This window comes from Pieris brassicae, chromosome 10 (genome assembly GCF_905147105.1).
Source record: "Pieris brassicae chromosome 10, ilPieBrab1.1, whole genome shotgun sequence".
Lineage (NCBI taxonomy): Eukaryota > Metazoa > Arthropoda > Insecta > Lepidoptera > Pieridae > Pieris > Pieris brassicae.
Window position 1 is genome coordinate 2,795,016 of NC_059674.1, and position 60,396 is coordinate 2,855,411.

Consider the following 60,396-nt stretch of genomic DNA (forward strand, 5'->3'; position numbering starts at 1 on the left):
ACCTTGAAATTTAGAAGACGCGACAAAACGATCTTCCTTAGCGGAGAACGAACTTAGAATGTTCAAACTTAACAACGATAACACAGTTATCGACCCACAACCGCAAAAGATATTCAAATTTTAAATTACCAATGAGGACTTCTTTTGGCGCCTTCCACTACGTAAAAATTAAATCGAATTGATAATCACCTCCCTCCCAATAGGCGAATCAATCTCTATTGGCACTATTTTAATGCATAGTAATCTAATTTTATTCTATTAAATCTAACTTTAAAACTTTTTTTAAAATTCCAATTATTAACATCAGTCATGGTAAACCTAGAATAGAGCTTTTAAAATATATCTACATATAAAGTTATCATTTTTTACTGACGTATCTCCTTCGTGGCATAATACATTCTTATAAGTGGTGTTAATGTATTGTTTGCAAGCGTAAGCACTGTAGTGAAAAAAAGTTATCAGTGTAGTAAGGATTTTAGTAAAGACAGGCGGAGCGCGGGGCGTGGCGGGCCGCCTATCGTCTTTTAAAAGCGAGTGCTGCGCGTGCGCCGGCTACAGCGTGACCACTGACCGGCGCCGGAGCACGAGCGCGTACGGTGCGACACGACTGCGAACACAACAGTGCGATCAGCAGCACGGAGACGGCAATAATACCAGGTATGTTCCTGGATCATTTATATCACGAAAGCGACTTCTTTTTTCGAATGTTTTTTTTTTATTTCGAGACTTTTTTATGCGCAGTATTTATTTTTATAAAGCGGGGTAAATGAAATCTAAAAATACTGTAAAATTGTTTTTTGGTACGATGTATTAATTTTTGAAATTCGAATAATGATTGAGCGATCGAAGTTGCGATAAAAAAATGAAATATTAAACATTTTATAAAAACGTGTTAAAAATAAATATTCAGGTAAAAAGGCCGCTTGTATATACACCACGTAGGTCAATTATTTGATTGGCTTCAAACAATGTACATATATTTTCTAGAACCGCTTTTATAGAGAAAACTCCAATTAAATTAATCAATACATAATAAGCATGAAACTGTTTATACTAAGAATATTTCTGATAAGAAGTTCAAAACTTTGTAATATAAAATAACAATTTTCGTGTTCTGTAAAACGACGCGTATGCATAGACAGGCGCACAGAATATATATTTTACATCTAACAAACACAACAAGTGGTATAATTAACCTGCATTTTCTAGGTCGGGTTTCCAGAGAAGTTCAATTTCGTGTTCAGGTTAGACAGATCAACTTTGACCGACACATTTGTCTCTAATGTAATGTTTAAAATTTAGTTTTTTATACTCTTTGTTAAGACCTCACACACAAACAAAACTTCTATAAAATAATGTTAATTCGTATTTTGTTTATATGTACGGCTGTCACATGCGGATACAGCACACAAACATGCTAAGGTATTCGATTATTTTGTTGCCGAGTTATTTTAAAGTTATCTTCTTATATATTTATTAAAATTAAGTGTAAATATAAAACAAATTATTCGAACCAGTAGACTTCAATTAAACAAAGAAACGTTTTTTATTAAAAAGTAACAAATGAATTAAAAACATGTTGTATTGTCTTTTGTTAACATAGCTTTTACACATTGATAGAAAACACTTTTTAACCGGATTGACGTTATGTATTATTATAAATTTATAATATTTTACATGTTATTTTGATGTATGAATAATCATCATACAAAAATATAGAAATAATATCAGACCTTGCAAATATACGACAAAAACATAAGCCGTTCCTCAAAATAAAGTACAGCTGTACAGTATTTCAATAGTATATTAGAGTAAATTGAAAGTCGTATTCCAATACGACGCACACGTCTTTATTACCCATTCAAGTCCATCATAAAAGGTAGCAATAAGAATGACATGCTGGAATACTCACATAAAACATTCTCAGAAACTCTGTTCACAAATACAGCGACATAGCAGAGGTTTTAGTATGAACGAGTCGTAATATCGAATAGTAATCGTAATAGAAAAGTAAATATACGTTTTTGTATTTGTATGGAGCTAAGCGAAAGCATATTCGAACAAATTCTCTCTTCAGTCGGTTGCTCATGTCTGAGCGTCAAGGTTAGCAAGGAAACCACCGGTTTCTGTCCAGGGCCTCTCTTATTTTTGAGGACAGTGAGGCTTTCACTTGATAGGTCCATCTAGTTGGGGAATGGCCACGCGATCTTTTGCCTTCTGTGCTACCAACCACGATCAGTTTCTCCAAGTTCCCATCGCCTCTGCTCATTGAATGGCCGAAAATATATAGTTAAATTATTTACACTAATTAAAAATGGCCCTGCCATATAGCATGCTCGCTAGGGGTCATATAAGGAAATGGGAAACGCCAGAGTCTCGATTAATCGATCTTAGAAGATATCTTTGATTATTTGTGTGTAGAACTGGTTTTTATTACATTTTGTATAGGAATCCTTAAGGAATTCATCGTTTGTTTTACCGTTTGAGTTAACCACAAAATAGTTATATTGAAATATAAACAGTCTCATAAAAAAATAATTAATGATAATGCAAATATAAGTAAACAAGTAATCTGCGAGAGCAAAAATAATTTGAACTTTGCGAGGTCAACTTTTAAATTGGGGTCACAGCGTTCGTACCTATAAATACGACGGCCGTATTTTCTAAGTATGAATGTCACGTGACGTCAAATTCGTGTATTAGAACACTGTGCCAGTGGTTAAGCATGGGATTCGTATATAAGGTCGAGCACTTAAACTTCGACGATACCAATGGAGTTTTCTTTCTTCATTTGGCCAACCAGTCCGTTGCACAGATCCCCGTTGACTAAGACGTTGCGCTTCCTGAATGCTGTCTCACTATCGACATCTTTATATGTTCGAAGACAGAGTTCACAGTAGCGATATCTAATGTATAGCATAACAATCTAGTTCTTCTTTTTTCGTAATATTATCGTATTGGACTTAATGTATTTTAGTGAATAAATAAACGAAACCAGCACGTTCTATACGGTAAAATCAATCACAAAATACACAATCAGACACAAAAGCCTGAACATATAGTAGCTTCAAGAAACAATTTAAATGACGAGGTGACGGGACACACATTATACGTCCTTATATCGAAACTCATATAATTTTTTTGAAAACTCACAAAAAATCTACTTCACATGACAGCTGACATGACCTTGCTGATGTTGCAAATCATGCTCTGTTAATTACAACATACGGAACTGATTATCCAATCATACAAATCGCATCAATACAAATTACGTGAAGACAAGACAAGTACTAAAAGGCACCGTTCTTTGCAACTTATTTGGATTTGATGTGAATAACCTTTTTTCTCACGTTACTATCACACTATGTTTTTTACATCAGTACATTTTCCTGGATGATTGCTGGCTTCAGCGTGTGACCCTCATCCTTTAGTGCGTTGTTGCGATTCCCGGCTATCTGTCTATGTGTGCATTTAACGCTTGTACGGCGAAGAAAAATATCATGATAAACGGCATGCTCCCAAAAAATCGGCGTGTACACATACAGCTGATCACGTACTTTCCAACATATGATCAAGTCTGATATGATATGACATGATACTGAAGTCTGAAGGCGGACAAACAGTTTCGTCGTAGCAACCACAGTCCCAAGTATTTATAGTCTATAAATCTGCTAAAGGTAAATACTTTATCCTTGTTTACGGTCATAGACTGTACCTGACATAAGCCAGTGACCGCCGAACGCCAATTGGGATAGCCGACGATATACTTGACCCTCACAAATGATGCTTGTCGTTACGATTTGCCACCGGTTGCTATGGAAATAAAATTCATTTAAACTAATGACAATATTGTATTTGGTTTACACAATAAAATTAATGTAAATTTAAAAGTATAGCTAATTAATGAAATCATTTTATTGTGTAACACTAAAACTACGACCTCCTTCAGCTAAACATTCAAGGCAAAGTGGTAGAAGGAGACCTGGCCCTGATGCACTTATTAGTTAGATAATCTTAGCCAATAGTCTGGTCAAAGCATTAAGTCATTACTCAGAAACGCGGCATCAAATTTCATTAGCAATAAAGATCATCAACGTTCGATGGCCTTACGAAGCCACCTCGCCACCTTCTAACGTACTGTAAGGTGTAGATAATAAATAGATCACCAACGCAAACTTCATTCATAAACGCAATTTCTTTAACTTACCAGGGTGATATTAATAAGGCCTCATAGCCTAGCGGTCTTTGTATGTGACTGCTGTGGTGAGGGGTACTGGAATCGATTCCCGGTTCGAGTGCAAGTTTTAATTTAATTTAAATTTGTTCTCGGCCTTTGGTAGGGTTGTACGGTACCGCCGAGTGCTTAAACCGTACATGGGGGGGGGGGGGGGGGCGGCACGGTCGAATTTCCGATCCCGGAGCCTCTGTAACGCGGCTTTGTAGGAACTACTCGAGGTGGTTTTAGTGGGTATTGTCTCAAAAAAAAGGGTGATATTAATAGTCAAAACATATATCAATATAGGTATAATGGACACTTATGAAAGTCATTAAAAAATTACTGTCAGTTGTCAAAGGGCGTAGAACGGACAAGAAAAACTGGCAACAAAATACTGTTCTAAATCACCAGGCTTTGTAACAACCTGCAACTACAGTCAAAACCGTTTACGACGACATCGTTTAGAACAACATAGCGGTTGATAACAACATCATCAGCTGTTGCGACTGTCGGTTTTTGCGACCAAATATGAGTAGTCCTACGATGTCGTTATAAAAGACGATGACTGTATCTCATGTTGCAGAAGCTGCTCATCTCATGTTAAAGCAGTTAATTATTAACTATACCCTAATCCTTAGAGTAAATCCTCAAGACCAGGCCTAGTGGCTTCAGCGTGCGAATTCAAGTAAAATCTTTGGTGGTTTATTGGGTACAAGCCTTCCTACTGTAACACTCTTTTTTTATCACAGAACCCTTACCTTATTGCCTTCTGTTATTTTGGTTATTGTATTGGTTATTAATCACTAAGCTAAATATTATAACAAACCTAACAAGAAATAAAAAAGGTAAAATCTCGTGGCTGCAATGGTCTATTAACCAAACATCCAGAACCAGGTCGGATCCGTAAATTGATGTTATTATATTCTTAAAACTCGTCAACACACTTGCAAGCAATGTGACAATGGGTGCACTTTCATCAGTTGGCTCACCTCATGCCCGTTTGCAACGTTATATAAAAAAAGATTACAATTTTGTCTCATGAAATTCAAAAAAAATGTTTTATCAAAGAGCTATGAAGGGATCTCATTACCATCATCAGCCTGCTGCCCGTTTGCCCCAGCTATATAAAAAAATAACGAGTAACTCTCATAAAACTTCCAAGCATTGTTTCATCAAAGATATATCGTGAACATCTTTAAATGTCTCAGGCTAATGCTGCCAATGGAGATAATCACTTAAACAGTCGGGCGGGATTATGCCCGTTGATTGCTATTTACCGACTCCAATGACCTACTAACTGTAACAGACCACCCAAAGTATGCATTTCTTCAAACTCATTGGCTTATGAAGCGGGGTTTAAGATAAAAGTTATGTATGATCCATCTCTTTATTCATATAGTTATTTATTTATTTCTCTTTATTCATTAAAATACATATTAATAATAGACATGTTCAAGACTCTTTATTTTGTGTATCGATTCCCGGTGGGAGTCTTCCCTGGGAGATACGACCTAAATATTTAAATAAAGAGTTTACTCGTCTGCCTTCAAAGGCCGGCAACGCACTCACTATAATGGGTGAGTGGTGACTGCTATTTATGGCCATAGGCATCCCGTAGGCTCATTTGCCTTAATACAACATTAAAACTATACGGTTTAATGGTGTTTTAACGCAATTTACTCGAAAGGTTGTTGAATTTTATGTCTAATATAAGTTTTTCGTTTAGATTATTTATACACCGTAAATATGGTCGGCTAAGGTCCGGTAGGTCTGTGAGGCCGTTTTTACTTTGCAATGATACACACATTTTTTATACTTTTAAATAATTTCTTTTATTTTTTTATGCTTCACCAGCATACATATATAAAAACACAAATAAAGTCTAATATTTATTTAACTGTCGTATTTTATATCAAAATGAGTCCTATAATAATCCTCAACTATCAGTGAGTACTAACTTATGTTAGTAATTTTTAAACGCCAAAATATTTATTAGAAATACCTAATCAAGTGGCCTTACATACTTTTAGTTTAATTCGGTTTAAGATAATATACTAAAGGCCACATATTATTTGCAAGCGGTACCTGAGACATACCTTAAGCTATTTCACATTGACTTAATATCTTATGACCCCTAGCGAATTTTTAAATACGTAACTAGTTAAAACTAGCATTTATATTTTTATTGTATTTTTGTACAATTTATGTTCACCGTACTTGTCAAAATAGATTGTTAATAATACTCTAGAAAATGTATTATGTATAATAAGGTTAAGGTAATATTAATGCTACATAGTACGCCAGCCGTGCGTGGTAATTCCACATAATACAAGTGGTTATAAAACTCTAAAAATATAGAAACGACTCCGACTTAAAAAACACAAATACAATACATATGCCTATTCGCTGCAAATGTATTTGACAATTCGATAAAGAACGATCCACAGACGCTTAAACATTAAAAATAAATACCTAAAAAACCTCCTTAGAAGTTTAATAATGCAATAAGAATCATGTATAACCGTTGCGTCAAAATCACTGTGATATAAAACCTGCTTTGTATAAAAATAATGTTTCAACATGTATTTGAATTACAACGCGCGTCTAGTCTACGAAAGAAGCCGCGATTCATGTTATTATCTAATCAAGTACAGCCGCACTGAGGCACGGAGCAATAATGTGATAGGTGTTATATATCCTAGGGTTCACGACGAATAGCGCTATATATTTAGTGGCCATTTTATAATCCAGATTGAGAGGTTATGTTAAAAACTTTAATCATGACGCACGGGTCATATGTTATCGTAAATCTCGTCTCTGAATATTGGCATAAAGACTGTGAGTAATCCGTATATAATTGGACAGGTCACATTGGCTCGCGTGATTAAAATATCATTATGATTATTAAACTTGACTGTGGGTTTAACTCACTGCAAAGATTCGAAACTCTTTTTTATTTGTTATGTTGTATTAAAATTACTGTGCTTATACCTATAAGTATATTTATTTATTAAAGTTTTAAATTGTGGTACTTCGAATAATCAAATACGTTATGTCATCAACGCGAAAACAACGCAATATTAGAATATTACCAAAAACCTATCAACAACAGCAAGCATTACACTTAACTGGTAAAATTAATTATAATAAAAGAATTATAGGATTACATACACATTAGCGATAACCAAGTCTATATAAACTATTGGCTTAAAACGATACAAGGGCGAACAAACTCAAAAAGAATGATAGCCCTAAATTCAAGATAATCGCCGGTTGTATGCGCATGCGTTTTGCAATTCACATGTAAGCGATTGTCCGGAACGTACTTACAATTCAATTTTAACATGATCGGTTGTATTTACAACTATGCCAACTGACTACAGATGATATAAATGTGTAAATCATTCAATAGATTTACTGTTCGTGAATGATTAATATAGAGTAAAAATAAGATCTCAATTATTAATTGATTTATTGGAGTTTATCACATCATACATATACTATATCTACGTTACAAGCTGTTTTATCTAATATATATGAAAATTTTGGTAAACATTAATGTTACAATAAATATATACGAAATAAAAATACACTAAAAAATATTATTATTATTTAAAGCATATCGTTGAAACAACCATACATACACTAATGTAAAACACTTGAGAAATACATGCGTTAACAAGCCTTTGATACAATTGTTAGTTTGCTCATGCTATTGACTGGTCACTGGAGATAGGACGATTCAACGACTCGTTTTCATATAAAAAAGTAATAAAATAAAAATAGCCTTTATTCTAGTACACTATAATTACACTCGAAGGAGGCCTCCTGCAAATTCTTTCATTTGTCCTTAGATATACTTTGCGACAATTTTCCAATTTCTTTTTTCTCTATCACTTTCATACGACAAGCCCGAATTAGGCATTAGTTAGTTAAATGTATTATTTTTTCCTTTGGTAAATGTTTGAAACTTTTTGTATATATGTATTCTATGTTTAGTATAATTTGCTTTAGATTTATAATTTTCATCTTAGCAACAAATTTTGCGATTCATTTTTATTTATACATAGATTTTATGACTCAGCCGTAGTTAGCTTTACGAGGTCATAAAGTTATTAATAAACAACTTTATAGTCTAATGAATGGTGGAGGTTCGGTTTGTTATGTCTGCTTGCTGATTGAAACGACAGGACTTCTTCTATAACCGTTGTAAATTGGAAGGATTATACAAGATTGGAAATTTACGATGTATTTTATCATTGTTAGCTGTATTTTTGGTACAATGTAATACTGAAAGTACTATATCGATTTCATTCTTTGTTAGAGGAATAATTAGGATGTGTATCTCGAGTCAATCGGAACAGGTTCAAATAGTATTTAGAAGTATTTCAAAAACATTAATATTGAATAAAAGTTGGGTCCGTAAAACAAATAATAGTTTCGGTATTGAATCCAGAGCCTATATGCCATTACCCAAAACCGTCGATATAATATGTATATTCGAAGATATGTCAAAAAAGATGAGAAACATTTTCGAAAAAAAATAAAATTCATAATAATAACGGTCGATTCTATGTTCTTGTTACGAAATGTTCAATAATTACTATAATATGAAATAATATCGCTCTCCACAAGCCATGGTCCACGTAGTACACGTACCACAACTATAAAGCGTGCCATAACAATCATACTTGACGATGCATATGTGTAATGAAATGGCGGACAGTAAAATCTTTCTCGTTAATCTGTGGCGAGCGGAAGCATAGGAACGTTTAAAATTCAAAATTGGAACAAAACTACAACGTGAAATAAAATGGCGGACGAGTCATTCGTTAATTGAATTATGGAATTTTCTACACAAAAAATATACGCACGACAAGTTTAAATAGGAGTGTATTAATAAAAGAAAATCAGCATTTTTCACCTTATAAACACAGTTCATCCTTCTCGCATCGAAACGGCGGTCCTCTTAATACATAAGGCCATTTTAGTTTAAGTGAATTATAAAACAAGGCTTCGTCATTCATAAAAATGCAAATCAGCGTCTTCCTTTTCATAAGTGCCATTCTAAGAATAGGGTGCAGTGGGTGGGTGCAGTATGTGTGGTCATTGTATCATAAAACTAAACGTGGATCTAATCACTTAGTTAATTCAATTGTTTCTAAACGTAACCAAATTCGCTCGAGCGTCTTTTTGAACTTTCGTAGCGATTTCTTACTTACAATAATATATGTTATTTGTGTTTGAATATTACATAAAAATCAGATTGTAAGACATGAGATTATTATGCGAACACACAACTATCAACTTTAAATAAGAGTATAAAATAAAATGATCACCTTTACACTTGGTCCTAGTGAAGGAAAATCATATAGAAATAGAATCACCTGCATATTAGAATAAAATTATCAACGAACAGATACAAAAATCAGAGGTCAAGACCAAGGGTACAGCGCCACACGTTTTTGTAAATAAATAAACAGAAAGCAATAAATGGTCACTACATTACGTAGTTCGAAATATTCTACGACTTCTATATTAAAATCTAAAAAGTTTTAGAGTCACTCATCTTAATCTTACCGTTAACAAACTCAAATTAAAAATAACTTTATGCATATACCAAGTACACTTATAAACGTCAACAGAAAATATGTTAAATTGATTCTAAATTTACATTTACGCAAGTCAAGGGCGTAGAGCGGGCAGGAAGAGCTCTCCGCCACTCTTTTTAACCGCCAAGTTTTGAGTCACACAAATTGTTTGTAAGGCAGAGCATTGTTTGAACTGGAGCAAATCAATCCCAAGGATTACGATCATTTAAATTATCGTCAAATTTATAAAAATCTTTATTGATTAATTTACGATACTGTTTACGTAATATAAAATGATAATAATAAGCCTTTATTTATCCACATCTCATTGACATACATTATACGGAAATAAATATATATACAATTACTCTAAGATGCATCCAGTGTCCGTGAAACCCTCTAACTTTATCCATACCGTTTCGATGGGGTTTTACAAACAAAAATGATTCTCTGTAGTATATTATTATTAGTATTTATGTTTGCTCACAAAGTCGAATTAAGGTCAGATAACCAGACCAGACGTAATTCGATCATCGATCGGTCTGAAGTATTGTTATAGATTAACTTAAGAAACAATATCTTTCCCGTATTTCAATACGCATCAGGTCGCAAACCAGTCTTTAGGAAGCGTACTCCCGAATCAAACCACTTTTGTGATCAAAACTAGTTTGTAGCAAGAGATGGACACGAGTTAATGTTACATAAAAAATTTGATATACAAAGTCATTTATTTATATATCTCTATTCTCTAACTCCGCGTGCGCATTTAACATTAGCCCTAACGGTGAAGGAAAACATCGTGAGGAAACCGGCCTGCCTTAGACCCAAAAAGTCGACGGCGTGCGTCAGGCACAGAAGGCTGATCACCTAATTGCCTATTCGATTAAAAAATGATCATGAAACAGATACATAAATCTGAGGCCCAGACGTAAAAAAGGTTGTAGCGCTATTGATTATTTTTATTCTCTATCTCCATCTCGTAGATGTAAAACATCAACAAGCAAAGCATTGCTAATAGTTTCCTAAAACAATTGAACCAAAATTAAAACAATAGAGCAGTGTTGGTTTCAGCTTGTGACTCTCAGTGAGGTCGTGGGTACGAACCCTGAAAGAAACTGGCATTTCTTTGACCCGGAAATGCCGACGTGGTACAGAAAGCTGAACACTGTACCACTTAAGAAAAACACTTTATGAACGGATTAAAGCTATGTATTATTATTAAAACTTATAATTATTTACATAATTCTAAATTTTAAATTTTTTTAGGAACGTTTCGTCGGTAAATTTTATTAGTGCCAGACGTGTATGGCCAATACTTACGCTGAGTGGTCAAGATGGTGTCAAGTTTCGTTTTAATGTAAAATTTTCAACTCGTCATTGTATAACATCAAGGAAATGAAAAATGCGTATATCATCCCTTGTTTAATGCTGGGTGGCGCCGGTATCATGTTACACTACCCTTTGTATAAAAGCGTTTGATACTTCTTATACGAACAGTCGTAAGCTCCGATTACATTGACGAAGACTGAATACATTATATCTGATTAAAAACACCTATTTAAAAAAGTAAAAATATTTCAACATTAATTAGTATCTAACGTCCTTTTCTACATTTGTAAATAGCGAAACATTACGTTCGTCTCTGTTTAAGTGCCACGCCGGGAAACGTTTTTTTTTTAATATAAATATAGTACAATATTGTTTCCTAATTTGGTTCGATTACAGAGAGAAGTTAAGAGATGACAGAAACAATTTGTTGTACTTTAAGCATTGTTGTCTTGCTTGTTCGCTCACAAGAAGCCCTTTAAATACGCAATTAATTTTCACTTCTCAAAACCTATTCATTTTACAGTTATCCAAGATGTCCGTGGTAAAGTCGGCACATTTTGCCGTGATCACAGTATTCTTGCTGGTGGATACAAGTTATTCAGCGCCACCCGCTTTCAAATTGTGCGGCAGACAACTTGTGGAGACTATGGAAGGTCTATGCAAAGAGTACAATAGCCCTCCTTGGGACGTACCTACAGGTAAGAAATTTTGACAGTATCTTTTATATCCAATAGACAATATAAATTACGGTTTATCGGAAGTGTTAATAACGAGAGGTAACTGTATGAGAGGAATAAGAATTGCCTTATATATTGTATAAAAAGGTGATCTTATGAATCAGAGAATGTGATCGAAACTACCACGAAATACTACAATTATAAACATTAATTTATCTTTTTCATCTACAGATTTTTCTAAATAAACATTACATATAATTTTAGTTATTAAAAATAAGTTTTGCCAACGAGGATTACTATCTAAATCCAGAAACAAATAAATACACAATTCACTTTGTACTTAATAACTATAACTAACAAAATACTTAAAATAAAAAATAATAACAATCAACAATGAAAACTGTATTTTGAGTTACGTATGACATTTCTCGTAGCAGGCTCTTTCGACTAAATTGTAACTTAGCTACGTATGACGTATGTCATAAACTATCAGATTTCGTCGTACGGTAGTTATAGTTTGCCGTTCGCAAGTCTCGATTCTGAAGTCAGCACTTTAAGCCAATCCAATAACAGCGGTTTAAACCGTGGTCGTAGAAGTTTCTTTAAGAGGGGAAATACTTTATACATGCGCCGGGGCTTTGCAATGACGTTGCGAGAGTGGGACATACCAGAACGAATACTAATTCAACCGCATACTGGGTGTATGCGGTTTAAATAGGGCAGAGGTACATATATACCCAGTGGTATAGTATAGTAATCGTGGGCAAAGCCTTATGCCCTCCTGTGATCGAGGTCGTAGCCCCTGAGGGTGTACCTCGCTCTAACCGCAAACCGGTAGCCGGTAGAACTATTACAAATCGCTTAAAAAAACTTACGCTATTTCAAGCAGAACAAATTGAACACTATTATTTTAAATGAACAAGTAGACTTTAATGTTTTCGACAAATGCTTTTAGATAAGAAATGATACATAAAATTATTACATATGTATATCGAAAACATATAGGACTCTCACTCTTAATGGGACCCTAATATTTACCTTTTTTAGCTAGTTATTCATTTATTCGTCAAATTCGGGAGATCTCGTACTCTCTGTAGAGCAAAACTTCGAAGAGAATGTTAGTAAAAGGCATTTATCCGCTTGGTAACAGTATCTCTTATCATTACGCAAAAGATAAGGTTATGAGTTCAATAAGGGCAGGGCTTTCTAGACATGAGAATAGATGTAAACATTAATACATTGCATTGTCTGCCGCTTTGACGTGAGACTGATTGGTATAAAAATAAATGATATCAATAAAGTATTTTAATTACCTAATAATCTATCTCATATGTAGTCTGTACTGCAGTTATAAATAGCATTGATAGCTGTTATCATTTGTTTATTGACACTATTTTTGATTAAGGAAATAAAAAAAAACATGGCACCTGATTTGAAGTTCCAAAGACAACCGCAGTTCGGTTTTCGCTTTTGTTTCTTACCAACTTGACCATACATATTTATATTTAGATCCGTATTGGTAAATCAGAAATAATTACTTAACATGAAGGCAACGTGTATGTAATAAAAATTATGTAATTATTTATATTAGTTTTTATCTCTTAATCGCGACCTCTTGATTGTTTACAACTTAATATAGGAAAAACAAGCTTAACGCCTCCCTATTAATAATATTATCAATCACGAAACAGTTTCGTGATATGTTATATAAACCAAGGACATCTTGGGAGCGCAACATCGTGGGAATTTCCATTCAGTTTAGAACAATATAAAACACTTGTTTCTACTGCATTCGCACACAATGGCCATTCGAAATTCATAATTGACCATAGCTATTAGAATGGGAAAAGACATAATTCAAATTATGCAATTATGGCAGGCGTGAAAGGCGGTGATTTAATGTGGAAGTCAACAGGTCTAATAATGCTTCAAAAAATTTACCCAAAGATTTTTCTAATTGATTATAATAAATAGAAGGTACTCTATTTTTTAACTAAAAAGGGACTTCCGTGAAGTACATAATAGTCAAAAGTAAGACTATGAGATACAAATTGATTCCATATATGTATATCCAAAATTATTCCAAAGTTATCCTTTACTAGGAGAGGCGATGATTCGAAGTCAACAAAAGTCAAAACGATAATAAAATAATCGTTTTACGTATCACTTTTCAAGTGTCTACTTACCACAGGCTCAAATCATGTTGTACTAAGAAGAAACGTCAAAATCGAGTTTTAAATCCAGACATAACAAAGACGTTACCTAATTTAAAAAATATATATTTTCAGTAATTGAACAGCCTACAGGCGCAGTCAGACGGAAAAGGCAAATGGGCATAGCGGATCGATGTTGCCTCTCGTCTTGTCGGGCAACTGAGCTTCTACAATACTGCTCCGTAATAAAGTAAGTTTGGTGATTTGAACAATGTATAGCTTCTTGTTTTAAGAAAAATTATCTGCATAGAATTAAGCACGCCAATCGTAAAGACAGTAAATTATTTTTAATTCAAATTAAATAAATGAATTTATCGTACTTTTAACCTATAAACGTTTTTTTTTATTTATTAATGACAAAGAAAAGCCCTTAAAGGGTAAATAATAAATAACCTTTAATAATTTTTAATTTTATCTTTCTGTTATAATTCTGCTTAAACTGTTTGGTAAAAACGCCTATATTCCCAGTACGAGCAATCATAAATACATGATTTGTATCAAAATCTTCTTCAATAGCTTCACCTTAAATAGCATAGATAGTAAATAGATAACCATAGATATCCTATAAGAAATTTCTAACTTATGTTAAGTTAACACCTGATATCCACAGATTAGAATCACCACTGGAGCTGACGGACGAGCACTTGATCGAGGATCGCTCCGCTGAGGCTTCGAGTGGCGTGCCAGCAGCCGTGGTAGCCAAGGAGTCATCAGAGCGGCGCTCGGTACGAGGTCGCAGTCGCGGGTACGCAAAGCGAGGCCGCTGTTCGTGTCGGCGCAAACGCGCGGGCCGACGACGTTCCTTGCTAATGGGTAACATGGTGTGTCTCATCTTTGCCGTACACTTGTTCTCTTTAGAAATTGTAGGCACTGATATAAAAAGACAGTTTTAATAATAGTTATTGCCAAATAATTTACAGTATATTAGGGTTTTAAACAGGTATATAGAATTGTTTTAACTTACTACTATGTAAGAGATTTAGAATTCGACGCGTATGGTACCTATGCACGCATAGCTCTGTCGAACGTGGATGGATTTGATTGAAACAAATAGTTTCACGATATTATCTAAAATATTTATAGAAATTCTCAAAGCCGTGTAGCAATTATTCACTTACATATCAGTGATTGCAATATATCGTATTAATTTATTGTTTCAAAGATTACCTTACTTTACGATCTTATTCATAATTTAGAAACTTCGAATATTAAAACAATTCTATTGAAAGTTGTCAATGTGAATTGGAGGCATACAATTAATGAATAAAACGGTAATACTATTTTTATTGGTTTTTGACACTTGACATAATAAACAATGTAGGCCAAAGAGAACAAGTATTCGGCTACTAACACTCATACTAATGCTTGGGTATGTTAACTAACAGTTTCATGTAACCGACTGCTTTCATCTTTCTGGTCTTGAAAAATATTGGATAAAAGTGCGAACTTATTCTAAACTCCAGAGATCTAGGTGCGATATAATTCACATAAATCTCAAAATCGAATTATCATTAAATACAATGATGAACTTAATCTTGTCTGTGGAATGCCTTGGTCAATCTGTCATGCGGTGTTAAGATTTTGACAGAGGGTTTAAAGTTTAGTACTCCGTTGTACTGGCGTGGACCAAGGCATAGAGTACGTTCGCATACAGACTTATTCCTGAACCATAATATTTCAAAATGGGAATACTCCTTGCACGCATTGATTAATTCCTTTGAAAATATAAAACGGGACGTCATTAAGCTTTCATTATAAATCATATACCATTATTATGTAGGAAATGCTCAGCTCCAATTATTTTAATTTATGTTATCAATTAAGGATAGTTGACATGGCACAAAAAGTTTATTTTTATTCGTTATCCATCTGGCGGGTCATAGATAAATTTTACCTCGACCTCTCGAACTCTATATTCATACATTTTTAGCATTGATATGTTATCGTTTGTTTATTTCAGAAACTCGAAAGGAATGCCGCGCGCGCTGCTCCCGTGGTAGGCACCGTCTCGCCCCTACTGACTTGGGGAAGAACTTTAAACACTGATTTACCGTCGGCAGAAAGAGACCGCTATGCATATATTGCGGTGTATTCGTAAAAGATTCGAATAATAATGTAAATTTTTGATAACTAGAGCCCCTAGTCTGGTAGCCACGACCAATCAGTATAATTAGCCTAGAAATTTGTAGATAAATACAACATTAAATAGCCAATAAATTAGGAATAATAGTCCCCTTATTGTCGAGAAACCATACCTAAACCAGGTTGATCTTTCGAAAACTGTTTCGTTCCATTCTACATATTTCCAATTTTTTATACGTCACATATAATTACGTCATTAGTTGCGTTGTTCTCTATTGTTTCGAACGTGATATTTTCAAAACGCAATAAATTAACTTCGTTAATGAAGTTTGACACTTCTTTGGCTTTGGTGGTCAGCATCCACTACACCACACTTCAATTGTATGTCAATGAAGTTAGAGCAAAATGTAGGTTGTATGAGAAGAAATAGTGTAATACCATTATTATAGCAGACTTGGGGCCGTCTAAACTTGTATTATCGATGCCATAATAAATCTATTCTGATACTTTCAAAACTAGGTTATTAGATAATAACGTGTGCATGTAGTACGTAGAAAATCTATGATTTATAAGTTATTGTAGCTTGAAAACAAGTTCCTTCCTAGAAATGTGTTCAAGTATTAATTAATCTAAAATTAAGATAATCAAATTATGATAATCGTGATAGTAAACTACGAACTAGACTTACTTATTTTGAAGTAAGTGAAACATAGCCATATGCCGTAGGATCCGGATTCGGCAATGGTTAGCACTAACTTAACTGGGTTAAAAGCAGACTTATAAATATGTCTATTTGGGAGTTGACTTCAAACAACAGTAATAGTAAAGAAAGAAGAACTTTTATTAATTTTTTTTCAATCCGGCAAAATTCAACAATATTTAGTCTAGTTCAGTCAAATCAGATAGATAATATTGTACTTTTGAATTGTTCATTAGATAGGAGATTTACGTACATAAAAACATGCCACACCCTCATAATATAAGAATAATAATGTAAATATTCATAAATGCATTGTAATAACTCTAAAACTATGTAACACCTACCACATAAGATTCAAAGATCTCTTAAGCATCTGTGATAATCCAATTGATAAAGTAATTCATTAACTTATGAACTTTTAGTAATATCATGTTTTTAGATTAACATGTCTCTGTGTTTGCGTTGCATGTCCGGGTATAATGATATGTATATTTGAGGTGACTGATTAAACAAATTCTGTTTTTAAATAAATTCTTTTTCTTCCCAGTTCAAATCAAATAAAATTTTAATTTTTTTTTGTCTATTTTATTTAAATTAAACCTAATAAAATAAATAAATCTTACAATATTTACATCAATTCTTCACTATCAGATGATTTTCTAGATTTCTTTAAATCAATATCTGTATCCTTGGATTTATTAAACATATATTTACACAAAATTAAATATTTTGCCAGTAAAATACCAACAATAACCACAGCTAGTCATATGGCAGTACCATCACTGTCATTTTTATTAGAACTGGAGTCTTTACTAGATGATTTTCTTAACGGTAGCACTTGAAACTTGAGTGCGCTGCCTTTTTGTCTCTTTTGAACTAGATTACCATTTGATTGAAGGTTTCTTTCAATTGTTGAGTATATTTTGTCCTGGAAGTTTTCAAAAAAGATATAGCCATTTTTAATTATATATAATTAATTAAGATGTAAGATATCCTCAGACTTTAGTGGCTCTCACACCAAATAAAATAAAATTATTAACTTATATACTTGTGACAAAAAAATTAATTCTCAAGAAGATGCCAAATTAGTTAATTAATTAAATACATTTTTAGTGTCTTCATAGATTACATATAAAGTATAGATTATTTTATAAAGTATAGATTATTTTATAAAGTATGATTGGTTATCTTTACAATAGTAAAATCTTAAAAAGTAAACTAAAGAGTAATGCTTATAAAGGTATTAATTGGGGAATTAGAAAAACACAAAAATACATTCTTTGATAAAAAATTATCAAAGAAATATTATTACTATATTTTAGTAAACTTACATAGTTTGAGTTTGTTTCGCTTTCCTCTCCAGTTATCACAACTCTTACTTCAAATTGTTTTTCTAGCAATTTCCCAATTTTCTTAATTCTAGTCATCAAGTCATGTTCTGCTATTCGTGATGAGAGTGTTAAAAGTTTATGTCCTTTTATAAAATTGTTCTCTTTGTCTTGTTGTTTCTGTTTCCTTTTAGATATTTCCTCCTCATGATACTCCGCATTTGTCATCAATCTGAAAATAAAGGGAAGCCATAAGGTATATAAATATTTCTGTGCAGAATTACATAAAACAATAATATCCATATATAAAAGACTTCCTGTATATTGAGTGTAATTCCTTATGAAAAGGTTTATTTCTAACTTTCAAATTTACCAAAGCAGTTTTTTCTATCATAAAAGTAATAAATCTATGTCAGTGTTGGACACTGAATAAAAATATATGACGAAAAATAGAACCAAGGCTCTATATTTTCCATAAAATTGAACATTTTTACTAAGTAATTTAACGTCTTACTTATACACAGGTCTCCGTGTTTTAGTATCTTCATCCTGAATTTTGACTAATTTTAATTCTCTTCTAGTAGAAATATTCTGAGCACTTTTTAGGTCGGTTATGCTTACTGAATCATCAGTTCCAATAAGAGTAATTCTAGCTTGAAATACCTTTTTCTTAGGGATATCTTTACCATCAGCAGATATTTTCATAGTGATCGGTCGACAACCAAGGAACTTTGTTATTCGTGTTAGCGTTAAATAAGAAATCATTTCGATATTTTTTAAAAATTACAAATTAGTATAATCAAATTTGAAATGCATTATCCAAAACACAGGTTATTAATTACTATTTACTTGACAAAAGACAATTGATAACATCGTAGTCTCTAACTTCGTTATATTGACGTTTTAACCTTCAGCTTTAAATGTCAACAAATTGGTTAAAAATGTCAATGTCGTTAAACTGCATGCAGCATGCAGAATGCTCTAATGATGATGATATTAATTTAATAGGATAAATAAATTCCCTAATGGGAAAGACAAAGGACTTTAGTCCATAAAGCTAGGTCTGGAATGCTTTAAGTAATTTATTAAAATTTACCTTATTGTAATTGCTAGTATTAAAATAAGTTGTGTATAGCTTGCTAGCTAGTGGACTGAAATGTGTGTTTAATCTTTATATGCATGAATGTCAGGAGTATCTATATTGTATGTATGAGCAAGCTGCACTAGATAACTAAATATATGAGAAGGTGAGATGTAAGAACTTAACAACCCTATGAATCCCTAACCCCTACAGATGTACCCTAACACATAAATAGTGAATATATAAATAAGTACAGGATGTCTGCACCGAGAGACCTAAGGTAACGGACGGAGCCCTAAGGGAAGGATCCAAGGTTTGAGGTGGTGGGATTATCTCAAAGCTATCGGGCAGGCTCACCACGATAATTAAGGGCTTGAAGTAGTCTTCACCACTTTAAGAGGAAGCGAGAACTGAATACGACAGAGCAATATTCAAATCTGAGTTATTGTTCAAAGACAATTTCTTAAATACTACCTACACCTATTCACGCATACATAACATTATTTAAGTGGGCTGTTGGTGTATTGCGCACCTTCAGCTATTAACATTTTGGAACACACGTGAGCCATGTCAGCAGTTGGTCAATGTTCAAATGAAATCTGAACAAGTTGTATTAATAAATTTACTTCCAAACGTGACATTAAACGGCATAGATATAACGAATACGTCAAAAATACATAAAGTACAATAATTTGACGTTTGGCATAGGTTTTGACATTTAATTTTATTTTAATCAACATTGGCGACTGCTAGTTCTTCTTGTTTTGACAGCCGAGAAGGCAAAATGGTTGGTGAATTAAATATAAATCTAAATTTATTTAAGTAATCGTTAGTGATTTTAAAAATGTAACTAAATATAAACTTGTTTCTTCTTTTCAGTCGGCGCACAAGACATTTATTATTAAGCGGAAACTCGCTAAAAAGCTTAAACAAAATCGACCTATTCCACAATGGGTTAGAATGCGTACAGGAAATACCATTCGGTGAGTAGAAACATTGTTTCTTAAAATCATTGACATCTCGAAATGATTTTTAAGTATTTCTTCTTTCAATATTTCATCACAAACTGTACTTTACTAAATTTGTTGTCGGTTGAAAGCACCTAGCTGGTATGTACAATTTTGTATTTACTTACTGACTTATTGAATTATGTTAAATTTAGGTATCAATTTTTGTGTACATTATTGTGTAGATGTGAAATGTGTTAAATAGTTAACTATTTTTTTATTAATAGTTAACTATTATTTATTATCTTTTAAAACATATTTATTTTTATAATTGAGATATATAGAATGTTTTTATTTTGTGGTGTATTTGCTCAATTTCATACTTATAAATTGTGTATGATTAGGCTGTTTGTATCTTTTCATCAGATCAACATAATTAAGTTAAGATTAGACCCAATGTAATTCATTAGACAAAACTTTAACTACAAGTGATTGTAACTTACTCTTGAGGGTTTTAAATGTCAATTGTGTTATTCAAATAGTAATAATGCTTTAAATTTTTCAATTTGTCAAGTAATATTAGTAATATACAGTTAATATTAAAACTTCATAAAGCATGGCATTTATTTGGCCTAGTTACTGTAAAATTAATAAGGTTTTCTACTTAGACATGAATTTCTACTCATATTAATTTTATTCAAAGAAATTATCTTTTTTATGACTTAAACATACATCATACATAAATTCTAAAGCGTTGAGTAACACTTTGTTACTCAATGCTTTAGAATTGTTTGTGTGAGATATGAACTTGTGCTAATTAGTGCTTAGGACCAGATCAGATTGCAAATAAGTACAATGTGTGACAGTTGCTATTCCATTGTGATGAATGGATTTCTTAGCAGCATTAAATACTTAATTTTTCCTTCATATTTACAGGTACAATGCTAAGAGGCGTCACTGGAGAAGGACAAAGTTGAAGCTGTAAGCCTTCTCAATAGCTGTTAAGATAATAAAACTGGCATAAACTATATAGTATTTTTTTCTTAAGTCCAACCAAAGATCTTTCATATATAAAATAATTGGCATATAGATATTAGATTGCTATTATAATGATATTAATGAATGGTGTCTTGCTTATTGCACATAAGATTGAATGTTACTTAAGAGTACTAGGACACCTTGTGGTATTACAATAGTATATTTTTAGTTTAATTTTACCTAACATTTAGTTGTTGCAACCTACTTGTATATCACTGTTACACTTAATTACTCCCTATAACTTATAAAATGAGAACGTTTGAAGTTAATTGCTAAGTATTATCACAAAAATAATCATTGATTTTAATTTGACTTACATTTTAGAATATGTAAAGAGATTTTTTGGTATGTTAAAACCAACACATACCACTTCTTCAAAAGTATACCTACTTAGATTAAAAACAGCAATTTAAATATTTACCTATGTAAGAAGCAGTATGGTTTTAACTTGTTTCATTAAGCATTATAGACATTGTAGTTCCAAATAGTGCATTGCTCTATTTGAATTGATAAAAAATATAAAAGTACTCAATTCATTTATTTCTTATTCAATTAAATACAAAACAGTAGCATGATTTCCAAGGCTGTACTTAAATAGTGTAAATTATCACAATTGTTAATACTGGAATGTACTCAGGAGACCTTATCCCATGAGAAAAGAAGTCTAGGTCAAGTTGCATTTTTGTCATTAGGCTTGTTTTCCTTGACATCCTCCTCTTGAGTCATTTTAGCTTGCATTTTCATTAGTTCTTCTAGCAACAAGTCTGTATCCAGCACCTCACCACTTCCAGTTTGCTGCAACATTGTATTACAACTGCTTATTATAAATTATTCTTAATACAATTTTAACAAACAATAAGTGTGACACAATTCTAAAAACTAAATCAGTCTTAATGAGCATATAGCTAAAATGATACTTTATGGTAAATGTAAATATATTAATTAATAAGGGGACTTTCCTCCTATAAATAAATGAGAACTCTTACTTAAGAAATAACAGATTAGTTCAGCAATGATTTAAAATTTACTTACAAATATACTTCTTTTAAGAATTACCTGTTGTGCGCTGACTGATCTAGCCATAAGCCTCTGTAGATATTTGTCTTTGCGATGTTGTTCCCTTACACTGCGAAGCCTGTTAAAGTCTTCATCGTCATCACCACCGTCAACTTCATCCACTAAAACCATCAAATTACATTTACGTTATTATATTTCTAAATTCAACTGTGTGGAAAATGTTTGCAGTTATACCTAAAAGAGGGTAAAAACGGAAAAATTAAGAAACGAGACTTAGCGCGAACTATGACTCCCGGGCCTCGTATGTCAAACTTCAATACATTTTTGACGTACGACTCACACTGTCAAAAACATTAGACGTCATATGAGTCATGAGTCGTAGTGCGGGCTGTCCATCATAGCGGAAATTTAATGCCCTATTTCATTTTGTAATTAAACTTTAGTGGAATTGTTAAAATCTACCTCAGTTCATTGAGGTATTACAAAAAGTGAAAATTAAAAAAAATTATAACGAGAAAAATCTGCCTCAATTTTTCACATCGACGTCGTCGATCGTCGATTTATAAAAATACAAATAGGGTATATACTAAACTACATAAAAAAATAGGGTAGGGTGTTTTCCGCTTCTTGAAATACACCTTGATGAGACAAATAATACTATAAATAAGCTTACACAATGTTTGACTGCCAACCGCACTGAGTGATGGCCCAACATCGCTATCAAGCCTGGGCCGCTCCATATCTGGGAAGGAAGTCGCAGACAGACTTTTGGCTGGACTTCTGGTCCCTTCATTTGATTCCTCCCTCGCCCATTGAGATGGCGCCGATGTTGATAGACGACTGTCAGCTGAACAGATTTAAAAAAAAAATTGAAAAAAAAAAAAAGTTCATTAATAAAACTGCCAATAAAGTAGTCAAGTGAAAAGGAACGCTTAACGCTTCAACGCAATGAACAATGAAATTTTGCCGCGCGACACGATTTCGCTAAGTATGAAAATGGTTATCTTACTAAGATTGAGCCACGTATATCCATACATACTTACTATTAAACCTAAAAACTAGTCAATGTGGGACTGTATAGCGATTTGATTCATGAAAAGTGTCGCATATTATGTATTTAGTATCATCGTGGTTAAGTTTTAAAACGAATGATCATCCTCATAACAACTGCTGTGTCATTAAGGAAAAGCAATTTTCGCTCCATTAATGTGTCACGGAAACGATTTCCCTCCACTGATATCTGCTACAATAACAAATGATAACTATGTATAACAGTACAGTACAATGTTTATAGTTTTATTAGCGTTTACTTAAAATCTTGTTAAATCAAACGAACCAAAACCTAGAGGTGAGTGTTATTCCCGGCCTAAAATTATACATGGTAGAACTATTGCTTATAAAAATGTGCCAACTTTTGTATTGAAAATAAAGTTGTTATGATAATTCAAAAATATTATATGGCATGGAAACGGCTGTTCTATTTGCTAAAATATTTAGCCATACCGCCTCTATTATTATTTTTTACGCCATTTAAGTGTAACATATTATAAAATGATAATATAATACACGAATTCTGTCTGATGACCTACAGCGCATATCACTGCATTCAAGTGAAATATTTTTTATTTTAACAGGTTTACAATAAATGTTATACACAATAGGATAATGGTTTTACACATAAAATCATAAAAATTTAAACCCAAATCGAGTGTTTTGAGTCAAATGTCAGCGGCTATTAAAATTTCGTTTTTTTATAAATCTGCGCCTTTACTTTGCCTTTAAATAACGTATTGAATGTCACAAACGCATCAAATAAGGTAAGTTATATATAATTTAAATAAATTTTTTTAATTAAATTCATTCAACTTAGCAATAGTCCATCATAATGATTGTAGTTATTGAGATATCCATGAAAGTCATATTACTATATAACTTTTTTTAAAGTCCTTCCACGTATACTACACATATATACACATTCAACACGCTACTATATGCTCCTCCACTCTTGTATAGACAAGACCTTGCATACTTTGGTTTTAAGAACGCAAATAACACCTAGCAAGACCCTGCCTAGCACAGAGCACGTATCAACAATAATATTTCATACCGTTAGACAAAGGCTGCCGACTTTGCCTAATGTGAAAATAACGCGTGAAAAAGGTCGATGACCTTTGATATGACATATACAGTATACAATGAATTGTAAAAATATTATTTCTCGTTGCCAATTGTCATTTGGTTTACTTATTTTGTAACTGATGCCTTTAATTAATTTTTCAAACTTAATTTACATAAACAGTTTTGTATAATAATCAAAAGTAGACTAATGTAAAATGGCGATCTTACCGCTGAGAACAGTCAAAAACATCACACTAAGATTGGCTCAAAGAAATAATAAAAATATTTAAAATTTAGATTTTTCTTCTTGAAGGACATCATTGAAGTTTTATCGAATTAGTAATATTACTATATTTTAAGTTAAATAACAAATATTTTACATTTCTTTCTAAACACCAAATTTGCACAAAGTTACTCCTACTGGAGCGTTAACCCATTTTTATTGTACTTACTATTATTATTATATCCATTTAGATTTCAACCCGAAACATTTTTGTTTTCAGAATCAATCCTTTCCTTCAGATTAAGTCGAAAACCTTCAGTTTAAACGCAGCATTGGCTATATAAATATGTATTAATGTATTGAGCAACATCCTTACAAAGAAATATTAACTCGTAATTTTCCTATTTCATATACAACACACTAGGTCAGTGTAAAGGCCATCACGTTTACAAATTATTAGATATAATAATAACAGGTTACTTACTTGGACCATTGCTAGAGTTCCTTGAAGGCACTGTGACGGGATTACTTGGTGTCGGTGGCCCTTGGGCGAAAAGACTCATCGCTGTCGGCCTGAAAAAAAAATATAATAAAGAAAAATAAGTCGTTTCCCAAAGAGAGCGCATGCCTTTCAGGCACACCTCGCGACAGCCCAAGCCGAGATCCGAGTCTCGCAGGAGACACCTATGCACTAGTAGATGGAAAAGATCCATTCCGGCCTAGCTACGATTGCCAAAACAGCCCAATCTGAGCTGTCAACACAACAACAGCGAGATTCGATTCCAACGCAACGCACTCGAGAGCCGTCGGGCATTGAGAGTGTCCATGGGCGGCGGCCATCAGGTGAGCCTTCTGCCCGTTTGCCACCTGTTCTATCAAAAGGGGGAGAGCGCATTTGAAAGTCTTTCTTCAACTACGACTCGTAAGAACCTAAGGCATTGCAATTAGATTAGAACTTTAAACATTTTACAGTAAGGTAAGTCGCGCCTAAATGTGCGTAATACGCAGAAGTTTTTATCAATTAAATTATTTATGTTTATTTAAAAGCACTGTTTGAAGCGACACCTTCAAACTGCGCCCACAATTACTCGTCGTACAAAGACGTCATATCCTACATCGCGCTCAGGATATTTAATTCTCAACCTCAACCATCTGGACCTTCTCTGGTCCTGCCTTTAGGTCCTGTGATTTTTTCCTGTACAAATTGAAATTGGCTACAAAGACCGCGATTACTATTAGAATTTATAAAGTACTGGTATTATGCAGTTCCATACCATAAATACATACATTGTAAATACAGTAAGAGACTTATTATGATATGGTATATTAGAAGATAAACACATTATTTTGTTGTTTTTAGAACAGATAGCAAACGGGCAGGAGGCTCACCTGATGTTAAGTGATACGTGATCACTCTCAATGCCAAAGGGCTCGTACTCAACATTGCCGGTATTTTAAGAAATTGTCATCTACCTGTACAAATTCATGTTCATTTAATAGTACAATTGATTTATTACATTTTATTAACACAAAGAAATACTATATTCGGTCAATGTCACTGATTGTGTTTGCACGAAAATTAGTTTAATTATCGAGACGTGTATGTGTAATATAAAATCACGAATCGTTTGTTATACGAAGGCCAGGCAAGCCATTGTTTGCTCTAATAACGCGGGAGTAAGGATTTGGTTCCAAATAAACAGAGGCGGCCTTACCCATTGCAAGGCTCCGGGCACCAGGTCTTTACGAGGCCCTTCGTGAAAAATCTATGATGCGAAAGTAGGTCTGGTTGTTTGGTTTAGGTATTTGTCATGTTTGAGGAGAAATGCTTAAGTCATACAAATAAATGTGAGTTTTAAAATATTTTACATTGAAAGGTTTACAAAATTAACAAATACAAAATGATTTGATGATGACATTTTCAAATTGGGGATTGCGGATTTTCCTAAGGCTAAATCTTGAATTAAAGCACAATAATCTAAGGAACGACCTACATCATTCTCGATTAAAATAATAGCAAGGGCTGAAAGCCGATCTTGCGTCATTGATTCCTCAGATATGTAAGTTTAATATGAAGCCTCGAAACGCTCCTTTCAGGAGTTTAAACTCATAAGAACAGTTTATTTTGAAAATTTCTTCCGCCTTCAATTCATGAGCTTCATCTTCATCATAATCAAAATCCCTTTTTTTACGTCGTCTTCTGACTTCTTTTAACTGTCTGTCAATATCATTTTCTTCGGCTATTTTTTTAGCTGTTACAGAAATGGCTTAAAACCATTTTTTCGATAATTAGCGAGCCAATTTGTGAATGCGTCAGGGTGTTGTATAGCCACATTTGAGTTTATATCTCAAGTTGATAAAGTTTATATGTCGGGTTGATAAAGTTTATATCTCAAGTTAATGAAGTTTATATCTCAGTTTAATAAAGTTTATTGCTAAAGTTAATAAAGTTTATTGCTCAATTTAATAAAGTTTATTGCTCAATTTAATAAAATTTTTCGCTCAAGTTAATAAAGTTATCGCTCAAGTTGATAACGTTTACATCTCAGGTTAATGATGTTTATGACATTTACCATTTGACAAGTGAAACTACAAATTCATAGATACTTATTTCCTTTTCTATAGAATGGAAATCACTGAAAAAATGACACTCTGTTGTTTTTTTCTGCTAAATCTTTAAAGCTTCACATATTTCACTTAGTTGGTATTTATTGGCCTTCACCGATGCTAACCTGCACTCCCATCTAGTTTCAGAGAGTGGTTTTAGCGATAACGATTTTACATTATCATTTAAAATAGCCCACCTCTGACTTGAGCCGGCAAGTCGAGTGTACAAACTTTGTAGAAAAACAAAAAAAAAAAATTGCTTGGACCCAAAACGCTGCTGCATCTCGTAGGATGAGATTCCAGCTATCATTCCCACAAAGTAATAAATAAGCAAGTGGATTAATTTCAAGAATATGTCTCACTCGAATCTGCGTTAGACATTAACTCCTCTCTATGGCCCCTGAATGCCAAATTGTGAGAACTAAAAATTTACAAACTCTCCAACTCTCTTAACGTTGCCTTTCTGGTTCAATTTGTGACTGGGCCAAGAAGTCAATAGTGGAACAGCTTTTTAAACCATTCTCTTAATTAATCCATTTCAACATACATCTTTGTGCTGTCGACTTGATTCGTGAGACTAAAGGTAATCACTCAAATGTTTCCAATAGCAAACTCCTTAACTTGATCCAATCTTTGTATTTTCTAGTCCGAATATTCGACACGGAAAGCAGTAAATGGCATCCTTTGGGAATAAATCAACCAGCGTCTGTCAAGCTTTTCATCGTTATTATTATCTTATTATAATGATATTCACTGAATCGCCGTCCATTATCATTTACGGGAAATAAATCAACTTTAACCCGGATTGGACCACCTCTACATATAAATGATATTATCATCTCATTACTTGACTAACAGAACGGTTAATGTAGGAATAGCTGGACAGTACCATGAAACATAATTTATACACATTCATTGACTGTTTAATCGCGGATGTAACGAACAAATAACAGCTACTCCAGATTCAAAAGTCAGTAACAAATACGTAGTATTAAAAATATTGATATATATCGTTTGCGTTTAAGATATTGAAGAATTAGGTTTAATGCCCTAACCTATTAACTAAATTTAAATTTCATGTACCCTCTGGATCAGGGATCCCATCATCACATTTGTCCCTCCTTCCTTTGGCCATAGCACACCGATATCCAGCATGAGTATTATGATTAACGACCTAGGTCTGGATTGTTGCTCCTCACACTTTGTAATCAAATTTCCTTTAGTTTCTATAAGTAATGAATCTATGTACATATTTATTTGTACCAATAAATATTGTTTATATGATATACTTTTTATGAAACCTCACGACAAATGAAGCCATAGACAACTATGATTTGGTAGGTAATAAGTAAATAAAAATCGAATATATTTATAACTGTATGTACTCAATAGACATGAAGGCAAACAACATGATATGCAACCTCTATAAATAGACAAATAGAGACAATCACAATAATTATTATTTGTATCACGCAAAAGCAGGAAACAAAAAACGTTTCAAATAATATAGTTGATGATTTTTTTACATGAACCACATAAAGAACTTGTCATGGTGTAAAATTAAATATCCCTATAAGAATTTGTTGTTTCGAAGCCAGTGATTTATTTATTTATTTATTAAGGAACACCAACAGATTACATGTATACATTTTCTAATTAACAATATTGGGTTTTATTCTAGCATGCAATCTAATAATAGGTGTACACAACAGTGATGGCAAATCTCTTTGCGTAGAGATGTTTGGTCTCTCTGCATCTTCTACCGCATTTACCATGGGGAGTGTTCAGAAGAGTTGTACGGTCTAATACCTACCTACAGCTGAGTTTCATTATCGGCAAGGCAAAATACAAAATCCCATCCCTATCACCTCGACGTCCGTCGTTCCACAACTGAGCGTTTTCTAAGGCAGTTTTTGCCACGCACCACCACTATGTGGAACCAGCTGCCCACTGAAGTATTTCCGAACCAATTCGACTTAGGGTCCTTCAAGAAAAGAGCGTACCAATTCTTTAAAGGCTGGCAACGTACTTACTAGCCTTCTGGCAATGTAAGTATCTATGGGCGGCGGTATCACTTAACATCAGATGAGCCTCTCCTGCCCGTTTGCCTCCTTTTACATAAAAAAAACAAACTTCAAATACCCCTAAATCGTTTAAAACCCCGTAAAGTTTGTTGTACACTCGGTTTGAGAAGTAAATTCAAACATGCAAGTAGTAAGTATAACATTACGATCGTGGAGTGTTATAGCTATTTGATATTTCAGTTATAGCCACGCTTGGTGGTTATATTTGGTTTGGTTCTAAGCCTTATATGGTATAGATGCGAGTGTTTTTTCATAAACCTTGTATAGATGGGGGGAACACCTAAAAAAATACGTCCTAAAAACCACCTGAGAAATCAAAATTCCCCCTAAATTTGGGGGTAACAATTCGACTTAGGGTCCTAAAAAAAAAAACGTACCAATTCTTAAAAGGCCGCCGACCCACTTAACATCAGGTGAGCTATTACATTAAAAAAAAGTTGGCAGAGATTGCGATACAAAATAGATAATCGATCTGAAGCAGTCGTCCTTAGCTTAACAAGTTTTTACTCCTATTCAAGCCACGCCCACTGGCTTCCATTTCCCGTATCCGTTCTACAAATACATACTTCTAAATATACCAAAGCAAAAAACGTTTTTGTAGGTTTTTCACATCAATGTATAAATTCAAGACGAATTCAATTTTTTTCGACCAATGTTTTTGTCCCATTTGGAGTAAGCTCTCGGGGACAATTGCGTAAACGCTAAGTAATGATTTAATTACGGTAGACTCCAGACGTCCAGACAGCCTATAGACTGGCAGAAATAATTTATCAAATAGCATCAAGTCCCAGCTTTCTTGCTTTCCTGTTATAAATAAACGTAGCTTAGCTCCCACGGCGATGAGAACTTGGAGAAACTGATCGTGGTTGATTCAGAAGGAAGATCACGTGTCCCGACAATTCACCAACCAGATGGAACGATCAAGTGAAAGACTCATAGTCCTGACCTGACCATGACGCTCAGACATGAACTGCCGATTAAAGCGAGAAGGCTTCCACTGCCCCAGAGCGGAAGCTATCGGAAGTGTAATCCAGTAGGAACAATAAAAAAACTGTTATGTCGAGTTCTAGTTTTGTTTCGCGCGGTATCAAGGTTACAACATCAGCGCTACGGTAATTCAGAAAATGATCAAACTGGCATATAAAATACGCCAACATCAGTATCAATATAGGTTACATCGAGAGATTATAATTGCATTTTCTCCATATCTATTCCAAGACTTTCTCATCGGATTTTATGTCGACTTCAATGAATAAAGCTATAACATACCGTTTTAAGATGCGTTTTAAGTTAGTTGTGTACCAACTACGTCTTTACTAACTAATACTTTTATTAAAAACAAATCTTATTTATAATAATAAAAAAAAATAAAAAATATCGCGTGATGCGTCAGCCGAGCACCCCATTTTACAATTTAGTCTTGAAGATCAGAGGGTATATCATAGAGAAAACAAATCAATAGAAGATAATCAAACGAATGGAAAAATGGAGTCGAAGTAGTCAGCAGGCAATATCCTGTCGCGTCAGAGGCATCAGGCGATGTTTTCTGCACGCCAATATCCCATCAAAAATGACATCATATAATGCGGACTTCCTCTAACAATAGTATATTAGTGCAGAATTATTGTTAGTTACAGGTAAGGGTTTTCCTGTCTCTTAATTTAACATATTGTCATATTATTCATATGCAAATTATCTTATATTATATATTTTATTTAATCCACATTAAGGATATTTCAAGCTTTTAACGCTGAAAACATTTTTTATGGCAATAAGCTTTAATGTAGACAAAACAAGTATATTATTCATCGTTTTAAAACTTTACCCTGTTTTTGACGGAATTTCCTATAACCTTGAGGATGTTTACTATGAATCAAAACTTCAATCTCCATGTAACGTAAAAACGGTTTTTAATACGTATTTTTTTCGCTTACAAATACAGTTATGGATTGATTCAATTCCTACACACTTTAATCGACTTCAGAGGAGGAAGTTATCACTGTGTTATAGCGTTAGATTCTGACATTTGACTTCTTATGGCTTCCAAGTACAAATTTACCCATTTTATAATTACCCGCAAATTTCTTAGAAACTAAAAGTCATATAGATACATTCCAACTCTGGGAACAGTACAAGTTTAATTATGATCGTCTCTGACATATGGAAATTGATAATGATGATATAAAACTCGATTCAATTTTTCAAAACCGTTTCCCGTCGAAACCAATAGTCATTTTGCCTTAACTATTTATGTACGCCTCGAGTACTTTAAATATATCAGAATACAACTATGCTATATACATAGTTAGTCCATTTATGTATGCTGGATACAGTTGACACGTATGTGTAATCTAGTACGAGTATGCTAATGTGTCAAACAAAATAAATCAGTGGCGCTACATTTTTAGGTCTGGGCCTCAGATTTCTGTATCTGTTTCATAATCATTAGTCAATCTAATAGGCAAGTAGGTGATCAGCCTTCAGTGCCCGACACACAACGTCGACTTGTTGAGTCTTAAATTTCTTCACGCTGTTTTCCTTCACCGAGCGAATGTTACATGCGCACATAGGAAGTCCATTGGTGCAGAGCCGGGGATCAAACCTACGGCCTCAGGGATGAGAGTCGCACGGTGAAGCTCTAGGCACTTTTTGAGTAGGACTTAAACAAACGGCGTATGTCAGGTACTGATGACTGATCACCTACTTGCTTATTAGAAAAAACAAATAATCACGAAACAGATAAGTATGATGCTAAGACCTGATAGGTTACGCAATAGACTTACCGGATGTCCGGTCGCTTCCCCATACTGGTAATTGTGGCCTGTTCATCCACTTCTTCAATAACGTCATTCGCTATCTTCATACTTCCGCTCATAGCAGCTGCTGGTTTATTCAACGCTGGATTGCTCGCTGATACCATGAACCTGCCAACTAAACCAGAACACGGCTTACATATGTATTCGACACGATAACAATAATGTAGTGGTGCTTCAACCCTAAATGTGCCTCAGAATGCATCCGTTTCTTTGATTTTCATAGACAACTAGCTGCTGTGGTCTCTGACAGAATGACCAGCGCTGTGGTACAACTCTGCTCCTCAGCATAATGCTGAGCCAGGGCCAATTAAAACCACAGCACACGCGCATTACACAATTAAACCTTTTTCTTTAAAAAAATTGTTATCTCTCTATTATTATTATTTAATTTTTCTTTTTTATTGTTATTTTATGTGTTTCTGTGTGTGTGTGTGTTTTCTTGGAAATAAATGAAATGTAATGATCAGCTCCTGATAATCGAGACATGCCAGTTTTCTCACGGTACAAACGTGAGCCTTTTTTTGTATATAATGGCAATAGTTTTAACTTTATGCCAGTTTCAAGACACATATTCTTTCTATGGAATGATTATTATCTGTGACCTAATTCATAAATTATATTTTGCTGTAACAAAAAAGTAAACTTACTTAACCACTAATAATTCATTTTAAGTAATTTTCAAAAAGTAAAAATAATTGAGAAATTGTGGCCACTTTGTGTTCGACCGTCATATGTTTTTTAAGTTTTTAATTGCGCACGCAAATTTTTAACAGAAATATTACAAAATGAATTTTATTATTTATTTTATAGAATTAGCAGAAAATAAAATATCCTCTACGTATGTTTTTAAATGTATAAAAAATATGTTTTAATTAATGAAGAAAATTATTTTATCAAAATAGGGTTTTAAAATTTAGTAATCTCGAATAAAACATTTTCTTTACTTTTTATACATATTTATATTTATAATTATAAATGTATTGAAGTATCGTCAGATAATAACTTTTTTGTTAACAAATATTCAGTTACACAGCAGGTTAGAAACTTTTGATACAACTTTGTACCTTTCCGATCACGTTTGCATTATAATAAAAATAGACCTTTTCACCGAAAAATAATTTTCAAGCGTTCTCTGAGAACATAGAATAACTTTGTGATTAGAGAACGTCTTTTTGAATTTAGAATAAATGAGATTCTAGAAAATCCGCAAGTGTAGTATCAAAATAAGTTTTCAAGCGTACTCGGAAAACAGATTAAAAACGCGATTAGAGAACGTCAATTTTGAATTTCGAACAAAACAGAATCATGAAAATCTAATTTACACGCCATAAATATGTAACAACTGTTATCTATGTCTCACGGCTCATTATTCAAGTGTCGTCTTACAATCGTAACTGTTGCACACGATTACATCCTGATTAACCTTGAAGCTATTTTGTGTTAAACATATAATACTGACTATATTTTACTAAGTTATTATTTCAAATAAAAAATGTTTATTGTGTCTCAAATTTTACATTAAATACATGACTTGAGACAGACCCCGTAGTAGTCAGAGACACTTGTGTTGGGAAAATTATTTAATTAGAGCATTATCATTGGTCACAGAATCATGGGTTCAAATCCCGGGTTGCGCCGTTGCAACATTCGTCCTATAATAAAGCTAATCTAATATCGTTGAGAATAAAATAAATAAGAATACATAAAGTCAATATTTTATTCCTAATGATGCAAGATACTTAAAATACATACGGGAAAATTTCAAAATAATTCACCAAATTTTACCCCTTTTAATTGACTTTGACCATCACCTGTCATTTCACACTGGCACAGACCACCTTTATACATCAAAACCATACAAATAGTTTAACTTACCACCGTCAGTCTGCGAGGGCACCACCGTTCTTTGATCTTCTTTCGAGAACAGCCGTTTAAGCATAGACGTAACTGAATTTGTCCTTGTCATTGGCTGCTGAAGAGACACCATGGAGTTACTGGACCCCATGGAGTTCCTCTCATCTCTCTTGCCCCGCCTACTTCCTCTTGTGACCATAAAGTGAATGCCGGATTGCGCGTCATCGTTCATTTGCAATTGCTGTATAGATATAAATTTAATATAATTTTTTTTATAGGACTTTTGTAAATTTTTCTTTGGTTTAGAGTACCACACATTTATTAATTACACTAGTGATGGCTTCAGCGTGCGACTCTCATCCCTGAGGTTGTAGGTTCGATCCCCGGCTGTGCACACACGGACTTCCTTTCTATATGCGCATTTAACATTCGCTCGAACGGTGAAGGAAAACATCGTGAGGAAACCGGCCTGCCTTAGACCCAAAAAGTCGACGGCGTGCGTCAGGCACAGAAGGCTGATCACCTACTTGCCTATTCAATTTACAAATGATTATGATAGATACAGAAATCTGAGCCCCAGGCCTAAAAAGGGGGTAACGCTATTATAGAAACAACAACTGGAAAATGTCCCGAATTAGTCATAATAATGATTAAATCGGCACAGTTGTCCAATTGTTGAGATACCGGCAAACTTCTTGAGCATTAAACAAGGTAGTGGGGGAAAGCTTGCGCATCGTACACAGCGCGGTACGCAAACGCCAACTGATTTACCAATCACGAGATCGATATTTTTTCAAGAAGTTTGCCGGTATCTATATTTACCCCGTTTTAACCAGTTTCATATAAGTCTTTGCAGCACACACTGCAGTCTCTAGTGTCGCTTATGACATCTTTACATCAACTTTAGTATTTGCCATAAACGATCTGTTTCTTTATCATACTTAAACAAATGACAATCACAAATCGTTAAAGGACTTTGTATATGACGAGAATTTTTGTAATTATAACATCAATTGAGAAAATAATACAACTCACAATCTAAATATAAACATAGCATCAGCAAGAGATTAATACTTCACCCACGTTTGTTAAGAGTGGATTGAACACAAATTTGATTCTGTTTATTTTAATACATGTGACTGAACCATTTTCAGCTGCATTGTACATAATTTTATTTACGTTACCGAGACATTTGCCGAGAATATCTAGGTTCGGCAACCAACGAAATCGGCAATGAAAATTAAAAAAAAAAACTTATAATTGCTAATTACATAATTCCTTTTGCGTGTACCTCTACGAGTCCAAAAATAATACGCGAGTACAATTTAAATCGACTAAGTATCTGTTTTTTTATTGTTGAATAGAGTAGAATATTTTAAAACATTCAAATGTGTGTTCAATCATAAAGATTAAAAAACAAATAAAACTGAAGGTTAACAAACATGTTATCACAAGACAAAGAAGATAAACATGTCTAAAACTAGTCCACAACCTGGCATTTTTTTTAAATATCTGAACCCAAGTGTTATCGCCAGCTATCTAAACCTATGTTAGTCAGAGCTGCCAAATAATAACCGTATCTTGATTAATCATAATAAAGTATTAGCGGAACTGATACAACGTATTGTATTGATAACATTCATTACATATAAACAATGTCTTCCTGATGTAGTTTTAATAGCCTATTTGACAGTATGAAAATCATTACTGAGAATAATCTGTATAATACAATAAAAAGCGTTATGGAGTCTGTTTTTGAACGAAATAACTTGACACTTGTTGCGTAAGTGTCAGTCACCGATGCGACGCCATCTTGCCTAACGCGTTTTGGCGGGATCTTCAAATTATGAATGTAATAATAACGATAGGTTCTATACTAATAAATCTAATCGTTTTATCGATTTTCCTACTGCATACATTATCAAGGGTATAAAGCCAATGATCACATCCATGACAAGTTCATCAAAATTAAATTTTTAGTCACATTCACACAATTTCTTCAAACAAATTCATGCATCAATTAAAGTATAGTTCAATTTTAAGAAATCAACCTAACCAGTTTTTTAATTGCAGGAAGAGGTTATACAATTAGACGTGTATATCTTTTGCAATTGCAATTTTTTTCTGGGCACACAGGCAGGAAGCACGATTGTGTTATGTCCAGAACTCTTTTCGTTCTGAAAGACAAGTTGGTTCGGAAATACTTTCGACAGGTGTTTCCACTATAGCGGCGGTTTCGTTTTCTATAAATGCGAGTGTTATGCTTTCTTAGTTTCACTTACTCAGATCCCGAGCTATAAATTAATTTTGTATCTTTAAAATTGTATGTAAGATCTACCGAATCGAAACCTCAATCGTTGCGAAAGGACCCTAACAACAATTAAGACAGACCAAAACCTGCATGAACCCTTTCCATGACAACCTGGCAGCCCCTAGAACACTGCTAAGCCACTGCTCCATGCAGCATGCTTATAGAAAATTCTAACCTCGGGTGGAGCGAACTTGTAACTCACGGTGTTAGATGGCATCATCTCGTCAATTTTCACACTTGAGGGGTTTATTGTGACCATACTCCGTTGGCGTAGTGGGACAGCCACGCGGGCCGTCGAAGGTTCTGGATGCTCTTCACGCTGGTTCTCAGTTGCTATCGTGTATGGCAGTTCCGATGGGAACACCGCGTCCCAGTACTGATCTTTAACTAATTCTGGATGCTCATGGTGCATTTCGTCAACGATCATATATGATACCTACAATTAAAATTGATTTAGACTTTATGGTATATACCAGATATATAATATTCGCTTCTATAGAAAATAAGTTTTGTTAACCTAAATTAAGCTGAACTAAATTATAACTTTCGTTTCATTGTAAAGTATTTCAAATAACATTACATTATGTCTCTGGTATTTAGCAGAAAATATTTTTTAGTCGCCAAAGATATTTTTTTAGCGATTATATTATATTTGAATTTAATTTTACTAAAAGTAGTTACTTTGAACGTAATTTATGCGATATAACACATTTTACATTGTCTTTATTTAGTAGCTCCATAATCCACTTGAAAATCCTCAAACGTCTCCTCCATACCCTCAACGTAACAACTATCCATTGCGACTACTTCATTTCAAGTATTTACCTGCAAATTTCTGTCAATCAGCCAGTTAACTTCAAAGTCGTCATCATCTTCTCCAAAGGGATTTATCAGCGACTCGGCGACTTTAAGCCATCCCATGTAGAAGAAGAACTCTAATGTCGTAAATATGGGAAAGTACAGGTCTATATTACTTATATAGACCGATTCACTATGGGACTGCAATTTGTGGTCTACCCATTGACTACCCAATGCTGAAGTTATAAAATATGAGTATACAGCTATAGTTACTACCTGAAACGAATGTCAATGAATGAATACAGGAGGCCTAGTATCGAATTCTGATCAAAAATAATTAATGCAATATAAATACACACTTGTTGGTAAATAAGAGTCACTAGAAAATGTGATATAATAAGAACATCTATAAAAATAATAAGTTAGCTATTTAGAATTGTTGTCAAACTTATAGTCCAAATACTCGCCCAGGCTACAAAGGCACACATTAAAAATTAGCATTACACGGAATTGATCTATAACTTCTGAACGATTACTCGATTAGGTTATCAACTTAGATTCCTAAATCAAAATCACAAAGAAAGGAATCTAAACACAAATGAAAGCAAAATTCAAACACATTTGGGAGTCTCTTTCATACAGGTAAATTCAGATTCGAGACTTACACTACTGTAACTCATATTGAATTATGTATCTTATCCTAATAAGAAGCGCCGAAAACTGATCACAGAAATGATTTTAATTAAATACTAGCTGATGATGTGTCGTCATAGTGATCTGTGAGGGTATTTTGAAATAAGTAAAGAGTTTTCTGTTATAATTTCTTTAGCTTATAATAAATGTAATATCATATATAGATAAGTTTATTAAGTGTTTAGCCATAATAAGATTTAAGTAATAAAAACGTTATATTAAGTATAAAAATGTTTTAAGAATATAGTTTTCGTTCATTCGATGAATCTTGTAGTGAGCTTCGTAATTGTGTTTTAAACTATAGATCAGTCAAAAGCGTTTACGACGACATCGTTTAGAACAACATACCGGTTATATTGACCATTATCAAAGGCTAAATTCTATGTACGTATTAGGTACTTAATAAGAACTGTTACGACTATCGGTATTTACGACCAAATATGAGTAGTACCTTCGATATCGTTGAAATAGATTGTGACTGTACTAACGTTTTAAAAGATACGAAAAAACGCCCTACAGTAACAAAATACAATTAAAAAACTCACTATAAATTACAACTTGTCACGTGAACTTCCCACAGTTCATAGCCTTGAGGCATAAAAGTTCATTTCCATTTAATTGGATTAATTCTTGACACGAATCCATTACATTTAGCATTCGAAAGATTTATCATGAATGATTCAGCTGTATACGAGCGTAATGTGTATGAGTACAATTTGGGAAACCCCAAATTTAATCACGATCTTTATGAAATAATTATCATTATCAAAAAATATTTTAATTACATATTTGCGATAGTCATACCAACGTAAGATGTTCTTACACAAAAACATATTTTCTCTTATTCACAAGCTCAATCAAAATAAAACAACAGATTAAAACACAACATATATAAAAAGGAATACAATTTATAATTAGTGTCTGAAAATTGTTTTAAAGATAAGAATAATTTTATTAAAGAGAGAACACTTAGGTAAATAGAAGAATTAGAAGAGACCATAGAGAACTAACTTAAGTTAAACGAATAATGTTCTAATTTGTTAGCTGCGTTTTAGTTCGTTAAACTTGCGACCATGAGGAGTGGTACACAAATAGATATTTGCATGCGTCTGTAACCCATTAATGGACGTATGTGTCGCAGCCATCTAGATTAATAAGCCGTTCAGTTAACAGCCTAGCCTTTTAACCAAACTGCGCCGTTTAAATAGCGGCCTGAAAGATTTAGCCGTAAAGTTTGTAACAATGTTAACAAACCTGGCTAAGTTAAAAGGCTAAGCTACTATTTGAACGGCTTATTAATCTAGTTGGCTGCCACAAGAGTTCAAGACAATGACGGCTACTTGTTTATATGAAACAGATACAATTCTCCTATGGGGTTTCACTCATTCCAAACACTCAAACCAAAGGATAATCTATAAATATTGAACGCTTGATCAGTAACATGACTACGTCCGTCAAAAACAAATGAATCAAGACATACGAAGGTTTATCGAGTCTCAAATCTAAGACAGTCTTACCTGCGTATAAACAAGGGGTACACTGATTGTATCATAACTCAGGAGCAAACCAGCTTGCCCTCTAAACTTATTCAGTTCATCAATTATCGTCTTAACAGCGAAATCGTCCCTAATCCGACCTTCCTTCCGCGCCCTCGTCACAATACTTGTAGCCCATACAATCGGCAACCTAAAAACTGAGAAATTATCAAACCTAGAAAATTCATTTCCACACATTTAAAGCAATAAGCCGGTGCGTACTTTGTTAATCCTTGGTGCGTTGCCACACATCGTTAGCGACGACACTTACGCAATAATCAGCATTAACTTACGGTACTAGAAATATGTCATACCAATGCTTGGATGGTTTAGGAAACTTTTGATTAAGATTGTCTAATATACTCTTTTCGTTGTCTATTAGGAGGCCCGCCTCGACTAGGTTGTCGAGGGTCGGGAAGCGCTTTTTAACCCTTGGTGATATCATAGTTAGTACCATTGTTAGACAAAGGCACACATATCGAAGTATTGTACGTCGCATTAGACGGCCTCTTTCATCCTGAAAACAATCAAAACCATTTCGCACAAATAAAAGATCATATTGAGGAAAGACATCGTTTCTTAAAGAAATATGTGGAAACAGCTGCCCACTGAAGTATTTCCGAAGCGATTCGATTTAGGGTCCTTCAAAAAGAAAAGAAAAGAATTCCATTTACCAAGTCGTCTAAGAACAACTTGGATAATAAAATGGACTTGGAAATATAACTTTAGACAATACAAATTCGAGGATAGAAACTTCAAACACATATTTTGTTTACATGTGTTTTTTTTTATATAACAGGGGACAAACAGTCAGGAGGCCTATCTGATGCTAAGTAAGAACACAGAGACTTACATTGCCAAAAGGCTCGCAAGTGCGTTGCAGGCCTATTTATATTACTATATATTAATTTTGTATGAATATTTTTTAAAATGGATGGAAATTATCGCAAATAATACTTCTAGAAAGGTCAAGGTGAACCATAAAATATGTCGAATAATAACCTTGAACAGTTCACACTATTTGGATTTTAGGTTAAAAATATTTATTTATTTTTACCATTACAGATCACTCCAAAACGGTATTTATATACATTTACATCACATACACATAAAATATAATAACACACAAACAGTCCAGGGTCGATAATTTCTTTTCTTCTCAGAAAATCAAGAAAGAAAAAAAGAAAGGAAATAAGTAGTAGTAGTAAGTAGATGGTATATATATATATACCATCGGAAAGTAGAGATTTCAACGAACAGAAAGCACACCAACTTTTTGAAAAAAACTGATATTTTTAAGGGTTAATTTTCGATTCAAAATAAGATGAAAAAATAAATATTTCAAATCAAATAAATTAAAGCGTATTTTGGACATAAAAAGGTAAGCTTTCACCAAATTTCGTAGATTTTTTTTTGTAAAAGATAAAAATAAAAAACCAAGACTTGGTTTTTTTTAATTTTTCACGTACATTTTGAGGTTATGCAAAAAAAGTGTAAATACAAAAGTTATAGATCTTTTTATTATCTACAACTTTGCTGTTAGACTTTTCCCTATAGGACTTTTAGTTTTGCCGGAAATCGAGGTAAACCGTATTTTTTCCTTAAAAACACACCCCCGACCTCAGATCGCCCGAAAATTATTTTTCCTTTCATTTTTATAATATTCTTTTCCTTTTCCAATGGGTTTCATCCTACTATTATAATTTTTTTCACCATTTATTATTTTTAAAGGCTCCCCGGTCTAGTAATAGATTAAAATATTTACAATAACAATATTCCTTACAGTGTAGGAACTGACATTTAAAAAGTCTGTTAATCTATGCAGTTCATTAAATTATTCCATATGAAGGTTAGTTCTAAAGGTACTGTTATACAATGAAATATTCCGAACGAAATCAGACGAAGATAACAATCCCGTTGTTATAAATGTACTAATGAGGCCCTAATTAAAATCCTAGAACAAATGACTGACGGATTCGTCTTTCAACCATTTCGCAGATAACACGGCGGTACTTTTACAAATCCCTTGTTATCAACCCATCTAAGATTAGTTAGTAGACTAAGGACAGAGTTTTATCAGTATAGATATTTAAAATATTATCATTGCAGTCTTGAATCAAATAATTTGTAGAATGATGTCATGTCACCCAGGTATTGGGTATGTAGTACTGAATGGTATTACAAATTGTTTACTCCTGTCATTTTATAAGATTATGTAATAGGTTTAAGAGATATCGCCCATGTGACATTGATGTAATATATAATAATATTTTTGCTATGTATAAAGAGGGCGAATGAATATTTTTTAATATAATCATACCTGAAGTAGGTTCGATACCCGGATGGGCACCAACGGAGTTTCTTTCTATATGCATTTAACATTAGTGTAAAACATCGTGAGGAAACCGGCCTGCCTTAGATCCAAAAAGTCGACGGCGTATGGCCACAGGCTGATCGCCTACTTGCCTATTAGATTGACAAATGAAATATACAGAAATATGAGGCCCAGATCTAAAAAAGTTATTGCGCCACTGATTATTTTATTACTAATCTTTTGTAGTTTACATTTGCTTTTTTCTTAGTAGGAGTGTAGTATTTTTTGTAAATTTATTTTCATCGTAATTGTCATATATATGTTATTAAACACATATATGTAACTTATACTGTTTGCGGTTTATAAAATAATATTCTTATACCTTCTTGTATCAAAGTAACAATCTACCAAAAACATACAAATATCTTTCGACTAAAGTTTTTAAAAATCTACTTAAAATACTTTTGGAAAAATATATTAACTATAAATAATTGATGATATATATATATATATATATATATTCGGATCTTATATTATTTTATCACAACATCATCAAATAATCTAAGAGATAAAATAAAAATTGATTATGACGATATTATTGATATAAAACATAAAATTCTACGTTTTAAGCAAGGCAAGATTGCACGCGATTAAGTGGCAAAATATGCCAAGTTCAGATAATATTTTTGCAAATAAATTATTATTATAAAAATAAACTATACTTTCTTGTATGGCTAGTTCTTCGACTAGTAGACTAACTAGAAATTCCGTATAGAGAATTTCTAAACTTGGAATCTGTCATGGAAAATAATCTTATCTTATAAACAGTAAAATTTGTGAAGGTTGATGGAGATATTTGTTGAACGCAATTTTGAGTGTTTAATTACGTACTAATATTAAATAACTTCATATATTATTTTTGCTATACAATCTGTAGTGTAGGTAATCCCGTTGCCATGGTAATTTTTATGACTCAACGGTCTTAAGACATTTGCAAATAAATGACATCTCATAGGCCGTTAATATTTTTTTATTCCTGTATAAAAAATACAGTATAAAGTGGCGCTATAACCTCTTTAGGTTTGGGCCTCAGATGTCTGAATCTGTTCCATGATCATTTTAAAATCTAATAGGCAAATAAGCCTTCAGTGCCTGACACACGCAGTCGTCTTTGTGGGACTAAAGCGGGCCGGTTTCCTCACGATATTTTCCTTCACTGTTCGAGCGAATGTTAAATGCACATACAAAGATACACCATTGGGCATCAAAACTACGACCTCAGGGATGAGAGTCACACGCTGAAGCCACTAGGACAACACGGCTCTGTAGTAAGAATACAATGTATATTTTCCATTGACAATTTTTACAGCGTTACCGCTTCGTGTTACACTAATATTGTTATACTTTTTTTGTCCTGCCCGGTTTACGTTTTGACCTCTCAATCGATTTGAGGCGGTGACCAAAATTGGTTACGTAATTTGTCTACGCGCCTATATCTTTTGCGCTAGTATTAATCCTAAATATTATGAATAAAGTTGTCATTTATAAAATCCCAATATGAATTAATATCTAAGTGATGTGATAAAAGTGGTAGTATCGTAAAAACCTTGGGGTAGAAACACTAATAAACTATATAAATATAAAGCCAGTTCTTTTTTAAGACCCGCTAGCTAGATAGCCTGGCTTAGCACATGATTCTCAATCTTGCGGTCGTGCGTTCTCGGACCCTGGTTATCTTTTTATAGATCAGCGAGCAAACGCACTGGAGGTACACCTGATGTTAGGTGATACCGTGCCAGGATCCGGATGGACACTACATGTAAGAGGACTCGCGACTGCGTTGTGGGCTTTTAAGAATTGGTACGCTCTTCGCTGAAGGACCCTAAGTCGAATTGATTCGGAAACACTTCAGCTGATTCCAGAAAAAAATCTCTTTTCTTTAAAAAAAAATCAAGAATACAGAAACAGTTGGGCGAAGCAATAACAGCCTTTGATTAAAAAGAAATCAATGGCGCTACAACCTTTTTAGGTCTGGGCCTCAAATTTCTGTATGTTTCATCATCATTTGTTAATCGAATAGGCAAGTGATCAGCCTCCTGTGCCTGACGCACGCCGTCGACTTTTTGGGTCTAAGGCAAGCCGGTTTCCTCACGATGTTTTCCTTCACCGTTCGAGCTCATTAAATGCGCACATAGAAAGAAAATCCATTGGTGCACAGCCGGGGATCGAACCTACGACCTCAGGAATAAGAGGCGCACGCTGAAGCCGCTAGGCTAACACAGCTCGTTGCCTTTGATTTTAATCGAGTTAAATTTCGACTCTTGCACAAGATTGTCTTTTATTTTGTTTTTAATCCTATTTTCAAACAGTTCCCTCACCTGACCGTGGATTGATGCAGAAACAAAGACCGCTATTGAATCAGGCCAAGGAATCGTCGTGTATTGATTCCACCAACGGTTCATTACAACTGTTACATAGAAACCCAGCACGAATGACAAAGGTATGACATTCCCATGAAAACTGCAGTAGTTCACGACACCTTCAAACATTCTGAAACAACGTTAATCACATTCACTTGCTACCCTAGTAGAGTTGCCACACGTATTTCAGGCAATCTATAATTTATGACAACAATAAAATACACGAAAATACTTTATTTTGCATGATCTTTAGTGGGAGATATTTTCTCGTTAAACGGAATTTATCGATTTGCACTCCAGAAAACTTTTTACTTTTTTTCTTGTGTATTATAATTTATAACCAATGTTCTTTAAAAAAAAGCTGGCAACCTCTACCCTAGTAAAGAAAAAGAAACTGACATGTGTCACTCACGTGTCGATTACTCTATTAAAACTACTCCAAAGACTCCTTTCTCAAGAAAGAAAAAGACGAAACGGTAACGCCTGTGTTTTTTTTTTGTATACGGGACGCCCAAAGGGCAGTCGTCATGGTAACCCATTTTAGTGTGTAAACAATTGAAGGTCTTATCCTTCAGGGAGTCGATTCTACATTTCCCTAGTTAATTCAAGTTTGAAAGTCGACGAAACGAAAAAGCGTTTTTACAGACACACAAATTCATCAGACTTCAGCTGGGAGAAAATGAGTTAAGAAGCATTATACCTATGTAACTGTTTTTTGCTTCAAAAATATTCATAATTAACATGACATGAAAAAAAAAACATCTAATTTTATAATTGAATTAAATTAATTTCTTATTTATTTTTCTGTTCATCTATTTTAAAGTTTATACACTATACATAATGCTTCCTATCTCATTTTCTTCCACATTAAATCTTATGAATGTATGTGTCTGTCTCTTTTTATTATCGCCTTTTTGTCGACTTTCAAATCACAACGATGATAGAGAAGTTTTCACTTACAAATAACGTAGCAGTGTAAAATGTATTTGATAGTATAACGATAAAAGCCTCCAAATATTCACCTTTTCGATTCTTCATCTAGTAGCAGTCGATATATTAAATTCAAAAAGTAATATAGAAGTAAAAATACAAGAAGATCCAGCCATATTAATTTGTAAATACTTCCACGCCATCTGTAACAATACAAACAAATTATCTATTATTTTATTTACCTTCGAAAAAGATCTATATTTTACAAACTATATACACTAGCTGACCCCCCAGCCCATGTATATTATTTATTTATTAACACTTCGTTACACTACAATATAAAAAAATGAACATAATTAAATAAAAAGGAGGGCAACTGGCGGCCTTATCGCTTTCGAGCTATCTTTTCCAGGCAACCACTGTACTTACAGAAAAAAATGTATTAAATTACATAAGATAAGCAAAAATACATATTATACACAGTTATTAAGACAAAACTAAACAGGAACAAAAAAAACCAACTAAACTAAAAAGATGATACATTAAATATAGAAACTAAAAAGGAAAAAAAATATTTTTCCTTTTAGTACAATAAAAATAACCTATCTACTATAATAAAAATAGAGGTTCATCGCAGAGGGGTGACAATTAAGGGTTGTATGTATGGTGTATCATTAAAAAATAAAAACCAAATATTATGTCTAAAAATTAAAAAAGAAAATTTGGGATGGACGTCTTATCTCTTAGGGGTTTGAAATATATACGAAACGTTGCGAACATTGAGACGCGAGAATTTTATATATATTACAGATATACAGTCATGTATATGAAGCCAGTTCTTCAACAGCCGTCCTAGACTGGCAAGGCATATATGACTCTCAACATTGCGGTTATGAATTCTCGTATCACGGCTTTATTTATATTATATATATAACAAACTGACAGGAGGCTCTTCTTGTTAAATGCTCCCAAGTGCGTAGACGGTCTTTAAGAGGTTCAAGCATTCATCTACGAAATTGTTAACACTACTTTGTTTTGAAGATAACTAACAGAATTTCTAGCAATATTTACTTATTTTAAATACTTCTTTTCAGCTGTGTTGATAAATGATAAAAAATACATACTAAATAATAAGTACGCGCGGTAATATATATCTGCTTTAAATTTATTGGTACGCAGCTATAATGCTAGATTTGTTGTTGTTTGACGTATAAATGATTGAATGATTTGCCAAATAAGGAAATTAACAAAATTAATATATAATTAAATATCATCACTACAGGGATAACTGCGAAAATCAGTTTAATAGGAAATCCATAGTACATCACAATATTAGTGTATGTAGCAATTCTCAAGGTCACGAATGGATTGCAAATGAGTTTATTTTTAAGTATTCCTTCAAATTAGCGCGAAAAGAATGACTCAAACTATTCGGAAATGCCACTTCCTGACGATTTAAACGCCAGCGTTTACACTAGATTAATTTGTTATCATTTTTGTTTCGTATATACGTTTGTTCGCTTCTCATTGTGTAACCCTTCTTACAAAACAGCTAAGAGTTTTTAGTGTTTGATTTACTCCAAAATAAGAAAGAGGTTTCACATTTCGACTTTATGGCACCGATTGCCAAACATTACACTTACTTGAAACTGGCATAATATATTTAAAAAAAATTTACTCTAATAGGATTGTCTTACCTCTTATAAATTAATTATCGTTCAATACAATTAAGAAATATTGAATACTTGTTGTAATATTTGGTTATTTATTTTTATTATATAATTATCAGGTAGACATGAGGTTTGTTTAATTTATTTACTACCGTATTTAAAATAATTTATATTACACGCGATGTTTATGACCGATAATATGTCAGTTACCCAAAACCGGGTATACCCGAGATAACAAGGTTTTCAACATATTTTAGCTATGTAAAACTGTTCGCTACAAAACAAATATTTATCTCAAAGCAAAAGCAAAGCATACAATCTCGATACTTTTATGGGAATGACGACCGTGGGTGCGGAAAATGACGTCATTTTGATTAATGATTAGTTAGCATACATTGTATTTAACTGACGCAGCTGCCATTCACACTGTGTACACATGGGTTATCTAAAAATCATACTTCCTGAACATACGTAAAAATATGTTCGTCAAAAAACTTTTTAAGTGAAGAAATTTATAATTTATGTATCGAATCACTATGGTTGACTCGCCTTCATGGTAACAAACTACACTGTTCAACCTACTTGTCTTAAAATATGAATGAACCAGACGCAGAACATTGCCTGCTTTATGGCCTCTTTTCAGAATAAATGCATGGAAAAAAACACAAACGGGTCTAATAAGGAAGGAATACAAAATGCATTGCACTGAATTCTTAATATCCCTTGCCTCGTCGGCATGGCGCCGTCTAAAACGGTAGACAGGTCGGCGACGTAAAATAACAACCTACATAAATTCCCCCTAGTAATAAAACATAAGTTTAAACCATTGATACAAGTGTGTGTTCATAATATGTATTGGTGTAAATTAATAGGAAAGTTTCTAGAAGAGTTTGTTGATTTTGACATTTAAGTTATAATTTCTATTTTTGACGAATAAAGATATTAAAAATAAGTAAAACAAGTTTATATAAGTTGATATAAATGAAGTGACTCGCAGACTCAAATCAGCATTTGTGGTTTTACATTTTTTCATTGGTTTTACATTTACATTCACAAAATCAGCGTATTGTTTGTAACAGAAATAAAAATTACCATTTACTTAAGGCTGTTTCTATAATAGATTTTAATAATTTCAGTTTTGAATAGAGCTAATATTTTTAATATTAATTTGATGAAATTGTATATATGAGATATTGTTTAATTTGTGTAAAACAATTAAACAATATCTTGTCAAAATAAACTTTATACAACTAATGAAAACATTTTATAGTTAAATTCAGTTCTGTCTCAACTACAAAGAGACCATATACCTATATAAACTATATTTCTTATTTGTAATGTCAGATGTATATTTCCTTATTTATTTATTGACTTTTGTGTTATAGTATTTCTAATGAAATCTTTATAATTAATATAAGTAAATAATAAATCATAACTATTTTTTTTTGTTTGTGTTAGTTTAACATGAGATAATAAATTTTGCATTGAGAACTTTGATTTGAAACTGTTTAAATATTTAAGACAATACTAACTGATTTTTTCAAGTAAAAATACTTGGACTTAAATTACTTTGAAATGTTGAATAAGAAGAAGCCGCGGGTGGTACGATAAAAAAGTAATGTTACCTGTTTAAAACTTTAAGAAAAGTTCCAAATCCGCGACAGGTCGCTACATCCCCAGTGTAAGTAACAGTCATTTTTAACAGTACCGATAATTGTTTCAAAATATATAAGCACTTATTAAAATATCACAGCATTTTCACAGAAGTTTACACAGTTAAAACAATTATTATAATTAACGTTAACATATTAATAAAAATCTAGTTCTCATCATAATTAAAAACAAATATTACTCTTTATTAGCTGTATAAATTTTACTGCAATGCACCAATAAAATACCAAGCTAAAATCTAAACAAAACACAATACAATACACACTTCCAATCACAATAACAGAATACTGACTGAAATTTTTAGAGAAATCAGAGAGTAGTGAACCACAGACTAAAACTGTATCATTTGTAAAATATAACTGTCAACAACAAAACAGATTAAAAACAGTTGTTTTACAGATCCATCCATACACATAAAAAAATCTTAACATTATCTAATATGTTTTAATGCTATCATTACTAATAATAAATACTTAAAATATATACTAGTGTTAATAATGTTTAATAAAGGACACATTACCTAAAAATAACCGATTACACTATATTAATATCGATAATACAAATATAAGCACAAAGGAAGGCACCACACTATTACGCGATTTGTGATATTCATTGAAATCTCATGTTGTACGTATGAATACTAAAAATATTGACTGAATATAAATCGTTTATTTATAACTATATATGAAGAATTTAAACCTAATTCTCATATTATTTCTTTGTCAATATTTTTAAGTGTCTTAAAATTACGTAGATTTATAAAGTAATGTTATTTTACATACACTATATATTAAAGTATTATGATGCATTATAATAAGAGTATTATCGGTATTACACTTAAAGTTACGAAAAATCGGTTTCACAAAAACTATCGAACCATTGACACCATCACTAAATGCCAAATTCCAAAAATGAAAGCGAAAATGCCAAAATGGCTGAATAAAGTAAATGCTCTATGTTTAATATAAAGTTTTTCTGTACAGTAATAACTATTAGGCTAAACACGATTAGCATCGAATATTTATAAACATTTAGTTAATGTCTTTATAAGGAGTGTCTAATTATTAATAATCTTTTGGTACTCAAAGAATTTCAAAATGAATGAAACTAATAGTGAAGGACTTGCGGATTCCGAGAAGCCGGTTCAAGTATCAGATAATGTGCCATTCCCGCCTTTCCCGGGTGAGGAAATTGTATTATCTTATTCAGTAATAGTAAAATTAAATACTGTAAAAAACATACTGATATCTAATGTCAGTAATTGCATATTTGACAGTTTGTCTACTGTAGTTATAGTTATTATTACTCAAATTACTAAAATTTATTGGATTTATAGCAATAGTCATTTACCTAAATATTTTCATTCATAATTTACAGCCCCAGCAGATGATGACTTTGAAGAAGATATATCTAAAGATGAGAGATCATACTACATAACAAAATTTAAAGGTAATTTATAACTTTTATTAAGTGTTTGTTAAATTTAAAAACATTGTAATTAAATTGTATTTGTTTCAGATCTTAATACTATTATTCACATGAAAGTTCACTGTACTGCTTGTGACCGACATATAGGGATTTGTCCCAAAAATGAAAGTAATATGAAAACACATCCTATGTTACGTACATTAATGTGCCAGAATTGTCATTCATTTTATAACAGTGGAGAGTTTGAAAAGGGTGATGATGGCTCTGAATTATATTGTCGTTGGTGTGGACAAGGCGGTCAAGTGTACTGCTGCTCAGATTGCCCACATGTATTTTGTGCGGTGAGAATTCCATTATATTAGTCAAAGAATATTGTATAGTTGTCATACAGTCGTAATTAATTCTCTTAGCATTGTAATACTTATTCAATTTTTTTTCTAGAAATGCATAAAAAGAAATATGGGCCCAGCTAAAATAAGAGAGATTGAGGAAGTAGATGATTGGAAATGTTTCAAATGTAATACCACCTGTTTGAGAGATTTGCGTGCAATTTGTTGGGCAGCACTGCGCTACTGTGACTTTAAAAACAGGTAACCAACTTGAAAATATGAAATGTGTATAAGAAACTTAAAATGCTTGGGATTATTGAAATTCTAGTAATGTAATAAATAAAGAAACGGGCTCTTATATGAATAACATGAACTATTACTAGTAAATGCATTTAGACAATTATCTTTCTGACCTTCTGATCCTACACCCTAAAAGAGTGGCAGAAAGTTTATAGCTAGTTCTTCTTACCCGCTCTTCACCCTTGGTAGTAAATGTAAATTAAAAGTTAATTTATCTTCTTTTCTGACGTACATAAGTGTACTTGTTTACCTATATGAAAGTTATTTTGAGTTATTAAACATTTATTTTAATTGAACTTATGACCCTTAGGTCTCTCATAACAACCAATTATTTTTTCAATGGAACTTTGGAGGTATATATATTAACTAAGGAAAAAGCACCACAATGACTTAGATGAAATTTAAAGATACTTAGTGGACTAAAAATTAAGTAACATACATCAGTAGACTAGAATTGTGACTGTAATAACTAATTTTGAGTTATACTTTCAGAATCGCTTATAAAACTGAAGATGCAAAGCTTAAGGAATCATATTTAAAAGAAATATCTGAAGATGTTTCTGAGTGCTGTAGGTCTAAAAATAGAAAGAAGGAAAAGCTGGATGCTAAAAAGAAAGAAGCTGAAGCGAAAAAAGCGGCTGTTGCAGTTGTATCGAAGCTTCCTCCTACTATACTGGTAATTTCATTCAAACACATAAGCCATTTTGTAAAACATACTTTGTTTACTAATCTCAAAAACTAGCAGTTGAAATTGACAAATTATTATTATTTCTGTATTCGATAATGCTTTATTGAGGAAGGCGGTAAAACAACCAAATAAAGCAGCTTCAACTTTAACTTTTGTAACTATTGTATTGTCTTTTGGTCATATTGGTTTTTTTATCATTTTCCAGTGTTACTTATAGAACTTTTTGTTCATTTGAAATTGCATCATTTATTACAAATTCTGGCTGCATTAAAAACATGCTTAATTCGTACTATATCAATGTGTTATAAAGAACAAGGGGACCTAATCAGTAATTATTGTAAAAGTTAAATAAAATATTGCAAGCCTATCTATGTATTATTATAAAAATATGTAAAATAATTATAAGTTTATAATAATACATAGCTTCAATCTGGTAAAAAAGTGTTTTCTTTAAATGTGTAAAAGCTATGTTAACAAAAGACAATACTAAAATATTGTAAATATATAATATGGCAACATTTCAATAGAATATTTGTCAAGTTGTGCATGTCTATTTTAAAGTATTACTCGGGTAAACCAAAGACAATATTTTTTTAATTATTACATAAATAAGGTTCTTAATTAAAACATTACTCCATTACTCATTTTTCTGTTTGTGTGACTGTTTGTACTGTGCACTGATATATTTTTTATAGAGCCTGTAGTAAGAAATCATGAGGAAACCTGCATTTCATAGACAATATAATACGCACATAATTGGTTAGTTCTGGGGCTGAACACCTGTGTAAATTGTCTTTGGACGGCCAATGTTAGAATTTTTGTGATTATTCATTGGGTGGATTATTCATTCAACGTCAGACTAATGCTATTAAACTAATAAAATTGTAACGAATGTTGTATTTATTGTAATTATATCCTTAGGTGAAGAAATTTGCTTCAATTAATTCTGTGTCTGATGTGAATAAGCCAGAACTTAGGAAGGCTCAAAAAAGGTCGGCGAGTCCCAAAATGAAACCAAATATAATTTTGAAAAATCCTATTTGTGTGTCACCAAAGGTGTCTAACACCTTCCATGTTGCACCTATGAAGAAAGTTCGGGTAAGTTCTTATATCTCAAGAATTATATTTAAACCAGTTGTGTGAACTCCGTTTTGTCTATGGATAAAGTTGCCTTATTTACAAGAGAGCCTATGTTTTCTGCAATATAATGAATTAAGCTGATAAGGCAATTTTTATCTCACCTGTTTTTACAGCCTGCATGGTCACGATCAATCATGGTAAGTTCAGCCATGACACTCGCAAAAATGAGAGTTATTTAAATTTTTGTTAATATGATTTTATTTTACAACTGAAATCGTTTTAAGGCCATTTTAGCAAAGATTTGTTATTTAACTTTGAGTTTTAGTCCTGTAACATTTGTATAATGCAAATAAGTTCGAATCCTCACAGATTTGATCGTAGTATTATGAAGTTATTCATATCCCTACAGTTCGAACTAAATGAAATTTACCGTCACATTTTTCGGTTGATCCGAAGAGATTCGAATCAATTAATAATAAAAATATATAATAACGATAACAATAATAGTAATAATTCTATTATAATTAATGAAATTCTGTAATAAACTTAGTAGTAATGAGGTAAAATGAAATAATTGCATTATTTGTATTCAAGTCTATGATTATAAAAGCCTTTTGTTAAACTTTGTCTTATTTAACTTTAATTAACAAATTATTAAACATTATAAATATTAACAAGATCATTTTTCGAAAAAATAAGATCGTAAAGAATTTTCACTTCTTACGTATGTACACTAGTACACGCACACATTTTTTTTTGTAATAAAAAGTTTTATTCTCATATTAATAAAATTTACTTCGATAAAAATTTATGGCACAAAATGTTTTGGGTGATTTTAGCTTATTAATAAACAATGCATGACCTTTGTTATGCATTGATGGAATATCATGTGGTGTATAATTTCACTAGGTATTAAACATTAAGCTTAATTTTTACATTTCATCTACTAATTTATATTCATCTATTACAGCTGCCGTCAAACATGATGAACCCAATAAGGATACTGAATGAGAGAAAACCCGTGCCCCAAAACACATTAATTAAGATACGACCGAAAGCCAATTTTCAAAATAATATGTTCAACGGGATCAGTACAAGCACACCATTCAACAATGTCATGTTTAATAATGATAATATTAATTTGTCGCTGGACAGTCTAACCCAGGTGAGTGCATATTATGAAGATGTAGAAAGCTGGAGCAATCTATATTAAAATGACATAGGCATAATTTTTTTCCTCAACCGAAATGATATTCATAATATATTGGTTTTTTTACAAAACAAAGACAAAGCCACAGATGATATGAGGTTGCAGAGGGTTGGTATATTCCCACAGATCTGAGGCCGACAACTCTGTGGTTAATATATTAATTTTTTGGGTCTTGCAACATTTTGTAATATTAAGCGATTTAAGATTTTGTTTGAAATTAAATTTTAACTTTAACGGATAAGACATAAGGATTTAAGATAGACTAATTTGAATTAAATAAAGGTTTGTGGTATACGAGATGATATATATATATATATGAAAGTAGTTTTAAATCCTTTAGACCAGCAGGGTTAGTCTGATGTCTTTAGTGTGTGACACTCATACCAAGTTGTAGGCTCGCGCGTAATGTGAAGGAATACATAGTGAGGAAACCGGCTTGCCTCAGGCCAAAAAAGACGACTGCGTGTGTCAGGCTCAGACTCATCACATACTTGCCTATTAAATTAACAAATAATAATAAAACTGATACAGAAATCTGAGGCACAGATATTATAAATTTGTAAAAAAAATTAAAAAAAAAACATACATTTGAAGGTTAGAACTAAAAAGGTTGTAGTGCCACTGGTTTTCTTTAATTCTTGAAATATAGGTGAGATTAATTTTGGGTGTATGATTTTTCTCTGGTCTCGTAAAGTAAAATGACTTGATCAAGTGTTTGCCAAACGAAACTCTTTTACATACAAAATAGCTTTAAAATTATAAAATGTAAATAAATTTTTAGGGCCTAGATATGTCTTCTATACAAAACATGAGTGGCGCATCTCAGGACGAATTAGTGTGCACTCCGGATTTCCCCATGGAGCCATTATGCGAGGTACATACTTGCCTTACATATATTTTTTAATCAGACTTTTTAGGTATCTCAATCGTTATTAAAAGTTTAGTAAAGGCCCTTACTAAACTTTTTAAAACCAAATTCTGTCTGTTTTTTGCTCAAATTTTGTTTTCGCTGTGATGACACAAAACAGATCTCTACTTAACCAGCCAGATTTATCGTTGTCCTTGTAATTATAGGTGACAGAGGATAACACGGATGATGATGTGCAGTGTATAACACCAGGTCCCGTGATAACACCGAAGACATTGTCTACACAAAAGCCAATCGTTCTCTCCGAAGTGTCTCCCGAAAATATCATACAAATGACTGAAAACGATGTTACCGTGAATTCTGTCACTGGTGGTCTTAAATTCCGCGTTGACCCTCAAACCTTATCTTCCAACAAGATGTATCGACTTCCCGACGGTAGAATATTTGCAATTAATGCCAATCCTACCATGCCCGGCGGCTATTCGGCTACGATAGTAGCGGTAACTGAAACAAATCGACCCAAAATAAGTTCATCTAATAAATCCAGCCGTGGTACGCCACCACCACTACGAGTAATAAAAAGCAATCCAGCAAATCGCAAAAAGGTTTCAAAACACAAATCACCAAAGCCCCGTCGTTCCGAGACGACCCAAAGGGAAGCTGATCTGTCAGTACCCGTTGAATGGTATAGATATAATTTGATTGACGCTATAGACGCACTCGAGTACTCATTGACACGATTACATAAATTGAAAAAGGAAGCAAACACCTCCTTCTTACGAACAAGGACTGTCAATGAAATGCGGAATTTACACAGAAGTTTCGATACCCTATTAAACACCTCGTCGCATCGTTTCAAGGAGATTCGTGATACTCTAACTAAAGGATTTAAACAATATTTGATAAAGAAATGTCAAGAAAATAGCGAAGAGGAAGATGACGATGACGTCGAAATACTACCCGATTTAGACGAAGACCCTATTTGTATTGATGAAAATTCGCTAGATTCCTTCTGCAACGAGACCCAAGAAGTCGATCTGACAGAGGTTGGAAGCGAACACAACGATAGTAGAGAGAAATCTGCACATATGGCATCTATCACACAAGAGATAGATGAACATGACACAAAAGAAATTATCAGTGAAAACAGCGAAGAAATCGATACATCTAAAGACATTGCAAGTGATGCTAAATTGAACGGAAAAAAAAGTGCAGAACCAAAAATTTCTCGTAACAAATCCGTATCAAATTCAGACACAGAATTTGCGTTTTCCAATTCCAATTCAACCGATAGTAAGGTAGCTGAAGATAAAAACGAAAAGGATGAAAATAAAACAGAAAGTGAGATTATAGAAGATACTCCGAAAGATAAAAAGGAGATTGTTGATAGCAAAGTAACAAAAACAGTTAAAACAAACGAAAAGGGAGAAAAAGTTACCAATGGTAATAATGAAGATATTAATGTTAGTGATAATACGATAGATGATTGTTTGAATGAAGGAGAGGCAAAGGAAGCGAGTAAAGAAAGTGTTATGGACATTTCTGATGATGTAAAGGAATCTTAATGCACAAAAGACTCGCTAACGTGATAATATACTTGACAGTTTTATACAAATACCTTAGTTAAATACAAAAACTAAATCCTAACTAATCTAAACGTAGTACATACTATAAATAAGTGAATTATTTGCCAGTTTATTTCCAGTTGTGTTTAAGTTGATTCGGTGTAAAATAATACCTGACATAAAAACCTAGTAAAATATAACCAATTTATTTATATTTTAAATTTGACTTTAAAGCAGATTTTAGAGATGGAGGGTAGTCACAAATATTTATGCAGAGGGTAGAATTCCTTGTGTTCTTATGTTTGATTTTAATAAAATCGAAGGATCAGTTCGCCGTGTAATTCTTTTTAATCAGCTGATATTACCATTTATAGTGAGATAGTAGCATTTGTTGCCTGGTCCGACAAATGTTGGAATTTACTACGGATTTGTGTTCTCAAAGGGAGAATACTAGTTCCACAGTTATACAAAACACTTTAAAGATTAGACATGCTCTATCCCAAAATGCACTCAATTCACATAGAAGATAAACTTTTGCTTTATCTTCATATTAAAAGGGTGGATCTATTGAAGCCATTAATTGGATTTGTATGTGTAAATTCTTTAAAATGTTCCTTTAGGGCAATAAAAATAAGAAACTCATATTTGTATTCGTTTTCGTGAATAAATATAATGGAAGGGTCGCAAGTTGAAAGCGTGAGCGTATTTCATTGATTTGTATATTTAAAAAGAAATGGCGACAAAGCGACACAGTAAGTTTACTAACAATAATTGAGGTTCTTTGGTGGGAAGTGCCAAAGCCAATTAAGTAAATGTTGTATTTACAGAGTAAAGAGACTGGTTCTAAAACAAATTTTTACCTTCCAATCATTTTTGTCGTGGTCTTTGTGGTCGTTCGAATTATGTTAATATTGTGAAAAGTGTAAATGTGGAATATTTACACATAATTATATATGTGTTTCTACTATTTGTTATGTTATTACGAAATTTTATGTTTAAAGTTTGTATATAATATTTTGTTTAGACACCTCCGCTCGAAGATTAAAATTAATGTTAATGTGGGACGTAGGAATTGTAAATATATTTTGATTTAATTTAGAATAAGTAATATATAATTTGTATTCATTATTCAACTATTTCATTTTATAACCTCTCTTTTTGGGTAAGACTCTGAGACCGCTTAGTATAGCGTAGGTGAAAAGCGCATTGGATTCCCACAAATAGTTCTAGTTAATTTTCGACTCTGAATGTCAACTGTCAAATACAGTGTCAGTTTTTGACAGATGACAGTTTCTTTATTTCGTTCCATCATTTGAGGTATGATATGACGTTTTTTTTTTGTAATTGCCATATCTATATGACCATGATTAGCAAGAGTTTGCTTTCTCCAATATTGGACTATTAATTGCTTGTTGACATATAGCACACTTGTCATGATGACAAGTATTTTACCTTTGCAATTCCCTCTCGTACAGACTGACTATTCCAGACCTTAAGGGCCTTCTAGTACATAAGGGTCCTTAAATACAATTTTTACATAATTCCATAAGCCAAGGTAGTGTTTTGATACCAAGTGACGATTCTGTATACAATTTTGATGCAGAAAATCCTAAGTGCAAATGTCCCAATCACTATTGGAAATTAAATACTTTTTGCTACATGAATAATTTGCATTAAATCAAAATTGTTAGCATTTGAATTTCGACATTGACTATATGTTAAAATTAAGATATTAAAGAATGCACTGAAAGAATTTTTTCCTTTATTCTAATTTTGATAGTATATATTCGCTTTGTTATCCGAATTTTTCTAGGAAATCATTGTATTTTGGTTCCGTTTTATTGTGATAGGCATTATTAGGCTTGCAGCTGTGCTGGATTTTATATGAAACGCCTTTATGCGGCCATTAAGCCAGATGTAATTTATGTTGTACTGTAAAGAATAAATGATCTGGAAGATACTGTTTTTTATTTATTCCATTTACTTACGCTTTTAATAATTTAACCTGACATTACGGGCCTAGTGAGGAGGTTGTAAAAGAAAAAAAACATTTGAATAACTGACTGTATGTTTAACGTAACGTAAGTAACGTTATGATACATGAAAATAAGAGTTTATTATTAAATTAGTTAAGATTTCAATAATTGATTAGATTAGATTGTCTCAACGAAGAGACATAGAGGTTGAGGTTCGAGGATCGAACTCTGAAAGGGCCCCATTGGATTTTTTTAAGAACACGGCACAGCCAAACGGTGAGGAGGCTCAACTAATGCCAGAGAATTCGAGTGTGCGTTGCCGGCCTTTTAAGAATTAATACGCATTTTTATTGAAGTGCCCTTAGTCGAAATACTTCAGAGGGCAGTTGGTGCCACAGTACTGGAATTAAGGACGTCAAAGAGATACATGTAGAATTTCGTATTCTGCTTCGACGTCCGATGATGAAACTCATTTGTAGGTATTACTCGAAACAACACCATGTTAAATGCTGTAGAAGATGCAAAGTGACCCCACATCTCTACGCTCCGCCAAGGGATCAAGCCTTTCGGAAAGGAATTCCGAACCAATGCGGTCAAGTAGTGAGAGATGAGGAAAGTACGAATTTGCGCGTTACAAGCGGGCTAATTAGCTTTTCTCCCAAAATCACCGCGAAACTAAACGTCGGTCGGTATGTCAACGCCTAGAACGCTTACAAACGACTAGTGCTTCGCTGCAGTCGTCCGATCAAGATCTTAATACGGGAAACGCACTGCAATCCACATCCACAGATATTGAGGTAAGACCCAATGATCTGGTCAACTGTGAAGAAATCCAGCAGCAGACATCAACACGAATCAAGCAATACAAAGTATGACCATTTCAGCGGGTCTACTATACTCGACGACTTTGTTAAAAATCCTGGACAATGTTTCGAAGTTCAAGTGTTTATGGTATATCAAAGTGTTTTTGAAGTATTTCGACAGCTAAAATCTCTTACGACAGAAGAGATTTTGGAAAAAATCTTATCCTTATTTAATCCGTATGATCAATGCTTACTTATTTTATTTTATTGATAAAAGTTTGCCAACGATCGGCACATTGATACATTGGTAAAATAACCACAAAATACAATTTTTAATGTGACAAGCATTTAAAGACAAATATGACATACACGTAGAGATCATACAAATAATAAACAAAACAATTACTAATCAAAAAATAAAATTACAAAAATCGATTTAAAAGTGTGACCAAAACGCGTTCTACGGAAAGGAGGGACAAATGGGTGCCTGAGATCGAGAGGGTACACGAAATATAAATTTAGATGGAAGGTTCTGGCAATCAAACTGATTATTAAATATCTTAAATGCAATCGATATATCAATAAATTTCACGATTCTCCAATGACAACATATTGAAGAGCACTAGCCTGGCTTCGTATGTTGGCAAGTTTTTTTTCAAGATGCCATTGGAGAAAAGCAGAATATGATTTGTAGAACGGCCTAGGTGGCGAATTAGTGCAGTTCGTAAAGATGCTAAAAACAGGTGTGGCTACTGTTATTGACAGCAAGATACAAGAGCATCTGGAACAGCAATATTATAAAATATTTAATAATTCTTTAGAATCGTGTTTCCCAACTTAGAAATTGGCTTGCCCATTCAATTCTCTCTTGATCACGAACTGCAGTGGCGAACGTTCTTTTTCATCATTAAAACGTATTTAATCATCTCGCTTTGTTGAATATAGAGAAGGATTTGCTTAAAAAAGTCGATATTGAAAGTGTTAACTCTAAATTTGCCTATAACAAATCCAGTGAAATTTATTTGTATCAGTTTTGTTTAATTTAATAACCTAAACTTGAGCTTGCAAGCCGAGGCTCCGAAATGATGCCAACTAGCCCGTATCCGCCTTTCCTGCCTTTATCGTAAGTGCGAACTTGGATTCACCAAAGATCTACAGAACTCCAACATCACCAATGGTCGCGAAACGCGGACAGTCCCAAATTGCCCACTATTTATCAACGGAATTCATGAGATGGTATTGTTAGCTGACGACACTTCATTTCTATGAAAAGTGAACAGGAAAAATATACTGGTTTTATGTAAATAACTTTTTTATGTAATAGGATGCAAACGGGCAAAAGGCTCACCTGATGTTAAGCGCCGCCGCCCATGGACACTCACATTGCCAGAAGGCTCGCAAGTGCGTTGCCGGCCTTTCAAGAATTGGTACGGTCTTTTCTTGAAGGACCCTAAGAACACCAGCTGCCCACAGAATTACTTCTGTGGGCAGTTGGTTCCACATAGTGGTGGTGCGCGGCAAAAACTGCCTTAGAAAACGCTCGGTTGTGGAACGACGGACGTCGAGGTGATACGGATGGTATTTTTGCCTTTATCTTACTGCTGAATGAAAATAAAACAAAATGTATTAGATTTACAACTACTAGCGTAAAGCGAGATATTGGTAACCTGAAACTTAAGGACAGTGAACTAAACTTTTTTCACAAAACTGTTTTTCTAGGCATAACAATAGATAGTAAACTCCAGTGGGGCCCACACATAGAGACTCTTTCGAATAGGCTGAGCTCTGAAGCATATGCAGTAAAGAAAATCCGTCAGTTTACTGATAAGGGCACAGCTATAATTGTGTGTCATAGCTAATTTCGTAGCGGTATGTTGTACGGTATT

General features: G+C 33.1%; 5 protein-coding genes across 7 annotated transcripts; 3 read left to right on the top strand and 2 right to left on the bottom strand.

The window, feature by feature from the left end:
- The first annotated feature begins 564 nt into the window (after positions 1-564).
- On the top strand, positions 565-17,335 carry LOC123715330 (insulin-like growth factor I, adult form). The gene is made up of 5 exons (XM_045670295.1): positions 565-657; positions 11,660-11,834; positions 14,102-14,216; positions 14,637-14,847; positions 15,987-17,335. Exons 2-5 carry the CDS (start codon positions 11,669-11,671, stop codon positions 16,122-16,124), a joined length of 630 nt encoding a protein of 209 aa, XP_045526251.1. The 5' UTR covers positions 565-657; positions 11,660-11,668; the 3' UTR covers positions 16,125-17,335.
- A 47-nt stretch (positions 17,336-17,382) lies between these two features.
- LOC123715329 (translation initiation factor IF-3, mitochondrial-like) lies at positions 17,383-18,992 on the bottom strand. Its single transcript, XM_045670294.1, has 3 exons — positions 18,651-18,992; positions 18,140-18,368; positions 17,383-17,736 (listed from the first exon to the last, which is right to left on the bottom strand). The coding sequence occupies exons 1-3, from the start codon at positions 18,899-18,901 to the stop codon at positions 17,572-17,574; spliced, it is 645 nt and encodes a 214-aa protein (XP_045526250.1). The 5' UTR covers positions 18,902-18,992; the 3' UTR covers positions 17,383-17,571.
- A 910-nt stretch (positions 18,993-19,902) lies between these two features.
- Positions 19,903-21,194, top strand: LOC123715227 (60S ribosomal protein L39). The gene is made up of 3 exons (XM_045670157.1): positions 19,903-20,004; positions 20,097-20,200; positions 21,101-21,194. Exons 1-3 carry the CDS (start codon positions 20,002-20,004, stop codon positions 21,147-21,149), a joined length of 156 nt encoding a protein of 51 aa, XP_045526113.1. The 5' UTR covers positions 19,903-20,001; the 3' UTR covers positions 21,150-21,194.
- A 527-nt stretch (positions 21,195-21,721) lies between these two features.
- LOC123715119 (bestrophin-4) lies at positions 21,722-48,533 on the bottom strand. Of its 3 annotated transcripts, none has more exons than XM_045669954.1 (13): positions 48,218-48,533; positions 45,015-45,125; positions 43,951-44,122; positions 39,573-39,775; positions 39,241-39,409; positions 37,058-37,306; positions 36,408-36,668; positions 33,943-34,162; positions 32,035-32,182; positions 25,045-25,133; positions 22,893-23,066; positions 22,259-22,380; positions 21,722-21,997 (listed from the first exon to the last, which is right to left on the bottom strand). In XM_045669954.1, exons 1-13 carry the CDS (start codon positions 48,286-48,288, stop codon positions 21,872-21,874), a joined length of 2,115 nt encoding a protein of 704 aa, XP_045525910.1. In that variant the 5' UTR covers positions 48,289-48,533; the 3' UTR covers positions 21,722-21,871. The 3 variants fall into 3 exon arrangements, with proteins under 3 accessions (XP_045525910.1, XP_045525911.1, XP_045525909.1); XM_045669955.1 differs by having other exon boundaries at positions 36,435-36,668; positions 39,552-39,775; XM_045669953.1 differs by having other exon boundaries at positions 39,552-39,775.
- A 639-nt stretch (positions 48,534-49,172) lies between these two features.
- On the top strand, positions 49,173-57,689 carry LOC123715318. The gene is made up of 9 exons (XM_045670282.1): positions 49,173-49,445; positions 49,641-49,712; positions 49,782-50,032; positions 50,133-50,281; positions 50,813-50,996; positions 51,930-52,106; positions 53,059-53,253; positions 54,080-54,172; positions 54,373-57,689. The coding sequence occupies exons 1-9, from the start codon at positions 49,361-49,363 to the stop codon at positions 55,729-55,731; spliced, it is 2,565 nt and encodes an 854-aa protein (XP_045526238.1). The 5' UTR covers positions 49,173-49,360; the 3' UTR covers positions 55,732-57,689.
- Positions 57,690-60,396: the final 2,707 nt, after the last annotated feature.

Coding starts and splice junctions, on each gene's coding strand:
- LOC123715330 (XM_045670295.1), top strand. CDS start 11,669: ATGTCCGTGGTAAAGTCGGCACATTTTGCCGTGATCACAGTATTCTTG. Junction 11,835..14,101: donor TCCTTGGGACGTACCTACAG/GTAAGAAATTTT, acceptor ATATATTTTCAG/TAATTGAACAGCCTACAGGC. Junction 14,217..14,636: donor CAATACTGCTCCGTAATAAA/GTAAGTTTGGTG, acceptor TGATATCCACAG/ATTAGAATCACCACTGGAGC.
- LOC123715329 (XM_045670294.1), bottom strand. CDS start 18,901: ATGATTTCTTATTTAACGCTAACACGAATAACAAAGTTCCTTGGTTGT. Junction 18,369..18,650: donor ACACGGAGACCTGTGTATAA/GTAAGACGTTAA, acceptor CTTTATTTTCAG/ATTGATGACAAATGCGGAGT. Junction 17,737..18,139: donor GCGAAACAAACTCAAACTAT/GTAAGTTTACTA, acceptor GAAAACTTCCAG/GACAAAATATACTCAACAAT.
- LOC123715227 (XM_045670157.1), top strand. Junction 20,201..21,100: donor CGTACAGGAAATACCATTCG/GTGAGTAGAAAC, acceptor TCATATTTACAG/GTACAATGCTAAGAGGCGTC.
- LOC123715119 (XM_045669953.1), bottom strand. CDS start 48,288: ATGACTGTTACTTACACTGGGGATGTAGCGACCTGTCGCGGATTTGGA. Junction 32,183..33,942: donor GCCCTCGCAGACTGACGGTG/GTAAGTTAAACT, acceptor GTTCTGGTTTAG/TTGGCAGGTTCATGGTATCA. Junction 25,134..32,034: donor GGGAAGCGACCGGACATCCG/GTAAGTCTATTG, acceptor TTTTTTTTTCAG/GCCGACAGCGATGAGTCTTT.
- LOC123715318 (XM_045670282.1), top strand. CDS start 49,361: ATGAATGAAACTAATAGTGAAGGACTTGCGGATTCCGAGAAGCCGGTT. Junction 49,713..49,781: donor CTACATAACAAAATTTAAAG/GTAATTTATAAC, acceptor TATTTGTTTCAG/ATCTTAATACTATTATTCAC. Junction 50,997..51,929: donor AGCTTCCTCCTACTATACTG/GTAATTTCATTC, acceptor TTATATCCTTAG/GTGAAGAAATTTGCTTCAAT.